Source organism: Sardina pilchardus, chromosome 1 (genome assembly GCF_963854185.1).
Source record: "Sardina pilchardus chromosome 1, fSarPil1.1, whole genome shotgun sequence".
In the NCBI taxonomy this organism is placed as follows: domain Eukaryota; kingdom Metazoa; phylum Chordata; class Actinopteri; order Clupeiformes; family Clupeidae; genus Sardina; species Sardina pilchardus.
Genome location: NC_084994.1, coordinates 19,173,375 through 19,245,463, shown reverse-complemented (window position 1 = coordinate 19,245,463; position 72,089 = coordinate 19,173,375). Strand labels below are relative to the sequence as shown.

The 72,089-nt window shown below is 41.1% G+C and overlaps 3 protein-coding genes across 3 annotated transcripts; 2 read left to right on the top strand and 1 right to left on the bottom strand.

The window, feature by feature from the left end:
* The first annotated feature begins 4,094 nt into the window (after window positions 1–4,094).
* On the top strand, window positions 4,095–18,434 carry LOC134077053 (adhesion G protein-coupled receptor E1-like). The gene is made up of 15 exons (XM_062532426.1): window positions 4,095–4,458; window positions 4,716–4,847; window positions 5,446–5,580; window positions 5,874–5,890; window positions 6,732–6,812; window positions 7,514–7,694; window positions 7,869–7,982; window positions 8,625–8,806; window positions 9,990–10,172; window positions 11,000–11,206; window positions 12,337–12,569; window positions 13,733–13,799; window positions 14,097–14,188; window positions 14,859–15,021; window positions 18,266–18,434. The coding sequence occupies exons 1-15, from the start codon at window positions 4,110–4,112 to the stop codon at window positions 18,314–18,316; spliced, it is 2,187 nt and encodes a 728-aa protein (XP_062388410.1). The 5' UTR covers window positions 4,095–4,109; the 3' UTR covers window positions 18,317–18,434.
* Window positions 18,435–24,906: 6,472 nt separating this feature from the next.
* Window positions 24,907–40,787, top strand: LOC134077046 (adhesion G protein-coupled receptor E1-like). Its single transcript, XM_062532413.1, has 12 exons — window positions 24,907–24,978; window positions 26,173–26,235; window positions 33,379–33,559; window positions 33,721–33,834; window positions 34,424–34,605; window positions 37,075–37,257; window positions 38,088–38,294; window positions 38,500–38,732; window positions 39,013–39,079; window positions 40,154–40,245; window positions 40,463–40,625; window positions 40,722–40,787. Exons 1-12 carry the CDS (start codon window positions 24,907–24,909, stop codon window positions 40,785–40,787), a joined length of 1,623 nt encoding a protein of 540 aa, XP_062388397.1.
* Window positions 40,788–42,948: 2,161 nt separating this feature from the next.
* Window positions 42,949–66,634, bottom strand: LOC134067732 (structural maintenance of chromosomes protein 6-like). Its single transcript, XM_062523187.1, has 26 exons — window positions 66,486–66,634; window positions 66,278–66,395; window positions 65,820–65,925; window positions 65,037–65,173; window positions 64,622–64,683; window positions 64,276–64,356; window positions 63,302–63,403; window positions 62,953–63,072; window positions 62,543–62,641; window positions 61,620–61,766; window positions 60,995–61,083; window positions 60,243–60,407; window positions 55,826–56,004; window positions 55,207–55,405; window positions 54,494–54,608; window positions 53,978–54,141; window positions 53,362–53,497; window positions 48,756–48,836; window positions 47,955–48,125; window positions 47,486–47,623; window positions 46,868–47,013; window positions 45,649–45,774; window positions 45,429–45,534; window positions 44,703–44,855; window positions 44,045–44,142; window positions 42,949–43,230 (listed from the first exon to the last, which is right to left on the bottom strand). Exons 1-26 carry the CDS (start codon window positions 66,612–66,614, stop codon window positions 43,128–43,130), a joined length of 3,270 nt encoding a protein of 1,089 aa, XP_062379171.1. The 5' UTR covers window positions 66,615–66,634; the 3' UTR covers window positions 42,949–43,127.
* Window positions 66,635–72,089: the final 5,455 nt, after the last annotated feature.

The window sequence follows — 72,089 nt, the reverse complement described above, 5'->3', positions numbered from 1 at the left end:
ACACAACTATTCACTTTAACCGTGATGTTCAGTGCACTCCTGAAATACTCATTGTTGGTGACTCGATTGTTAGAGGCCTAACTATACCTAGTGCCATCACTTATAGTGTTTTTCGGGTGGTAGGGTTATTGACATTTCCGGACTCATTCCCTCACTACTGGAAAGGCATCCCTCCGTCAACATCGTCATTGTCCACGTGGGTACAAATGACGTCGTGGCCAGAAGTTCGATCAAGCTTCAGGACGAACTCGAGACCCTGTGTCTCACCATAGAAAGTCATGGAAAACGCTGCATCATGTCTGGCCCTATCCCTTTCAATTCTAGCCATTCTGAACGCTTCAGTAGGCTGTATGCTCTACATACTTGGCTAAAGAATTTTTGCAGTGCAGCTGGTCATGACTTTATTGCTAACTTGAGATATATTTTGGACAAAATCTAGTCTTTATCGATCTGATGGTGTGCACCCAAACAAAACGGGTCTCCTACATCTAACCACCAACTTTATCCAGTTCATTGCTTTCAGTACACTCTGACATGCATCACAGCATGACCCAATTCAGTTCACTAACACACCCAGCTCTGGTATGGGTCCTGCTGATCCCTACTGCTCTCCCTCTCATATAGACACAGGGGGTCAAACTACTTTACAAAAATGTAGTTCCTCTCATCACCTGCAGATGGCCCTCCTAAATGTCAGATCGCTATGTAATAAGACATTTCTGGTAAATGATATTATTACATCCCATAAGTTAAACTGCATTTTTCTTACTGAAACGTGGCTTGATGCCTCAGGCAACTATGAACTTCTTGAGGCATCACCATCTGACTTTTCTTTTGCACACTGCTCTCGCTCACATCAGAAAGGTGGCGGTGTAGCAGCCCTCTTCTCTGATGTGAATGCTTTTTTTGGTACTTATTCCACTTTTGAATATTTAGCTCTGAGGCCATCAAACACCTCTCTTATAGTCACAGTCTATCACCCACCACAGTACAGAGCTGGCTTTATTTCTGATTTTGGGGATTTTTTATCAAATATTGTGACTAAGTATGATTTTATTCTTATCTCTGGTGACTTTAATATTCATGTCGATAACATAGCTGATTCTTTTGTGACTCAGTTCACTGATCTGCTGTCATCATTCGAGCTCACACAACACATTTCTGTACCTACTCACAGCCATGGTCACACCTTAGATCTGGTTATTTCTAAAGGCTTTGAGGTTTTTATAAATGGCACTTTAGATGTTGGCTTCTCTGACCATCTGTGTATTCTCTTCAGTGTTTCCTGGCCATCGACTAGACAGGCTTCTGGTGTGAAAACACTCTTAAGACGCAACATTAGGGAAGACACCTCTGATAAATTTATTATGGCTCATAGAAAATGCTGCTCAGTCATGTGACCTGAGCCAGGTCTCTGTTGCACCCTTAACTTTAATTTCTCCTACTGGTTTTGTGGGTGATTCTGTTGTATCCTCCTGTTCTGACACCTTAGTCAAGTCTTTTAACTCCTCCGTTTTGCAAATCATTGACAGCATTGCACCATTACAAATTAAGACTATCTCAGTTAAACGGAGGCCACCCTGGAGGACCTCACAGACTGTCAGCGCCTTTAAAAGAACCTGCCGCAAATATGAACGACAATGGCGTAAGTCTAAACTGCAGGCTGATTTTATAAACTATAAGAATCATATTTTTATCTATAATAGTGAAATTAAAAAAGCTCGAAGGCAGCATTTCTCTCAGATTATTGCTGACAATTCAAACAACTCCAAAACACTGTTTAGTACCATTGATAAGCTAATCAACCCTCCACATATGATTCCCACAGAGCTTCACTCTGTAGAGAAGTGCAATGAGTTTGCTACCTTTTTTAGCGAAAAAATTGTAACTATCAGGAGCAATATCACGATACCTTCCAATGCAACTTCCAGCTGCCTATCTTCAAGCCACTCTCTATTTCTCTGTTCAACTGGTCTCCCCAGTTTCACTCCTATTCACCAAAGTGACCTGGAAGAGATAGTCAATCAGCTAGGTTCTGCTACTTGCTCTCTTGATCCGATACCTACCAAGCTGTTCAAGCAGGTTTTAAGCTGTCTCGCTCCTGAGGTTCTCAATATTGTTAATACCTCCCTCCTGTCTGGGATTTTCCCTTCTTGTCTTAAACATGCTTTGGTTACTCCACTGCTAAAAAAACATAATCTTGATCCCTTGGCTTGCGGGAGTTATAGGCCAATCTCTAACCTACCTTTTTTGGGTAAAATTCTTGAGAAGGTTGTTTACAAGCAGCTTTACTCTTATCTATCTCATAACACCCTTTTCGATACCTATCAGTCTGGTTTCCGTGTAAATCATAGTACAGAGACTGCTTTGGTCAGAGTTATAAATGATCTTAAAATTGCCACTGATCACCATAAAGTATCTGTTCTCGTTCTTCTAGATTTAAGTGCTGCATTTGACACCGTAGATCACACCATTCTACTCCAACGCCTGCAAGATCTAACTGGCATCCAGGGTACAGCTCTAGCTTGGATTTCCTCCTACCTAAATGGGAGAACTTTTTCTGTCTCTATAAATAGATTCTGTTCAGATATTATGAACATCTCGTATGGGGTACCTCAGGGGTCAATCCTTGGCCCTTTGCTTTTTAATTTATACATGTTACCACTTGGGTCTATCATCCGGCACCATAATATTTCTTATCGTTCATATGCGGATGATACCCAACTTTACATGTCTATATCTTCTGATGACCCCAGTCCAGTAAATGACCTAATCAGTTGTATCTCGGACATTAAAAACTGGATGGCCCAGAATTTTCTATTGTTAAATGACAGCAAGACTGAGGTTTTAGTTGTTGGCCCAAAGGCCCAGAGAGAACATATTAATTCCTTTTTAACCCCCCTTCTGGTAAAACCCTGTGGTGATGTCAGAAATCTGGGTGTGATCCTTGATCCTGATCTTAACTTTGAAAAGCACATATCCACTGTTACCAAGACAGCCTTTTATCACCTCAGAAATATTTCAAAGGTACGTGGCCTTCTGTCTCTACAGGACTCAGAAAAATTAGTACACGCTTTTATTTCTAGTCGCCTGGATTATTGTAACTCACTTTATGCTGGTGTTACCAAACAGGCACTTAACAAGCTTCAGCTTATTCAAAATGCTGCTGCTAGAATACTCACAAGAACATCCAAATTTGATCACATCACTCCTGTTTTAAAATCACTTCACTGGCTTCCTGTACAACAAAGAATCCAGTTCAAAATTCTCTTAATTGTTTTTAAATCTTTAAATGGCCTAGCACCAACATATATTTCTGACATGATCTCACACTATCTTCCAACGCGTTGTCTAAGATCATCCAATAAAAGTCTCCTGTCAGTCCCCAGAATCAACACAAACGTGGCACATGGTGCTTTTAGCTATTGTGCCCCAACTCTGTGGAATTCTCTTCCTTTGGAATTAAGGTTAGCTCAATCAACTTTCTCTTTTAAAAAGGGTCTTAAAACATATTTATTTTCACAAGCCTTTGTTTGAGTTATGTTTTTTTTTTTTTTTTTTTTTTATTTTTGCCCCTCCGAATAGATTATTTTATGTGCTCTTGTTTAACTCTTTTAACAAGTGAGTTGTATGGATGTTCTCATCTTGGCAAAGTGTTTTATTTATTTTATTTTATTTTATTTTATTTTATTTTATTGAATTGTTCTTTTTCCAGTGCTGCTTTTATTCTTATTTTTTTAACCATTTTGTGTGTCCATATATACATGTGTGTATGTGTGTGTGTGTGTGTGTGTGTGCGCGCGTGAGCGTGTGTTCATATACAGTATGTATATTTTCCTTTTCATTCAAAGCACATTGAGTCTATGTATGCCATATGAAATGTGCTATATAAATAAAATTTGATTGATTGATTGATTGAAGCACAAGAAAGTGAATTTTGCATTATGGGGCCCCTTTGATTATACTTACTAGAACTAAAGTAAGGAAAGCTATTATGTTTTACAGTCCACCATTTTGGTATTTGTGTGTGTAGAATATATTTAGTACTGTGCCAATAATAGGTTAATCTTGCCCATCCAGGTAAAAAGACTTGCCCATTATATACCAATATGTCTGATCCGTGGCGTAACATTGGCTTCAAATCAACAACCTTTCCTGGATGGCCAAAGAAAGACACCCACTTAGGATCTGGGTGGTATCGCTTCATCGGTATTGGAGGAGATGTTCTGTATGACAACTGTACCAGCACTGTTGTTGGTGGAGGCACATCACATCCCATTTTATCATGTGGTGAAGACAGTACATATTATTGGGGGATCCAATACAGTGATATAACAGTCTGTTACCAGTCCTCAGGAGGGTGCTCAAGCACTAGACAAATCAGCAGAATCCATTGTCCTGATGGATTCTACTTGTATCGGCATGACCATTATGACAAATCATACAGTTATGTCACTCGTGAGTAGTTTTTTTTTTTATATAGGTGTTCAACAACTTAAACATTAAGCTTTTGTGAAGTGATGTTCCAGTGTTTTAGGCTTAAAATAGTTTCCGTCTGTGAATTCAGTTTTAGTGTTTTACATGATAATATGGGTTTTTCCTTTGTATCTTCAGTGTTATTCTGTAATAAAAGACACAGCCAAAGAGAAGCCTGACACTTTCTTTCAGATTTCATTCTTTCACTGTTTCATTATCAGTTTCTATATTCTGAGCAGGACACCAGACGTGTGGAGCATCCTCCTGTGGTCCTAATGCCCTGTGTGTTGATGACGGACGCTGTGAGTGCAAACCTGGATATGAGATACCTGACGGCCACTTACCCACTGGAGACTCTTATCAATGTGAAGGTTAGTAAGAGAGAGAGAGAGAGAGAGAGAGAGAGAGAGAAAGAGAGAGGATCATTTTATCAAACATAAATAAGCAGAAGAATAGTTCAAGTAAAATCAGATTAAGAAGACAGATGAAGCGAGATGAGTAATGTTAGGTATGTTGATCTAAACATTTTCTTATACTTGTAAATTAGTTTTCAGAGTGAGCCACTGGTGAAGGTTATCAGTAGGGCTGCCAATCAATCAATGAAAAAGACAATTATCTAATTTATTATATTATTTAGAAAAATAATCCAAATTAATCGCATGCATCCATTTTTCCTATGAACAGCTTTTAAAAATATTTCAATTCAAATTAATGTTGGCAGACAGTGTTGTCCATTCTGACTGGAACGGGCGATTGTCATCATCAATTTGACATTTGTGTGTGTGTGTGTGAATGTGTGTGTGTGTGTGTGTCTCTCTCTGTGTGTGTGTGTGTGTGTGTGTGTGTGTGTGTGTGTGTGTGTGTGTGTGTGTGTCTCTGTGTGTGTGTGTGTGTGTGTGTGTGTGTGTGTGTGTGTGTGTGTGTTCGTCTCTCTCTGTATGTGTGTGTGTGTGTGTGTGTGTGTTTCAGATATTAAAACGTGTAACCCATCAACTCAGGTATGTCCTGACTCATCCACATGCGTCAACATTGAAGAGGGAATTTCCTGTCAATGCCAAAACGGTACCATACCCAGTATCACTGCAGGCTCATTGGTTTGCAAAGGTAACATTGCAATACGGAGTTTGATTAGATGCACATCGGTCACTTTGGTGTTATGTGCACTTGCTGAAGATACAATGCACACATAAATACATAATGCCCTTAGGATAATAGCTCATTTTAAAAGTAACCTCTCTATTCAATCAACATCAACTACACATAATTCTGTTGATAACATTCATAGATTAACTGAAACTGGATTCACTTAGCATCTGTGTAAGAACTGTTGGTCTAGACTTTCATTTCCCTGCTTGGACCTCGACTCCTCGTGACCATCTGAATGTTTTCATTTTCAGATCTTCTCAGCAATGAGGTTTGTGCCTTTTTTCTTATTATACTCCACCCAAGACATCACTCATGCCTGCCCTTAGGATTCCCTTGCCCTCACTCTCTCTCTCTCTCTCTCTCTCTCTCTCTCTCTCACACACACACACACACACACACACACACACACACACACACACACACACACACACACACACACACACACACACACACTTACATGCTCCCTCAATTAGCACGACCCCAGGCAGTTGGGTTGGCCCCTTGAGCCGTGGATCTGCCCAAGGTTGCTTCCTGAACAAGGGAGTTTTTCCTTGCTCCTGTTGCTCCTGGGTGTCCCTTGGTGCTCCACAATCCCTCTTCTGTATAGTATCTATTTTTTTTTCATTAAAATCTATTTATGGACACTTGAGCACAAGGAATTTCATTACTTATAAATTATTTTATGAGTGCATGAATTTGCCCTTGGGGATCAATAAAGTATCTATCTATCTATCTATCTATCTATCTATCTATCTATCTATCTATCTATCTATCTATCTATCTATCTAATAAACTTGAACTTGAACTTGAAATAAATAAATGTTCTTTCTTAAAAACAGGGTGTGAAAGTTTGCACCAGTATGATACATTTCCATACAGGCAGGCATATTTTTTTATTTTTAAAGGGCATGAGTTCAGGATACCTTGCAGTCTGATAAAGTTCCCTTGGCCTTATCACACACCCTTCACCAGATACCTGGTACGGGATACTTTTAATAAGATCATCTCTCAATGCAAACCAAACTAGCTATCAGGCTAACTGAAACAAAACCATAAGTAAATGTGTAAAATCATGTAAAATGATCCCTTCATGTTTTTTTTCTCCATAGGGAACGTCGCCTGAGACTCAATTTAAGAATCTGAACAGTGCCATCAAAAATTTGACGGATGATGTTGTTTTAGCGCCATACGTGAGTATATGTTGCTTCACAATATTGACCCATTAAAAGACTCAAGTGTACTGCTATTTGTTGGTTGACATGCTTAATCCTTATATATTTTCTAAGGAAGCCCTGAACCGCATGTGAAGATTTTTTTTTTAGATGTTATCTTGTTATTTCGAGATCCTATCTCGTTATTTCAAGATAATATCTCATTATTTCGAGATAATACACATGTAAAAAAATAAGAATAAAAAAATATCTTCTTCAGATATTATCTCATTATTTCGAGATAATATCTCCTTATTTTGAGATAACAACCCTATGTAAATATATATATATATTTTACTTTTAGGCATTATATTGTTATTTTGAGATACTAAGTCGTGATTTTGAGATATTATCTCGCTATTTCGAGATAATATCTCGTTATTTTGAGATAACAGTGACATCTCGAAATAACGAGATAATATCTCGGAATAATGAGATAATACCATTATCTAATAATAATGAGATAATAATTAACCGTTTGGGTGGAGAGTGAATATATTTGCTTATCTTCTTATCTGTTGATTTGACGTCCTTCCTTGAGGATTTAGTCTCATCATAATAGCGTGAAATTGGCCAAACAAAAACTTTTCTTGATAGACATGCAATTTTTATTTTAAAACTATTCCAAACCATTTATCTAAGACTCTGCCTGTGTGGTGCTTGCTGTCATGTACCTGCAGGTTGTGTCGTCCTTACTGGGGAGTTTAGAAGATGCCCTCACTAAGGTGCCACAGAATACCAATGTAGAGAAGCTGGTGTTCTTGGGTGATGCCATGCTGCAGTCCACTGAAAAGCTGGTGGGGGCCCTGGTGGAGCCGACAACCACAAATGCCAGCAAAGCACTGACTACCAAAACCATGGGTGTGCAGTTCTTGCTCATTTACTCACTCTCTCTCTCACACACATACTTTCTTTCACACTCACACACACTCTCACTCTCTCTCTGCTTTTTTCTATTCTAATCCATCTATCCATATTCATATAAGTAAAACATGTGTTGTAATAACAAATAGATATGCTCTTTTTTTATTTCAGAAGTACAAACGTTCGCCATCGGAAAGGATTATAAGAGCAATATGAGCACCAATGTTGAAAATGAAAATAACTCTTTGGATATAGACCTCACTGATATTGCAAGGAACAACAATGGTATGTTGATTACTTTTCACTTTAATCTTAATGTGGATTTCCTTAACTTAGTTTAGAACATTCAAAAATTTGCAAGAAACAGCAACAAAACGTGAAGAAATAACCATTTTGGCATGATGTCAAAAACAAGTATATCCTCTGTGTTGCCCAGATAACAAAGTTTAGAACGATGACCAGAACATGATTGAGTGTCTGTTTTGAAATATCTTTGTTCCAGTGGTGCTGTATTGAATACAATGCAAGTCAATTAATATTGGTGTGTTCAGGACAACTTAAAGCCTATAGAATTCTGAACATATTGCCTTTTGATATTCTATTTGCGTTGTTTGCCACGTACAGATGTGACATGGTCTATTTAATCCTTCCATATAGACCTTTTCAATCTAAATATATTGTACTTTAGCACAGTGCTCTATAAAATGTGCTCTTATTTTATTTGTGTTTGTCCCTGAGTTACCATTAGCTCAGTGTTGTTCTTGTACCACCGAAAATACTTGCTTGGTTATGTAGTTAAAAAGGGTCTAGTGAGCAGTGTTACAGTTTTGTTGATTTATATGATTTGTTGTAAATACTCTTGTCAATGGGGTGCAGCTAATGTTTAGTCCATGTTCAATCACACATCTAGTTGTGTTTCACTGTTAGGATCAGCCGCTGTGGCCCTCACAAACTTCAAGAAATTGGGTTCAGTTCTGACAGCAGACCTCTTCTACACTGTCAATGACACAAAGAAGACCATGATGTCTGCAGTTCTGAGTGCCTCCCTACCAAAAACCCAAAACAAAGTCCTGCCAAGTCCAGCCAACATCACAGTTAAACACATCCAGGTCAGGTTCAATGAGCATCACCTTCACATACAGTACATCAGTCAGAAGTGATGGCAATGCCATGGTAACAATGTTCCTGTTTCTTCACAACCAAATACCCTGTTGTGTTCTTTGGTTCCTGTGAAGTGAAGTGATGAGCAAAGCCATGCAACAGGGACGTGCACCGACATTTTGAGGGGCCATTGCTCTTTCCTTTTTAGTATGCTAAAGCAAACTTGCTAGTGGAATAGATGGGTGAACAATAATGAACGGAAACAGTATCACAAAACATGAAGTAGCATATGACAGATAAGAAAGACCAAATCAACTGTTTTGATTTTGATTGTAACTTTTTAAATGATTAAAAATGGTCTTTTTCCAAAACCTGGGAGATGTCACTGTAAGTGTTTTGCTTACCATAGCATTTTGACTAAATTTGACTTTTACTACATTGTGAACTCGATTCACTTACAGTAATGTTACGCTCCTTTAACTCAATTGTACTGTACCATAATTTTGTTAGATTGAGAGTGACTTTGGAGTGATTTAATTTAACATGTGGTTGTTGCGAGAACACATACACACCAATCTGTAAGTCACATACAGTAGCTTCACACCTCACACCACACCTTCAGTAGTTAGTGGAGCAGTGTTGTAAATCCAGTATTTTGGGTTAGACACCCAGAAAATCTCAATAGTGACAGGTAGTGCACATTTTACTAAGTAGTATGCCCATTTCATATTATGTTTTTACTAAATTGTGGGCTCGTTTTACTACATTAAAATAACACACTGTTTTCTGGATAAACAACCAAATATATATTTTTTTTCAACGAGATCTCTTGGGCCTTTTAGCTTTGTAAGACCTTTGAAAGCAATGTTTTTGATTCTGTGTTGGGCAAACCATGTCAGCAGTGACATTTGCCGGCTGCTATTGTTAGTGTTGGAATTGTACAGTAAACTAATCACAGTCCAAACCAGACAAGTATTGCAATAAATTGTGCACAGTATTTACAACATTTGTGTAAATATCATGCATATCAACATCATATATCATTGAACATCTTGCTACTAATCTAATTGTACACTATATGACCCTTCTATGTTCATGTTACTTGCAAGTATTTTCCCCCTGTTCAGAGATGATTGATGGCTTATTATCCAATTTCATTACGTTTTCTGTTTTTGTTTTGGGGCTGGGTAGAGTCTGGACCCTCGGGGAGAGCTCTCCTGTGTGTACTGGAATGGCAGCGCCTGGGTGGTAGACGGCTGTGATGTCACCCAGACCAACACCACCCACACCGTCTGCACCTGTGTCCATTTCTCTACCTTCGCTCTGATCATGCAGGTGGAGCGACCTCCAGAGGTTTCGGAGCATTCTCCAGAGGTTGCGTACTGATCACTTTATCAATGTGTTCTTGTGTCTCATTTTGCAGAGCAGGGCGTTTTCACTTTCCACAGGCTTGAGATTTTAGAGTAACCACTACACAGCACTGTTTTTTTCATTTATTTATTGTCTATGGTACAACTTATAACATCCCCAAAGGATATTGTTGCCCAGTTAAAAAATAACATGTTATTCCTATACATCATATGTAAATCATGTATTATATTATTATATATAAATATATTGAATTTCCCCTTGGGGAACAATAAAGTACTGTACATATCTATCTATCTATCTATCTAGATACAGCACACAGAATATGTCAAAGCAGAGATTACACCATGTTGTTGTGTAATGTTTTGCAACACATCACCTTATCTCTTAGACAAACCAGATGATGGAGTTGCTGAATAGGATCACCGTCTCTATTGGGCATCAATGTGTTCCAGTGTCTTAATTGGCAGAGCAGAGGGTGTTTTGGCCATAGATATTAGAAAACTAGATACCACATTGTTGTGAGCTGAGGGTCAAGAGTGTGCAGATTAGCTTTAGCATGTTAGCATTACGCCATTTTCAAGTATGGTGCCGCATGGAGCATTTGGAATCAGCTCCGTGCACGAAAGTCCATGTTGGGCACGAACTCTCATGTTGGTGGGCAGGTACCTATCTGGGGGGGCTACACCCAACTTATACCTCAAAGTTTTATCCAGTTAATTTTGTTAAAAAAAGAAAAAATGCTATTCCTATACAATACACAGCTCATGTCAAAGAGGAGATTACACAGTGCAATTGCGTAATGTTTAGCAACGTGTCACCTTATCTCTTAGACAAACCAGAAGATGGAGTTGCTGAATAGGATCGCCGTCTCTGTTGGGTTGGGGTTCCTGTTCCTGGCTGTGATGACCTTTGCCCTCTGTCGACGTAAACCCCTAGTGAACAGCGCGACTCGTCTGAACCTCTGCATCAGTCTGTTTCTTGCTCACCTCCTCTTCCTGCTCGTCCAGGAGTTCATCCACCTCATCCATCCTCACAAGGTGATTGCATTTCATTGAGTCTCTACCGAGAAAACCAGTCATGCAATGGCCCGTCACAGTAGATTATGAAATCCTTAAATACATCACAATTGCATGTAAAGAGGTCATTTATTTCGTTCATACATTTCATTATTTGCCCACAAAGGTTTGCACAGTGATGAATATTGCTTCATCTTTACTTCTGAGAGACTCAGTCTCTCTGGGATGCTCCTTTTTTAACCCCCATTCATGGTTAGCCTGGAGACCAGACTCTCTTCTTTGCAGAGAGTCTGCCCTAGCTCCATTGGCAAACATTTATTTTGCTGGTTTGTGGACACTTGTCTGAGGTTTGAATTCAATGGAGTTCAATTGCTAACATTTGGTAATGGTGTATGATAACCATGGGGGACACAACGATAGCGATAAGCTTGAAACTTAAATATAAGCTTTGCCAGATGCAGTATGGAGAGAGATGTAAATGAGCGGAGGTTCGTAGTCAGGCGGGGGCCAGGCTAATTCATAGTACCAGTTCACCTAATTTGTTACGAAATGCTCCCCCTTCTTAGCCTGGCTAACGCCTCCCACTTCTCAAATGAGACGTGGTCTGGCAACCAGACGTTCATTTTCTCGTATTTGAAAAAATGCCCAGATCCGTTCATTGGGCGCCACGGATGTCTATCAAATGCGCATAGCTCACCCAACTCGTTCGTATGCAACGCTAAGGGCTGCCGTAAATCCTTTGGCGTCGAATGTAGACGCAAGAAGGCAACGGAAACTTCTCGGATGTTCTGTGATTGGTTCGCCAACATCAGGCGAACATTTGGGCGTTAGTTTCCAGACTGGCTTAGCAGCGGGATTGAAATCACCGCGCAAGGCAGTATGGGAAAACCCAGGCTACCCCCTTCTATTATCTATATCATTACAATGCCTTTTCTAGCCTTTTGTTGCCCCTATCCCAACTTTTTATAGAAGTGTTGTAGCCATTAAATTCAAGATGGCCCAGTGCTGATTTTGTTTAGGATATACTGTACCGACTGGCAGACAACTCCTTAGCTAACAGTAGTATCACATGCGGAGTACCGCAAGGTGCCATTCTGGGTCATGTGCTGTTTAGACCCTACATCTTTATTTCCTGTCTGTGCCATGTGCAGGTTGTGTGTACGGTGCTCTCAGGAGTTCTTCACTACCTCTTCCTGAGCTGTTTCGTGTGGATGCTCCTGGAGAGCATCTGGCTTTTCCACGCTGTCCTCAGACTCAAAGACATCAGATCCCCACGGGGGATTGGACCTCACTGGGGATACCAGTGCCTGGCTGGTTATGGAGGTCCCCTGGCTGTCGTTGCTGTTTCAGCTGGAATTATGCCTGATGGCTATGGGAGTGACAGGTGAGTGCAAAAATAACACTTTCTGTCACATTCAAGAAATGCAAACTTTTAAGGATCTCATTCTATATTGATTTACTTTTGCACACAACTTCACAATACCTGGAGCTAGATCTCTGTTTTTAAGCCATATCAAGTGATTTTGAGTCCTGCAATGTGGTCAGTTGAGAGATGTTTGTTATCTGGCAGAAGGAAAAACAATATTCTAGCCTGTGTGACTCTGTGTCAGTATTTCACACAGTTTTTTGTTGATTATTTTCCACGAAACTACATTGTCTCTGCGTTCCAAAGAGGTCAGGTATTTTATTATGGGCCAAACTAGGTGAGAACAGTAGCCTCTGAAGCAGGCACTGTGCAATTTCAGGCCAAATGTGAAATTGGTATTAAAGAGGACATAGAATGGATGAATCGAGTATTTTACTGTGTTCTCTGATGTTACAATAGTATATTAACTTTGATTCATAAAAATAAACTCAATTGCAATTTTACAAGCCCAATTAAAACATTATATGTAGGGTGGGTATCGAAATGGTGCGTTTGACTAGGGCCCTCTTTGGAAACCCCAATTTAACTTCAATGGCTTTGCGATATTTGACATCACAAGCAGGCTTTGTTCTAATTTGCCCGTTTTTTTGTGGCTATTTTTAAGTTAAAGATTTCCGTATGAAGGAGGGCACAACCATAAACTCATGTTCATGACAGCTCTTTGGTCATGCACAACCTCTCCTAATTCATCAAAACTAACTAAAAATATTACCATTCTATGTCACCTTTAAGAACCAATGAGTTGCACTTTAATCTGTTCTGATTATATAATACAGTATACTTCGGCTGAATCCCAGTTCTCTGTTGTAGCAACGATAGATAACTAGCAGCTAGCTCGCATAAGATAGTTTAATGTTCTTGCGTGCTTTTTCTTTTTAATGTAAAGCACATTTAATGACCTCTGTGTATGAAATGTGCTATATTAAAATAAACTTGACTTGACTTGACTTGTGCTTACATCACACCATAGTGTTAAAATGATCTCAAGGGACTTTTTGAATTAATCATTCTTAAAATATGCCTTCACTCCAAAGTCTTATTAGAAAGATAGCGAGGCAGGAAGGAAGCAACTTCAGACTCATCAGAACAGACCCATCTCAAGTCATATTCTACTTTTATAGGTGCTGGTTGAATTACGACAAAGGATTCACCTGGAGTTTTCTTGGTCCCGTGTGCTGCATTCTTGGAGTGGGTTTGGAAGTTGAAACAAACATTGTAGCATTAAGGGGGCGAATAGGGGATGATGGGGTCACTATTATACATATATAGCCTTTGCTAAAAGGCAGTCATGCTAGCTGGTGTAACCCACTTCTAGTGAATTATGCTAAGCTAGGTTAACAGTATCAGACTGGGATAGGCTGGGTTGACAGAAGACTAGAGTGTGTATAATGTACAGTATATGAATATATATTAATGTGTTAGGTTGATTAAAATCGAATGGAGGAATTGGGCATTTACACATGTGTCACTTGTTACCCAAACTAGACAAACGCCGTCCTCTTCCTTATCATCATCATCCTCCTTCGCACTGCCCTGTCCCAGATGCAGCACGGCCCAGCACACGATAAACGAATCAAGTAAGGCAGTTCACCAGAGGTGTCCAGAGAGGATTTTATCAGGGCATGGCAAGCAGATGTGTGGATGGCAAATGTAGGATACAACAGATGTGTGACCCTGCAAGGCGAAACCAGTCGCTTTAGTAAAATGTACTAAATTAATATTTTGGGCTCACATGAACGACCATAAACTAAGCTTTCCGATGATATGTATATCGAGGGTGCAGTATTACAAAAACTATCGCTCAGATAACCGCATCCAAAGTTGACATGGTTCGTCTCCCTTCACAGTATGCCAGAAGAGGAGAAAATCACCTTTTTAAGTGGTGTGGACAACCGGAATTACTGCTAATGTGTGGAATCTTCACCGGGTTTAACAGTCAAAATTTATGTTTTGCCGTGAAATTCACAATATGATATGAAACTGTAGACTGTATACTGTTGAATTATGCAAAAATGTGAATTTCAACATTTTAACCCGGAAGTTGGTTTATTGTGGATTTTCTCAAAATAGCATTGTGTGCAAAGCGATTGATTTGGCCTCGCCGGATCACATATCACTTTGTGAAACAGAAGTGTTTAATTTTATTCCTTTTTTAAAATGACCATTACTGTACTGTCAAAAATGATGTTGCAAAATCGCTGATTGAGAGAACAGCGGGATCAAACAAGTGTTCTTTCTTCTCTGTAGGATGTTGGTGTTCAAAACGCTGGTCCAGTCTGTTATCATTGGGTTGCCTTGGATACTGGGATTCTTCACTAGAAGCAGTCAGGCACTGGATGTTCTCTTCCTTGTGCTCAACAGCCAACAGGGAACCTTCATCTTCCTGCTACACTGTGTTCTCAATGAGGAGGTAACACTTTTGGGTACTAATTTGAATAATGTGCAAAGTCTAACCAAAGCTAATTTGAGAACCAGGCAAAATCTATTTGCCAATTGATGCATGCATGTTGATGACATGTCTGACATACAGTATGCCACCGGGGACATCACAACCTTAAAGCGAACGTGGCTATTGACTCCAATGGGAAAGACAGCTAGTCATCTAGCTGGCTAATCACCAATGTAAAACGATTAGCTTCCCACTGAGCAAAAACTGGTCCAAAATATGTCCAGAAGACGTGGTCGCCGAACTCCAGAAGACGTCTTCCGAGTAGCCAGAATGAACGTTTTTAAGACGTATTTCCTGGACGTTGAATAGATATGTTGTTCTGGGTGTGATATAGGCGTCGCTTGAAGACGTCTGAAAGACTTAATTAGACATCCAGAAGACGTCCTCAGAGTAGCCAGAATGGCAGAACGTCTATTTGCAACTAATTTTGGTTGTCTATAGACATCCTGAACCGGGTCAGGTTGGACTATTGTCCCAGTGTCATATATCAACTCATTTTGACTGTAAAATAGACGTCCAGATCACAGCCTGGACAGACCACTGTTTTTTGGACGTCCATAGATGTTGCTTGCTCAGTGGGTTGCTTGCTAACTGTAACTGTTATCTCAGTTGTAGGTAATACATTTGTATTACAAGTGATGGAATTAGAATTAGTCCCGAGAACACACAGATAACTCTTACACCAACCTTATTTTGTGCCTTTTATTCACGTTTTGTTCAAATATTTTGTAAGTATAAATCCTTATCACTGCCCACTTCAAAACACCTCCATTGGTTTCCTTTGCAAAAGTTAGCTTGAAATCTAGACACACCCTAGTGGCAGCAAATGTGATTTGCAGCCTTTTTCTTGATGTGGGTCTGGCTCATCAGGCTATTGTAATCTATCCCCTAAAAGGACATGGTGGGTGGGAATATTTAAATGTTTAGAATTGTGATGTGTAAAACCTTTGAGCCGATTTTGAACAGCTCACCTTGAAGGCTGAAGGCAGGATACATTCAGAAATACGTATCTCACTCAAAACAGCATGGATATTTTTTTTTCCAAGTTTGTATGTGTGTGGCAGCACCAGAGGCACACAATAATACATCAAATCCCAGAAAGAGTGATTCTTTCATAATATGGGCACTTTAAAGCAAACTCTGGTGAGTCAGCTCAGTACTGATCTGCCACATGATGGCTTTATTTCATGCACTGCTTGTTGATAGACGTTGCACCATGTCCACAATTTAAATTAACGCCCACAGGTCCTTTCTTTTTATTAATCTGTTTGGACGATTAAAACCAATTATTGGTTGTAGATTTGAGGAAATCCGCTGTGAAGGATTATTCCTTGTATAAAATTAGGATAGGATTCCTTGTAAATAATTACTCTCAACAGTCTTGAAAGTTTGGTTTATGGTTTAGTCATGCATTACGATTGGATTGTGACATATGGTGGTGTTCATTATTATGACCGCCGCTAGCGTAGCCAGCGAAGCGGTCATATAGTTGTTGTCAAAGTTTTTTTTTCCCGTCATTTTTCGTCAACGATTCCCGGGACACCGTAACACCGGAGCGCATGAAACTTGGTGGGCATGTAGCCCCAGTAGAGTTCTATGGAAAATTTTCGTTTCGTCCCCGGGGGTCACTCCACCCCCGCGCTGCCCCCGCCCGAAGCCCAAAAATGACAGTTTTTCCTACATAACTACCTGAACCGTGGCACCGAGGATGACAAAATGTTTATGGTATGTTGTTCTCTAGAGCTTGCATCAACTTAGCTTATAACCAGTCATTTGTGATTTGCCCCCCCATCGTAAAAATTGAAAATGCAATGTAATATTGCTTTAATTGCCCCTATCTTCAGATGAGATGTTATGAACTGCACCAAATTTCATGTGTATGATTAACCTGACACCCTCTGGGAGTATGCCAAGTTTTGTGGAATTTCATCCATGGGGGGCTATAAAATAAATGGATTTATGTGTACATTCAGGACTGTATACCCATCGGCCAGTAGATGGTGGTATTATCTGGAGTCTAAATCCCCCCCTGGGGATTTCAAAAACTGTTCCAAACATCTCAATCTCTGCTAGTTTTTGTCCTAGAAACATATAAGTGACACCATTAGAAACCTTTAATCAACTAGTTTCCAAATATGTTTTAAAAGAGAATGGTTGCTCTGGGTGCAACAAACATGCAGGAACACACACACACACACACACACATAAATACACACACACACACGCATACCTACACACACACGCACCACTACATACACACATGTACATAAAACATTATACAAACACATGCACAAACACGCCCACACGCATGCACACATACACCCTTACACACACACACACACACCTACACACATACACACACACACACACACACACACACACACACATGCACACACACATCTTTGAGTACATTTTGTGAGACCACAGGAGCTGAGAAGTGAATGTGTGTGTGATGTACTATAGCCTGTGTGTGTGGGTGCGTTTCTGTGTGCCCATCTGTGTGTTTGCATGTGTGTATATGTGTGTATGTGCATGTTCTGTGTGTGTTCTCTTTCTTTCTCTCTCTCTCTCTCTCTCTCTCTCTCTCTCTCTCTCTGTGTCTGTGTTATCTGTGTGTATTCTGTGTGTGTTCTCTCTTTCTCTCTCTCTCTCTCTGGGTGTGCCTGTGTGTGTGTGTTTGTGTGTGTGTGTGTGTGTGTGTGTGCGAGTGTGTGTTTGTGTGCGTGTGTGAGTGTGTGCCTGTGTATGTGTGTTTGTGTGTGTGTGTGTGTGCACACGTGCGCATGTGCATGTGTGTGTGTGTGTGTGTGTGTGTTATCTGATATTGGAGTGACAGTGACGGCAGAGAACACAGTGAACATATACTCAGAGACACATTAAACACACACACAAGCAGACACACACTCACACTAGACAGAGAAGCACTCATACACAAAAGCAAGCGCACACATGCACACACTCATTTACATACATAAAAGTTGCAGTAGGGATGGAGTAGGCGATGGAAACACAAGCGTGATTGATATTTGCGGAGAGAATGTGCAGGACTGAGCGGCGGTCATATTGTGTATCGCTTTGCGGTACATCTAGTTTACATCATCATACATCATATGGCCAGATTTAATCATCCCACATACATTCTCTCTCTCTCTCTCGCACACACACACACACACACTTACTGTACCTTCTCATTCTTTCTATCCAGGTGCGACAGCAGTTCTGCATTTGCTGCAGGAGAATGGAGAATAAAGAATGAGTATGGCACAGCATAACGTTACAAATGTCCATCCAAAGTATCTCCTCCATGTACGTAGTTAGTGCACTTCCACTGTAGCTTCCAACAATTTGACCATTCCTCCTCCTTTTACATTACATATACCTGTTCTAATTTATATATATATATATATATATATATAAAATATTTTTTTATATTTTTATTTTTTGGCTGGATTATTTGTATTTAGAATGTGTCTTGGGTGATCCAATACCAATGTTTCATCTAATGGTGTAGCTTAGTCCAAACAGCATGCATCTGTCACTGCCCTTATTAGATACTGATCCATGCCGGTGCGGACTAGCTGGCTCTAATTGATTACAAATGTTAGCTATCAGCAGTCCACATTTAAGTTCACCTACTATAAAGGATTACTTCCTGCTAAAAGTATGACTTTTGATCTTGACCTCAAAAGTACGTCTTTGCCAGTCGTCCTAACTCTTACCACACAAGACTATATGATATGGATGTACGCATTTGATGTTAGGGATGCAACACCTTATTATTAGCTAAACACAAACTATGATAAACCTAGTTGGTGCAAGGCTATATATCCTGAATCAACAATCTCCACTATATTTTAGATATTTGCATTACATTTAATAAAATATTAATTAAACGCATGATTTTGTTGAAAATAAAAGTGAAAGGAAATCATGAAAAAAAAAAATATTTCAATAGTGGAACTGAGCTGCAATGCTGCTGTATACCCTTAGTTGGGATACACTTTCAAAAAGAAGACGGTTGTCATAGTTACTAATCCACAAAACATGGGATAACACAAAGTGTAGTGTGTAAAGACCTCAGTAGAATTTAGGAGCTGGGTAGTATATGTTGTCATATATTTTTATTCTCACTACAGTATGTGTGTTAGACACTGAACATGCAAAATATGTTAATGGATCCATGTTTGTTGTTTCCTATGTTATAATTATGTTTATTTACTTTTGTAGATGTAACACACAAACAGATGTAGAGCACACAAACGCACAGCCATGGCTGAAAATATTGGCACCCCATGCTAAAGTTGACTAAAAAGAGGAATATAAAATCATCTTTTGGAAATTGATCTTAAGCCTCTATTGCATGGCGTTGCCATATGGCAACAAATGATTTATCTTAGTGTTTCTAATTGTCTGTAACATAAAACCTACATTTTACTATTTATATTTGAAAAAGGGGATTTAAATAAATACATATATATGTAAAAAAAATATTTTTTAGGTCACATGACTAGGATATGTTGTAAGTGCTTATATTTCTACAGAGAGGCAACTAGGTGACCCACCACCTACTGTATGCACAGACTTTGTTCTCCATAAGGTTCCTCCTGTGCAGCCCTGTTTTGTCGACTAACTTTTGATTATAAAGATCCTACCATAGCCTGCTGCCTGCAAATATGGGGCCTGTGTGTATTTATTGTAAATTGTATTAGTTTCAGTTTGAACTTTTCTTTGGTTCCATGTTTCCAATAAATGCTTCTGAATTCTGTCACAACTTGTTCAGAATGTTTCATCACAATAAGTAGTGACTATGCAAAGTAATCGTCTAAAAGAAGAGACGCCATCATTCATCACAACATTTGAATGCCTGTTGTGACATCCTTGTGCATGCAGCCCTCTATTACGTAAGGGATAATGGCCGACCAGGTGACCGGTTCGATGGAAATAATGGCTAGGTGGAGGTCTAGAACTCCGGCGACCTGCGAAGCACTAACCAGTCGTTAGTTCTAAATGGCTGGTTGCTATGGCCAAAAGTCGTTAGTTCCATCTCTCCCGTTGTCAAGTGGACATATCCCATGATTCTGATGAACGTTAACTTTGAAAGATCGCTACTTTATAGCCTACATGGCATCCAGCTAGCTACAATCCACCTCCGTCATATGCTACAATGTTACTATGTTCTACACGTCTGTAGGCTTTCAGCTCGAATGCAACGTGACAGTTCATTTAAACTTCGCAACGAGTTTGGCGAATTAATATTCAAGTGTGATACAGGCAATACATTGGAACTACTTTGAAGTTATATAAAGTTAATGGCTACCCCATCAGCCAATCAGAGAAGAGAATTCCATTGTTGAGGGAGATAATTTGCAATATGCGTACTATAATACTGCCTTGCCTGGCCATCGACAGGTCATGCTATCACATCCCCATCTACTGCATTTGCCTTCACGACAGCTATTGTGTAAATCAAAAGGATGCCAAGAGGTACACTGACTATAGTCATCTGGGGTTTTTGCCACCCACTGGCGAATGCTTATAACGCAACAATCTTGTGGTTTGTGTATACTATAACCACGCCGTGTGAATATGGTGAATTATCACTACACGTAGGTAGGTCTTCTGCAGTGAGGTCCTCTTTCCCGAGGGCTGCTATTAGGTATCTGTAGTCAGAGGCGGAGACATCCCGGGTTCCAGAAAGTAAAAGTCCTGCCATATATTTTTTCTACCTGTGCACTTAACACAGGTGATATCACTAATTATCTGATCTACCTGGCTGCTAATTAGGATCAGCTGGTTTACTAAATGGTTAAATCAAATACTTGGCAGGACTTTTACTTTCTGAACCCGGGATGTCCGCCTCTGTCTGTAGTGAGGTCCTCGTTCCAAAGGACTGGTATTGGTCAGGCTTGTTCTGTGCAGGATGCGGTTCATGTAATCGGCAGAGAATGGTGAGATGCATGAGAGATGGGCGACAGGTCAGGTGGGCGACAGCAAAGGTGGACATGGAATTAGACAGGTACAGAAAATAAAAGAACGCATTTAAACAGTCTGGCCACGATGAGAATGAGAGACAGCCTTACGATCTAACCAGACATGTTTTTTTCTCTCTTTTCTTTGTTAAAGGAGTTTTAGTGTTTCATTCTACTTCATTGCTTGATTTTTTTTTTAAAAAAAGAAAAAAAAATCAAAGACATTGTTTTTTCTCAATGACCATTTACCCTTTCAAGAGCCTCTGTGGAGTCAATGAGACCAACCGAGCTCCCATTACCTTTCCTTAATTAACTCCAGAGATGTTTACATGCAGCTAAACTTCCTCTTGGATCAGGGGACTTTTTTTGCATTCTCACAGTGCAACATACAGACAGAAACAAGGAAATATGGAAAACTATAATGTGCCTGAGGCACCTCTATACATTACATGCGAGCACACACACACACACACACACACACACACATACTGTACACACACACACACACACTCACACACACATCGTGTTCATTAATATGTTATGTATGTTATGTGTGTGTGTGTGTGTGTGTGTTTGTGTGTGTGTGTGTGTGTGTGTGTGTGTGTGTACAGGAAACACAACTTGAGAATGTCTTAGGATGAATACAGTAAATCAGGTGTTAGTGAGCTCTCACCTCTATCTCTTAGGAGAAATAAGGCAAGATACTAATAGACTGAGATCTTAAATTAAACGTCAACAGGGACTTTGAGGCAAGAGGGGGGATATTACCTTCTCCTCTCAGCCAAAAAAAAACCTGACAGACACAAGGAAATTGGGACAAGGAAAACCACACGGCACTTTTGCATGTTACATGTTCTCCAAATCAGTCTATACACACAGTGGCATGCAAACATATCATCACACTTTGATGATATATAGAAAGATAGATAGATAGATAGAGAGACAGACTAAATAAATGAATAAATGCACAGTTTGAGTTGGATTTGCAGTGAGTTATTTATGACATACATATAATATACCTTTTCCCTGCTAACCACTGATGAATGTCCTACTGTATAAGCAATAAATATCCGACAGCCAATATATATCCAATAGGCAATATTTATATATTATATTATACATCTTATAGTCTCTCCTTCCATCTGTCTGAATGTATTTACAAACACATTCAGTGAGGCGGAATGAGAGCAGAAAAGACACAACTGGATGTAAAACAGGATTTGCATCTGCACGTATGACATCAGTCTGATGTGACCCGGGCTTGTTTTGAGGGTTATATAGCATACAATCACACTAGGATGGATGGATGGATGGATGGATGGATGGATGGATGGATAGATAGATAGATAGAATATATGTTTACACATACATGTCAAATTAAATTATAAAAGTAAATAAAGAAAAAGTTTCAGGTGGATTTGTATTGAGTCATGACATAATATCACAAGCCTTTACTCGACTGAAAGCCACCATATTTCCAATAGCAAATCTATATCCAATAGGCAATATGCATCTCTTATTCCATCTGACTGAATTTATTTACAAACAAATTCAGTGAGGCAGAATGAGAACAAGTGAGTGTTAATGCAACTGTACGCAACTGGATGTAAAACAGGATTTGCATCTGCACGTATGACATCAGTCTGATGTGACCCGGGGCTTGTTTTGAGGGTTACCATCATTTCCTCAATGTGCATGAATACTGAGGCCACCTTCACACAGTGGTGCATTTGAGACCACCATCACACAGTGGTACCTTTCATCTGGGTACGTCACCTCCGTTTATCTGACACACGGTACCATCTTCTCACTGTGCTGCTGTCTACACACCACATACTGTGTGGCCCTTAGGTGACTGACATCGTTTCACAACTGTGAGTTGAACTGGCTCCCCAAAAGGAGATTTTACCTTGAAGATGGTTGGCCATCTGGTCAATAAGAAATCAAATGTCATTCGATTTACATGTAAGTAGCCTTGATAAAACATACATTCCTCTCATTACTAAGGATAAAAATAAGAATTCACTTGTTTGGTCAAATGAGAGTGGCAATATAATGTCTTTTTTAAGAAATTGAAAAAAAAAATATTGTAATAGCTTGATGGTTATTAGTAAATAAATGTATTATGCATTTATATGTTTATCTGTTTTTAATGTATGTCATTTTTATTAAGTCTTTATATTAAGTATTTCATTTGAAGTAAATTAACATTTCATTAAGTTTTGTCTTTGCTTGTTTTTTGTTTTGTTTGTTTGTTTGTTTGCCATTTAATCATTTTCTTTTTACTTGTGTGTTTTTTTGTGTCAGTTCTCGTCATCTTTTGTCTCTTGGATGGAGTCCCATGTGTGTCCGCATCGCTTGGTTCTCTGACCACCCCAAACAGTCCAGTTCACTCTTCAGGTGAGCTCATTTTACCAGCTGGACAGCTGATCCAACAGGTCATCTTGCTCCCAAACAATATGTGTGAGGTGAACTGAGACGCTACAGATTATGGACTGGTATCCAGAACATTCATTAAGATTATAATCCCAGACTAAAAGATGTTTCTGTACAAATCTGCATTGAAATGATCATTTTACTTCCTGGACTTTATTCATGACTGCTAATCTGGCCTAATATGTCTTATATTCTTGCACTGGAGCCCCTTGCGTATTTATGTACTGATACACCACAATTTCAAAATGTCTGAAGTTTTGGTTATTTTTTCTCTTAATCTAGAGATTTGCTCAACCTACACAAATCTCACTGAGCCATGGCGGGACTTTAGCTTTCACCATTTGCGCCCAAAGACGGACACTGACCTCACGGAAGGCTGGTACCGCTTCACTGGCATCGGCGGGGATGTCCTTTCCCATTACTGCCATGGCGATACATCCCTTAGCCTTTGTAGCGCCTATTCAAGCATTGAAGGTCAAGTCTACACCATCAATGTGTGCTCAAGTTGCACACATACAGGAGAAACCGTGGATGTGCTGTTCTGCCCAGGAGGATTCTATCTGCACAAACTCTTCCCCACAAACAAAACCTTCATAACCGGTAAGACTGCTGATAATTATCTCCGACTCTCTGCACTCTCTGAGTGTGCGTGTGTGTGTGTCAAGAGCAAACTTTTGTAGATGTCAGTGTTTTGCTGAAGTACAACATGAACTACGTAGGAGTGTCCATGTACTGCATTACTGAAATTATGATGATGCAACAGCAAGGCTTTGGTTCAATTCCAATGCTCAGCCTTAAAGCGAAAAATACCTCTGGGTATATGTAAAGGCCATTGTTCATAGATGTTTGAAACGTGTTTTCTTGACAGTCAAATCCACTCCTTAACATTGTTTTTGTGATATAATCTTCTATTGATTTATTGTGGTGCAATGATTAATGATGGTGAAGTGAAACAAATAGATAAACAGTTCTGGACAAATATTCATACAGTACCATCCTTCATTGGCTGTTCTGCTACAGACCTAGCCTGGCAAGCCAAACTATACAAAAATGTATAGTCTGGGGTCGGACCATTCACAGAGCTGAAGCCTGTGGGTGGGATGAACAGTTGTCTTTCAAACTGCCTCTGCACATAATAGGCCAGCATTTGTGACCAATCCTTCATAGGCTGTTCTGCTACAGACCAGAATGTTTGAGAAACATCTTCCACACCATGTGTTAAATCCAATATGTGAAGCCTTCTGATTAATGTAAAATATGAAGCCTTCTTATTAATGTAAAATGTGAAGCCTTCTTATTAATGTAAAATGTGAAGCCTTCTTATTAATGTAAAATGTGAGATATCCATCTCACGCCTCCCATTTCTCGCTGTATTGTAACTGTGTTCCAGTTCATAAGACATGTGTGTTGTCATCCTGTGGAATTAACGCCTACTGCCACCATGATCATTGTCAGTGCCTCCCTGGATACTTGGTACCATCTGGCCATGTCCCAACTGGGGACTCATTTGGATGTAAGTTTGGCTACATGGTCGTCTCCATGTCAATCTTCAAAAATGTCTTATTCGATGTGGGAAAACGCTAGCCTAGACATAAACATTATAAGCAAGCCATACATGTTTATGACATACAGTAACGCTTCTGTCGTCAGTGTCATTCTGTTTTTGTCATGACATGCTTAGGGTTCACGTGTCTCTTATGTACCTTCAATTAAAGTGTTAACGAAAAAACTTCACAAATAGTGTATATTTAGTTACAGTCTCTCATTGTGGTGTCTGTGTGTAGTATCATATATTTGGTACTACTGTAGGTTTATGATAGATTAATTTTGTCCATCCAGGTGAAGGAACTTGCCCATCATATACCAATCTGTCTGATCCGTGGCGTAACGTTGGCTTCAAATCAACAACCTTTCATGGATGGCCAAAGAATGATTCACACTTAGAAAAATATGTGTGGTATCGCTTCGTCGGTATTGGAGGAGATGTTCTGTATGACAACTGTACCAGCACTGTTATTGGTGGAGGCACATCACATCCCATTGTATCATGTGGGGAAGACAGTACAAACGTAAAGGGGATCCAATTCAATGATATAACACTCTGTCACCAGTCCTCACAAGGATGCCCAAGCGATAGACGAATCAACAGATTTCGCTGTCCTGGAGGATACTATTTGTATCAACATGGCAGATATGACACGTCATTCAGTTACGTCACTCGTGAGTTGAAGTATTTGTGTGTGTGTGTGTGTGTGTGTGTAACTCTGTCAAGTGTTTTCAGCATAGAGTACTCATGTCTCTGAAAACAGCTTGTTGTATTTCATGACCTGGTGTTTTCCTGTTGTTCTCTTATGTTAATGTAGAAATGTATTTTCAGTCAGTGACATAGTATGATTTACAAACCTCCTGGTGTAGTTTCCCCTGTGTTAAGCATCTCTGCTATATGTGCCACTTTTGCATAGATGTCTTTAGTTCGATGAAAACTTAAAAATGTCAAGGTGTAGCAGACTGCCTCAAAGTGTCTGAACTCAGAGTGTTAAGTGTCTCTGCAGTCCTCCCTGTGTGTCTTATGTGAAATAGTAAACCCTAGAGCTCAGAAAAAACTGACACTTTCCAGATTTCATAATAATATCGATAGGAATTATGATGATTACAGTGACTCATTCATTCTTTCACCCATTTCTTTATTGGTTTATATTCTGAGCAGGACACCAGACATGTGGAGCGTCCTCCTGTGGTCCTAATGCCCTTTGTGTTGGTGACGGACGCTGTGAGTGCAAACCTGGATATGAGATACCTGATGGCCACCTACCCACTGGAGACTTCTATCAGTGCGAAGTTGAAAGAGAAAGAGAGAGAGAGAAAGAGAGAGAGAGAGAGACAAAGATTGGAGGTGGGGGGTTACGTACTGATTAAATAACTAGTGACTGCATACATGTCATATAGTATGGCCTTATGTCCTTTGTTATACAGAAATATAGCCAAATGTTGTCTGACTCTCCATAGAAAGTTTATGTAGCTGATTGTGTTTTTCTGTACTTAACCTCATGCTATTAGTAACATTAATGACCAAATTAGTAATTGGTAATTACAGAAAGATATATGAAAACTTACCATGTGTTTACTACTCTAGGTAATAGTGTATTTCATTTGTAGTTCCTCAACGATACAACCATTGACCAGACTCAACTTATTAGTCTCCATAATGTTGAAGGAAAAGCTTTTCTTTATTGTGGTGACAAGGAGGTTGGTCTCTTATTTGAAGTCTAATAGTTTAATAGATGTTTTGGTGCAAAGGGTGGGGATCCCAGGATTTGCAGAATGTTTGGAACATAGTAGCTACGTTTGGTCTTTTTGGATTTGTGCTTCAAAACTGTGCCCCAGAACTGGGTGAAAACTAAATTATTTAAAGGTATACTATGCAGGATTGGCAATTTCATCGCCGGGTTCGCTTTCACTTTTCATTTTCGCTCGTTTTATGCTTGCATATTTCTCTGCAGAGCTTCCCCTATAGCTTTAGCGTGTATATTTTACAAAACTCCTCAATCGGTCAGTCTGCCGTGCCTTTTCATGAGACTTTACATAACACTTCCTGGAGTAGAGCATGGGTGCGTGCCCGAGGTCTCCTGAAGTTGCAAGCGTGGTTCTACCGCTACAGACCACTAGAGCGGCCAAAAAAAAACACTGTTCGACCGGCAATGACTCATTTAATCATAATATAAAAACGTTGCATAGTATACCTTTAAAGCCTCAAGCCACTTCCTTGACAAGATTTCTTTTCATAAAATTCTGTCACTACTATCCTACCATACCACAGACATAAAGGTTTGGCAACATTTTTTTTTCCATTTTTTTTCACAGCAGTGTCTACAGTGACTCCTTCCAGAGTGGCAACAGGTTACATTGTTACTTTATTCAACCTACATGACTACAGTACTGACTTCTCTTTGTATGGGGAGCTCTCTTGTTAACTTCAACCATAACATATTCAGTCATTGTTCTGGTTGGTGTGACATCAAATCTTGAAAAGAAAATGTTTAGCCTCTTGACTGTTGAGTTGAAATCAGAATTAATGTCTGGGGCTGTGATTATAATATTCATAAGTAGTTCATGTTCTTAACAGTATAACACAAACTATGCTGAATAACAGTGTAACACTTTTTTGGCAACATTTTTTCCATTTTTTTCACAGCAGTGTTCAACACTACAGTGACTCCTTCCAGAACGGCAACAGGTTACGTTGTTACTTTATTCAGCCTTCATGTCTACAGTACTTACTTCTCTTTGTATGGGGAGCTCTCATGTTAACTTCAACCATAGTAACATATTCAGTCATTGTTCTGGTTGGTGTGACATCAAAACTTGAAAAGAAAATGTTTAACCTCTTGACTGTTGAGTTGAAATCAGAATTAATATCTGGGGCTGTGATTATAATATTCATAAGTAGTTTATGTTCTTAACAGTATAACACAAACTATGCTGAATAACAGTGTAACACTTTTTTGGCAACATTTGTTCCATTTTTTTCACAGCAGTGTTCAACACTACAGTGACTCCTTCCAGAACGGCAACAGGTTACGTTGTTACTTTATTCAGCCTTCATGTCTACAGTACTTACTTCTCTTTCTATGGGGAGCTCTCTTGTTAACTTCAACCATAGTAATATTCAGTCATTGTTCTGATTGATGTGACATCAAAACTTAAAAAGACAATGTTTAACGTCCTGAGTGTTGAGTTGAAATCAGAATTAATGTCTGGTGCAGTGATTTCAATATTCATAAGTAGTTAGTGTTCATAGTCAATCAGATCCTGGAATCTTTCAGTTTAAGGGTCTGGCCACAAATAATGAAAATGGCCCAACTCGAGGGGTGGCATCAAGCATGCAATTGAAAATCTCACTGCTCGCAATTGGATAATACGACCAATGTTTACTCACTGATTCTGGACTTCGACGCAATTGGATAACACTACGCCCAAAAACTAAAGTTGTAGCGCTGTTGTCATCAGTTTAGCTCGCCCACACCTTTTTTGGTTACCACAGATGGTTGGGGTAAACGTAACGTGCATCATAGCTCATGGACAGAGTATCTTGCGGACACAATTCAAATTGTGCTCTCGCGAGAACTCTGGATTTCCAGAGTAGTTCTTAACAGTATCACACAAACTACACTGAATAACAGTGTAACACTTCTTTGGCAACATTTTTCCCATTTTTTTCACAGCAGTGTCCAACACTACAGTGACTCCTTCCAGAACGGCAACAGGTTACGTTGTTACTTTATTCAGCCTTCATGTCTAGTTCTCTTTATATGGGGAGCTCTCTTGTTTTCTTTTTAAGTTTTGATGTCACACCAACCAGATTAATGATTGAATATTTTATGGTTGAGATATCAACCATAACATATTCAGTCATTGTTCTGGTTGTTGTGACATCAAAACTTAAAAAGAAAATGTTTTATCGCTTGACTGTTGAGTTGAAATCAGTTGAGTTGAATTAATGTCTGGGGCTGTGATTATAATATTCATAAGTAGTTGTGTTCTTAACAGTATAACACAAACTACACTGAATAACAGTGTAACATTTTTTCCCATTTTTTTCACAGCAGTGTCCAACACTACAGTGACTCCTTCCAGAGTGGCAACAGGTTACGTTGTTACTTTATTCAGCCTTCATGTCTACAGTACTGACTTCTCTTTCTTTGGGGAGCTTTCTTGTTAACTTCAACCATAACATATTCAGTCATTGTTCTGGTTGGTGTGACATCAAAACTTGAAAAGAAAATGTTTAACCTATTGACTGTTGAGTTGAAATCAGAATTAATGTCTGGGGCTGTGATTATAATATTCATAAGTAGTTTATGTTCTTAACAGTATAACACAAACTATGCTGAATAACAGTGTAACACTTTTTGGCAACATTTTTTCCATTTTTTTCACAGCAGTGTTCAACACTACAGTGACTCCTTCCAGAACGGCAACAGGTTACGTTGTTACTTTATTCAGCCTTCATGTCTACAGTACTTACTTCTCTTTCTATGGGGAGCTCTCTTGTTAACTTCAACCATAGTAATATATTCAGTCATTGTTCTGATTGATGTGACATCAAAACTTAAAAAGACAATGTTTAACGTCCTGAGTGTTGAGTTGAAATCAGAATTAATGTCTGGTGCAGTGATTTCAATATTCATAAGTAGTTAGTGTTCATAGTCAATCAGATCCTGGAATCTTTCAGTTTAAGGGTCTGGCCACGAATAATGAAAATGGCCCAACTCGAGGGGTGGCATCAAGCATGCATTCGAAAATCTCACTGCTCGTAATTGGATAATACGACCAATGTTTACTCACTGATTCTGGACTTCGACGCAATTGGATAACACTACGCCCAAAAACTAAAGTTGTAGCGCTGTTGTCATCAGTTTAGCTCGCCCACACCTTTTCTGGTTACCACAGATGGTTGGGGTAAACGTAACGTGCATCATAGCTCATGGCCAGAGTATCTTGCGGACACAATTCAAATTGTGCTCTCGCGAGAACTCTGGATTTCCAGAGTAGTTCTTAACAGTATAACACAAACTACACTGAATAACAGTGTAACACTTCTTTGGCAACATTTTTCCCATTTTTTTCACAGCAGTGTCCAACACTACAGTGACTCCTTCCAGAACGGCAACAGGTTACTTTGTTACTTTATTCAGCCTTCATGTCTAGTTCTCTTTATATGGGGAGCTCTCTTGTTTTCTTTTTAAGTTTTGATGTCACACCAACCAGATTAATGATTGAATATTTTATGGTTGAGATATCAACCATAACATATTCAGTCATTGTTCTGGTTGTTGTGACATCAAAACTTAAAAAGAAAATGTTTTATCGCTTGACTGTTGAGTTGAAATCAGTTGAGTTGAATTAATGTCTGGGGCTGTGATTATAATATTCATAAGTAGTTGTGTTCTTAACAGTATAACACAAACTACACTGAATAACAGTGTAACATTTTTTCCCATTTTTTTCACAGCAGTGTCCAACACTACAGTGACTCCTTCCAGAGTGGCAACAGGTTACGTTGTTACTTTATTCAGCCTTCATGTCTACAGTACTGACTTCTCTTTCTTTGGGGAGCTTTCTTGTTAACTTCAACCATAACATATTCAGTCATTGTTCTGGTTGGTGTGACATCAAAACTTAGTTTCCATAGTTTTGAGAATTTCAATTCCGATCTGAGAAATTTACCCAAGCGACTGAGAGAGGTCTCAGCCATTTCACAGTCCTCGTCTTGACATACCGTAATTTCCCGACTATTAGCTTATACTTTGATTTTGTAAAATGTCTTCCGCTATGAGGTTAATACAGGGGGGGCAGTTAATATGGTGTTAATATGGTTTTGTTTCTTTTAACTGGCATAAAACACTGTCCTGTGGCTTATACACGATGCGGCTTATATGCGGCAAATTACTGTACATTAGCTTCCTACACCTACTGTATATCTCCGCCAAACGCAGGCCCATTGTGTTACTGAAAAGTGTCTTGTTATCTCTCTCTCTCTCTGTGTGTGTGTGTGTGTGTGTGTGTGTGTGTGTGTGTGTGTGTGTGTGTGTGTGTGTGTGTGTGTGTGTGTGTGTGTGTGTGTGTGTGTGTGTGTGTGTGTGTGTGTGTGTGTGTGTCTTTGACAGCCTGTACCTTATCAGCTCAGGTATGTCCTGATTCATCCACATGTGTCGACACTGAAGAGGGATTTTCCTGTGAATGCCAAAACGGTACCATACCCAGTATCACTGCAGGCACATTGGTTTGCAAAGGTAACATTGCAATACAGTGTTTGAGTAGATACACATCGGTCACTTTGTTGTTGTGTGCACTTGGGGAAGTGCACACAAATTATTTCTGATCAAAGCTTTATGGTTGTTCGTAAATTGTTTTCAGAAGTGCAATTGCTGTTGATAACATTCATAGATAAACTAAGGCTGGATTTACTTTACGTAAGAAATGGCCGAGTCTCACCTCTAATTTTCACTCTTGGATCTCGACTCCTCTCCTCGTGACCATCTGAATGTTTCCTTCTTTCCTTCTCAGATCTTCACAGCAATGAGGTACATGTCTTTTCTCTCATAACATGGCTGAGACACCAGAACAATATTGGTCAGACTCACTGCCTTCAGTAATGACATCACAACATCACACAATTTGCTGAAGTCAAGATTCTGAACCAAGATTGTGTCTGACATCATTTCAGTGTATATGGACACCATTTTTTTATGGTTTAGATTGGGACAGAAAGATATTTTAAGCTACTAGTCAATTTGTGACATAATCCGTATGTATCCGGAACCGTATGTAAGTAATGTATTTCAATTAATCATAAAATGGCCCTGATATGTCACTAGACATTAAGAAATCATGTTCATCTCAAATAGGTTTTTAAGGGGGGTACACACATGAAGATTTTATAAATCTCAACCGATTTTTTATCTGTGAGAACCCACATGATGATAAAAAAAAGTCTTTGATTGAACAGTTTTGATAGTGTTGTGTGTGGTGTGCTCAGCTGCACCCCACACCCTGCAGGATTAGTCACAAATATTGAACATATTGAACAATATTTTTCGATTATAGGCACGGCAACGTTTTCCGAAGGCAATTGTCGGGATAATTTTGACTCTTAACACACTTCACACTACAAGAGAATCTCATAAAATAATCATAAGAGTTTAAGATAATCTGCCGTTTTCTGTCTTTGGTCGGAAGGGGGAAAATAGGGGCAAAATCAGTCCGATTATCTTTACAAAGCATCTCTTCTCTTTATGTGATTAATGTATTCTGTACATGAAAAAAGTCAAGTCAAGTTTATTTATATAGCGCTCCCTGAGTGCTTCTCTAGTTTATATGACGTATTTCATACACAGAGGTCATTCAATGTGCTCTACATAAACAAAAGCGAAAAGTCATCACAAATAAAAACAGAAGGGCAAAATGAGCTAAATAAATAAAGGAACAATTTGACGTAATGAGGACATCTATGGTCTTTGTTCCCAGGATACCATGTCGCACAACAAGTGTTGCAATATTAAATACAATGCAAGACAATGGAAAGTGCTGCTATGAAATTAGTGTTGCATTCCAAACAATTCAAAGCTATAAACAGCACCTTTAAGGTGGTTGGTTGATGATATCTAACCCTGACTCAATCTTAAACTGTCAAGTTATTGTTATTAAATATTAAGCAAAATGCATTTACAGTAAGTAGATGTAAATATTTCAAAACACTTTAGAATTGTTTTGTTTTCTTCATAGGGAATGTCACCTGAGGCTCAGTTTAACAATCTGAACAGTAACATCATGAATCTGACAGACAATGTTGTTTTAGAGCCTTACGTGAGTATTTGTTACCGCATCACATATTTGAGTTTTTTTAAAGTGTGCCATGATGAAGCCCTGCTCAGTCATTCTGCAAAAAGTGTTCTAGGACTATTTGTTAGTAGACATGCTTAAAGCAACACTAAAGCACTTTTCCTCTGTCGCACACACGCTATTTGTTTATCCAGCAAATAACAGACAAGGTAGAATATGTTGCATGATTTTATGAGAGTATGATGTATTGCGACATCGAAGCAAGTAAAATGTGTAGTTTCTGATGTCTCATGTCATCGAACTAAAGATACACTACCCCACCTCGTAAAGTTACATAGTGCGGTTATAGCCGATAGAGGGCCGCGAAGTGAAAGCAGAAGTGCCGTTCACCCTGTTACGAGTTGATGAACCGCTGAAATGATTTTGGAAACATTATTTTGAGGTACGAAAAACTCTTTAGTGTTGCTTTAATACAGTATGTTCTTAGGGTTTTTTTTTTTTTTTTTTTTAAACTATGGCAACCTCTTTACCTAAGTCAGTCTGGGTAGTAATTGCTGTCACTTACCTGCAGGTTGTGTCGTCCTTACTGGGGAGTTTAGAAGATGCCCTTACTGATATGGCACAGAATACCAGTGAAGAGAAGCTGGTAGACTTGGGTGATGCCATGCTGCAGTCCACCGAAAAGCTGGTGGGGGCCCTGGTGGAGCACACGACCACAAACGCCAGCAAAACACTGACAACCAAAACCATAGGTTATCCTCTCTCTCTCTCTCTCTCTCTCTCTCTCTCTCTCTCTCTCTCTCTCTCTCCCTCTCCCTCTCTCTAAATTTCATCATTAAAAACTTCAGTCACACTTCAGATTGATATTAAAAACAAACTAGCAGTAATCAGATATCATCTTGTTTTCCTTCAGAAGTGCAAACTTTCACCATCGGAAAGGACTATACAAGCAACATGAGCGCCAATGTTGAAATCAAAAATAACTGTTTGGATTTAGACCTCACTGGTGTTGCAAGGAACAACAACGGTATGTTCATGGCTTTTCACATCAATCTGTATTTAATGTGGATTTGTGTACTTTAGTCTTGAACATTCAACAGTTACAGTAGAAACAGCAACAAAAAGTGAATAAATATGTCAAAAACGCATACTGTATGCTCTGTGTTGCCCAGATAATCACAAAGCTTAAAACGATGACCAGAAATAGATGGAGAGTCTCTCTTGAAATACATCTTTGTACCTCAGGGTGCTGTATTGAATATTGAATACAATGCAAGTCAGAGGAACATTGCCGTTGGTGCATTGGAGACAGCTTAAAGCCTAAACAATTCAACACATATCCCATTCCATTGTATTGTACGTACAGAAGAGATATGGTCTTTTTGATCTCTCCACATAGTGAATAGTATATCAGTTTTGTTTATTATTATTGTAAATACTCTCTGAGACCTGTAAATTGTGTTTTACATGAAAGCTGTTTAAGGTTTTACCAAAAGGGTGATTGATTCAAGAAATATGTGTTCATGCAACTAAGAATTTGATTCAGAGAAAGGAGTTTAGTGTTTCAGCAATTGTGTAAACTGTGAGTCACACATCTTGTTGTGTTTCTCTGTTAGGATCAGCCGCTGTGGTCTTCACAAACTTCAAGAAATTGGGTTCAGTTCTGACAGCAGACCTCTTCTACACTGCCAATGATACAAAGAAGACCATGATGTCTGCAGTTCTGAGTGCCTCCCTTCCAAAAACCCCAAACAAAGTCCTGCCAAGTCCAGCCAACATCACAGTTAAACACATCCAGGTCAGGTTCAATGAGCATCACCTTCACATACAGTCAGTGGCGGAACAACTGCACACAGGGCCCTGGGGCAGAGATGGTTGATGGGCCCCCCCTCCCCATACCCCCCCCAACCCCCCCCCCCCTACCTTTCTTAAAACGATTCTCATGGCAGGCAGAAGATGTCAACAATGACAAGCTAGGTGGAACCTGCCTCAGAGCTGTTTTCAAATGTTCTGCACATCTTGCGATAATTCCTTGCGATAATTCCTTGCCGAATTTCGGACGGTAACGGACATCACGTGAAGCGGCCACTTGCTGTTCTAATCTTATTTCGAATTTCCGTCGTTAGCTGGGCAGATAATGACATCTAAATATAGGCTATGCGGTCTGACAGCGGAAGAGTGAAGCTGGAACCTGCCTCTCTGTCTCTACGGTCTCTACTGCATGCTCATAATTTCGTTCCAAATTATGCTTTAGTTTGTAGAAGTCACGAGCATGGAGAGAGCCCACAAAGTATAATGATCTTTCTCGTTTGATCGATTATTGGAATTGTCATTCATAAAAACTATAGATTCTGCGTTAATTGTGTGAGAATGATCCGGGGCTGATGCTTGACATAAGAACAAGTTAAACCAGGTATTATCAACTTCCCGTAGCCTAGTCCAACAAGCCTATAGCCTACGTTGTTCACTACGATGGAAATTTGATGATGACGTTAAACAATTCTTCAGATATCATACCCATCATGCACTGCAGTTGTCAAAAAATTACACAAAAATTATTTAAAAAAAATACAAGCCATAACAACATAGCTTATCTTAAAATAACATAACTAACAATTACATTACAAGACAGCTTTAGGGATTTCACTTGTATTTTTTGAGTCATGACTCCCACCATGATAAAATAGTAGATCTAAAATGCTAGATATATAAATAGGCTAGGCACCTAGCACATGATATCATGTGTGATATAGGCCTACAGTTCCACACGTTCGGTGAGAAGAATATTACGGGATCGGATAAATTGAGTTCGCGTTTTCGTCGAAGCGTAGAGGGCCCTTTGAGCCCTCGGAAAGGGCCCGGGCCCAGGGGCAGCTGCCCCGCCTGCCCCGCCTATAGCTCCGCCCCTGCATACAGTACGTCAGTCAGAAGTGATGGCAAAGCCTGCTTCATCACAACCAAATACTCTGTTTTCTTCTTTGGTTCCTGTGAAGGAATACATGGAACAGGCATGATGGCAAACAGCTATTGTATTTTTTTTTTCCCCATCAAATTAGGCTTTGCCCTGAACCAGGGAGGTGTCACTGCAGATGTTTCTCTCTTTTTGTCATTGTTTGAATCTGTGGGCTTGTTTTACTAAGATGTGGGCTCTTTTTACTATAAAAATAACACACATTTTCTGGATATATCACTAAATCACATACTTAAAACGGAAAGTTCCGGTCCTTGATTATGATTGGCTGAATCGTGTTCAATGCTGTTGTCTATATCACGATAAACACACACCTTGACCGCATTTCATTCTATAGTAATGCACTACCACAAAACTAGCACAAAAGCAGTGTTGGGAAGGTTACTTTAGAAATGTAATGTGTTACAGTTACAAGTTACCCTGTTTAAAATATAATAGTAGTGTAACTATTTGAATTACTTTTTCTGAGTAACATAACTAATTACTTTTGATTACTTTTTGATTACTTTTTCCGATTTTTTTATGATTTATATAGTCCCCAAATCCATGCGAAGATTTCGGACTTGGTCTACAGGCTGCCAAGCAGTTCTGTACAAGCGCACAAGGCAGCAAGGGCATTCAATACATGAATTAGCATCACATTTTTTGTGAGGATAATATAATGATAATCATAACACGTTTACAGGCAGGCATGTAGGCCTACGCTGATGGCGCTGTAGACGTGATAGAGCCTATCAGAAGGTCCCGTATCACACTATGGCTGTGGAGGGAAACAGTTCTTTTTACATACAATATTCTTTGCAAGGTTTTGCTGACAATATTGAGATGTAATTCAAATTGTAATTTTGAAAAATGTCAAAAGTACCTGTAATTGAATTACAAATGTTTCTACAGTAACTGTAATATATTACTGTTACATTTATTTTGTAATTAAATTACGTAACTTAATTACATGTAATGCGTTCCTCCCCAACACTGCACAAAAGTTAGAGTGGCTGCGTCTCGTTGTTGCATGGCAACCATTCATATGGGGGGAATATATTTCTTGGCGGAAGAAAGATTATTTTCTTTGCTGTGCCTTTGTTTCATGAATACTTGCTAGATCGACGTAGTAACCATTTTAGAAAAGCAATAAGCCACATGGTGGAGTGCCTAAAACCCCCTTAGCTGTTCGATTATACAGTATAAAGCACGGCTTCTCGGGACTTATTGCTTAATTAGAATACTCCTTTGATGTCTATCTCCTTTCTGCTTTGTTTGTTTTGTGTGTGTGTGTGTGTGTTTTTGGCTGTGTAGAGTCTGGACCCTAAGGGTGTACTCTCCTGTGTGTACTGGAATGGCAGCGCTTGGGTGGTAGATGGCTGTGATGTCACCCAGACCAACGCCACCCACACCATCTGCACCTGTGTGCACTTCTCCACCTTCAGTCTGATCATGCAGGTGGAGCAACCTCCAGAGTTTTCGGAGCGTCCTCCAAAGGTTGCGTACTGATCACCTTATCAATGTGTTCTTGTGTCTCATTTCGCAAAGCAGGGAGTTTTCACTTTCCAAAGGCTTGAGGTAGGCGAGTACAGAGGTTGTGTACTGATGACCTCATCAATGTGTTCCTTTGTCTTATTATATGGCTCTTCACAATGCAAGTAGAACGCTCCATTGACTTGAATGGGATTTCCCTGTCATTATTTCTTGAAAGAGGACCTCTGAAAAAAAATAATGACCGCTGTCAATGGCAACGAAGTTTGTGCTTCTAATTCAGGTCTTTCATATCATTCCGCAATGGAATTTCGTTTGAAGTGAAAGCAGAGACGGTTGAAAGAGTGAACTATTTATTTTGCTAGCGGAAGCCACAAAACGGTAGCAAAGTCAATGCTAAAGACACATTGTGGTAAGTTTATTTTCTGGCTTTGGCAAGTAGCCGTATAATAAGTGGGATAATGCATAGATGCCCGGTCATTATCAGGAAATAGGTCCCTTCATGGCGTCGGGGTCCGGTTCACCCTGTCGGGAACTATTTCCTGATAATGACCGGCGTTCTATACATCCCTTACTTAATTGGCAGAGCAGGAGCTGTGTCTAATATGACATACTGGTGTGTTGGATTTTCTCAGGCTTGTGATTTCAGTGTAACCAGTGTAACACTACATTTTGCAATTACTATATTTTACGGTACAACTTATTACACCTCTATTGATTTTTCTGATGTAGTTTTATACAAAAAAGACCAGTTTATTCTTATACAGCAGACAGAACATGTCGAAGTAGAGCTAACACAGTGTTATCTTACAATATTTTACTGTACATCACCTTAGACAAAGCAGATGATGGTGTTGCTGAATAGGATCGCCGTCTCTATTGGGTTGGGGTTCCTGTTCCTGGCTGTGATGACCTTCGCCCTCTGTCGACGTAAACCCCAAGTGAACAGCACGACTCGTCTGAACCTCTCCATCAGTCTCTTTCTCGCTCAGCTCCTTTTCCTGCTCGTTCAGGAGTTCATCCATCTCATCCGTCCTCACAAGGTGCTGAAAACGGCATGTTATTTTTTTCTACTACTACTACTACTACTACTAATAAAATAGTAATATACAATGTGAGAAATGAGTCTTGAACGCAGACAACTCCTTAGCTAACAGTAGTATCACATGCGGAGTACCTCAGGGTGCCATTCTGGGTCATGTGCAGTTTAGACTCTACATATTTATTTCCTGTCTGTGCCATGTGCAGGTCGTGTGTACGGTGCTCTCAGGAGTTCTTCACTACCTCTTCCTGAGCTGTTTCGTGTGGATGCTCCTGGAGAGCATCTGGCTTTTCCACGCTGTCCTCAGGCTCAAAGACATCAGATCCCCACGGGGGATTGGACCTCACTGGGGATTCCACTGCCTGGCTGGTTATGGAGGTCCCTTGGTTGTCATAGCTGTTTCAGCTGGAAAAATGCCTGATGGCTATGGGAGTGACAGGTTAGAGCAAATATAACAATTTGTCACATTCAAAAAACTGCAACTTTTAAGGATATATTCATCAACGTTTCAAAGTATAAGAATTGGTTTTCCAGCAATAATAACAAGTGAGTGACTAAGAAAAAATCTCAACATTAGTCATCTCCAGAACTCTGTTATCAAAAGCAATGGTTCTGCTTAACAGGTGGTTCGAACAGAAAGCCTACAGAGATGACGCTCCTACTGTTAGCATGTGGAATAACATGAACATCTCATCTTTAGATCTATTCTACCTTTACAGGTGCTGGTTGAATTACGACAGAGGATTCATCTGGAGTTTTCTTGGTCCTGTGTGCTTCATCCTTGGAGTGAGTAGTTACAATAAACACTGAAGAACTAAGGCAGTGGTTCTCAAACTTTTTCTGTCATTCCCCACATTGGAAGTGGGGAATTTTCAAATCCCACAGTTGACCCCATCAAGTAATGTTTAAAAAAATTGGTTTCATGTTGCATTTCCTGTCTTGGTCCATTGGATCAGATGCCATTTTAATTCATATGTCAGTCTGTCTATGACTCCTATGTTTGCATGTGGCGGTTTTGTTTTCGATCTATGATCTTGTCCAAAAAAAGAACGGCATTATTAAAGATGAACTGAAAACAAAAAAAATCCTCCAGTTCATCACGCCCCACCTGACTTAAAAATGAATGGCACATGGCCTAAGCACATTCATAAACTGAAATTAGAAGAGCAGATAAACTGATGGTATGCTCGTCCAAGTGTGCAGTGTTATCATGCACAGAAATGCATCATATAGCAATAACGTTAACACATATTGGAAAATTGCACCCAATAAGACGAAGGAAACGTACCATAGGCTAGATACAGGTAAGCTGATTAACACAATGAATGAAATGAGAGGTTATTGTGAGTGGAATTAGCAGTACCCTGGCCAAAAGAAAGGTGGTAATTTGAATCCTGGACAGGGTTAAGCTGGGTTTCACACACAGAGAAGAGAAGAATGTGTATCTGCGGTAGACACTAGACAGCGAATATTTCCCTAAAAGTTGGCGGGTTCCTTGAATAGACCTCTGAAGTTTGCCTACAAAAAAGCTTCCACCTTTGAGATCCGGTATCTTGTGATTTTTCCAATGGGAAAATAACATGGGGATTTTGAATATCGCACCTGTTTTTGCCCTCTGCCTTCAAATGGATACAGGAAAACGTCAGCATTTCCGATTTCGTCATCTCTGCAAGAGTTTAACATGTTATTTTCCATAGCAAAAATCTCAATATATGGATCTCCTTATATAGGTAAAGATGGTAGCCTATATACAGTACTAGTATACTCACACTATGTGAGCGAGATTAAGATCCAATGGAGCATTTATGCAATCTTAATGAGCCTTTATACTGTAAATGTGTCACTTGTTTCCCAAACTAGACAAATGCTGTCCTCTTCATCTTCATTCTCATCCTCCTCCGCACAACCCTGTCACAGATGCAACATGGTCCCACGCACGATAAACTAATCAGGTAAGGCAGCTCACTGCTTCACACACGGCGCGAGTCCAGAGAGTATTTGATTATTGTATGTGTGAACGCAAAACTAGGATACAACATCTGATATCACTTTTTGAAACACAAATTGTTCAATTTTAACAATAAATTGGAAAAATTGTCTTGCAAAAACATATCTCACACCCTGTGAGAAAACATCAACATCAAAAAAAGTGTCCTTTCTTCTCTGTAGGATGTTGGTGTTTAAATCGCTGGCCCAGTCCGTCATCATTGGGTTGCCTTGGATACTGGGATTCTTCACTGAAAGCAACCAGGCACTGGATGTGGTCTTCATTGTCATCAACAGCCAGCAGGGAACCTTCATCTTCCTGCTACACTGTGTTCTCAATGGGGAGGTAACACTGTGGCCCCTAATCTGAATGATAGGCAAAGTACAAAGTCTTAAAGAAGAAATCGGGTGATTTTTTTCACATTAATCTTTGTTCTTCAAGGGACCAAGTACTGTCGGTACAAAAACCACCCCGAAAAGCAATCAGTTTGACCTAGCTCTGCTTTAGTTGTTCGTTCCAGCAACCGATTTGTTTTCCGGATGTTTTTGTAGATCTATGAGAAAATTCGCCGGATTTCTCTTGTACGTGTAACCTAAGTTATTTTGATAACCAGGCAAACTCAATTTGCTAATTTAGCACCATGGAGAAGACTGTAAATGCATGTTGATGGCATGTCTGAAACTAGAAAAGCACCCAGAGGGCGCAGACCTCCGCCTGTATTGTTCCTCTAACTAGGCTATCAAATGAGAGAATTCACCTGGTATTCGCCCTCTTTTTCTATCAAACCTGAAGCCATTCTGAAGCATTCAAATCTTTTTATCCCTGCGGGCCAGGAGCTTAGTTCGGAGTTGAACGGTCCTGGTGGCGTGATGGTGAATAGGCTACGTTGACCAAACTGCATGCTTTTTGCTAGTTGCTGGCTTGTTAGCTTTCGCCGACTCTTGCTCCACTTTCTCTAGCCACTTTGTGTAGCCTACTTCTTCCTTGGTTGTCATACATTTGAACCTAAACTATTCAGATCGCCACCACGTGGCCATACCATGCCATTACACCACCAAGGAAAAACATAAGCGCCTCCTGGATCCAAGCGGTAATATGGATCACTCCCAACATGAAATTGATTCTTCCTTGGGTCATTTCAGACCTTCCCTGAAAATGTCATCGAAATCCATCAATTGCTTTTTGGGCGGGCGGGCACGCGGGAAGGACATATCATGGGGTTGCCAATGTTCAGGTCTGATCATCCCCCACAAGCACACAGCGCCTTATGTACACACACACACACACACACACACTTAGTGTGCCTTTTTAATCCTGTCTGTCCAGGTGCGACAGCAGTTCTGGAGTTGCTGCAGGAGAATGAGAAAGAAAGAGAATGGCACAGCGGTGCCCCCTTCAACGTAATCTCAAAAATGTAAGTAGACATTTCCATCCAAATCCTCTCCATACATGCAAGTTAGTACACACTTACATTGCAGTACACAACTAGACCATTCCTGCCTTGAAATCATCACATCTGCATTGTCCTATTTTTATTCATGTAATGTAAGTAAGCTGCAGCATCACTTACAATGTAACTTTCCTTATACCTTCCATAACTCATCGGATTTATAATTTATAGGCTGGTTTATATTTGTTTTTAGAATGCATCTCGAGTGATCCAGTCCCTACGATGTTTTGTGTGAGCAGCATGCAGCAGGCGCTGTCCATCTGTCATGTCCAACGTACATCTTCAGACATCCTCAGATGTCAGAGCCAGCCAGGTGATAAACATGTGAAAGAGCATTAGGTCTCAGGAAAACCCTCTGTCAAGTCTACAGAATTACAGTCATGTTTCAGACAGAAGATGAAAGGCCATAGTGTCCTTGGGAAATAATCAGAAAAAACAAGTATCGAGTGTCAGGAATTTTTTTGTCAAAAATCGTCTCTTCTTTTATTATTTTTATTATTATTTTTTGTTACTTCCACCCATGAGTGAGTTATTCATTTGAAATTATGTTTTTGTGTTGAGAATGATAAATAATTATTGCAATTTATTAAAAATCAAAAACATCATATATTGTAGCTGTTTCCATCAAATTGCCTTCAACCTGATCAAATCACTTAATGATTTATCACGTTATTTTTCCGTTCATCACCCTGTTGACATGCATATTCATTGCTTCTTTTTTGATCATTTAGTTTGTGCTTCTTCCATCACCTAATAATTGGCTTTCATACGGGTTTGTTGATGTTAGTTAAACTTCGAGAAAGAATTTTGAAATGTCACAAATTCACAAAAATGTTAAAACTGTAACACCACCAGGCAAATTCATTCCAAATTTGATGCAGTTATTATTTCTGGATTGTTCTGGTCCTTAATTATGATTGGCTGAATTGCGCTCGTTGTTGTTGTATAATCCAGTACAACCCCACACATTGACCGTATTTCGTTCTATATTACTGCTCTACCACAACAACAAAAGCTGCGTCTCGATGTTGCTGTAATTTTGTAATAAAAAAAATATGTATAAAATGACCTACGTTCCATGTATTGTGCAAGTACTGAAAGTATTTGATTTGATTTGATATTTTTTTACCAAATGCATTGAAAAGAGTTGATGAGATTTTCATCACTAAGTTATAAAGGTACAAATAAAACACACTTGTGTGGACAAATGAATTTTTTTTTAGTTAAGACGATGAGGGAACGAAACAATACAAGAATAATGGTCAGTCCTTAAATAAAACATGTAAAATATTGAATGAACAAACAAACTAAAAGGACTTATCGGAGGGGGAACACCTCCAGGAAGAATAAGGCTCGCCGTCAGGTTCTCTTCAGTGAGGTCGTCTTTCCTCAGGTCCTCAGTCGTCTGGTTGGCTGTGCTGGCCAAAGGGCAGGACGGTCTGGTTTCGGACGGGATCGTTCAGGCGCAGGATGCGGATCAGGTTGCTGACCGGCAGGGAACTGTGAGACGAATTAGAGGGGGTCAGTCAGGTGGGCAACAGCACAAGTGGATGTGGGATTAGACAGGTACAGAAAATAAAACAACGCATTTAAACACAGATCCGTACTGTCTGGGCTCTAATGTAATTAAATCGATGAGAGGGGAATTGGACAGACACAGTGGTAGCAGGTGAGGAAGTAGAATGAATGGCAGTTTTATCTTGTATAACACCACATTTGTGTCTTTTAATCATGTTTTTTTTTATGTCTTTACTGTTTTTACATGTTTAAAATGATTGCCCTTTCACTATTACCTTGTGTGATTTATGTTTTCTTTTTTGATCTTTACTTTTTAAACTATTACTTGACTATTGCCCTAGTATGTTTTTATTTGCGTTATTTACTATTACTATTTGCTTTTGTTTCTGTAAAGCATACTGAATGAGTTCTGTGTATAAAATGTGCTATATAAATAAACTTGAGTTGACTACCCCTTTGATAAAGTGCTAGATGTCATTTCAGCATTACAGCACTGACAATCTCTACTCTTGAGCACAAAACAATAAGTGATGTGGGAGGTTGAAATTGTTTTGTTACTTGCCTACATTGTCAGCATAGTTTTTTCAATCAAGCTTTTGTCGCCCATATCAAGATACACCACTGAGCTCCATTTCAACACAGTTGAGTACAGGGATTCCATTCAAATTCACAAATGTTTGTGCACACTTGCAAACAGAGGAGGTAGTATAATGTGAGCTGGATGAAGTGTCACCGTTGCAATAAAATGCTGTTCAGAGAAACAAGTTGAGGACGTAATGAGGAAATCAAACATCACCTCATGCTCTGGGGCGTGAGGAAAATGAACTGTCTGTAGCGCTGACTAGACGCGACCTTCAGGAACATGTCCATGGAGATCCTCCTGTTCACCATGTCCTGCAACAGAGACAAACATCCTGTTCACCATGTCCTGCAACAGAGACAGATACACTGACAACCATGTCCTGCAACAGAGACAGATACACTGACAACCATGTCCTGCAACAGAGACAGACACCCTGACAACAGAGACAGATACACTGACAACCATGTCCTGCAACAGAGACAGACACCCTGACAGTCAAGTCCCTCAATTGTACTACACTAGAGTTTCTGAAAACAGTTATAATTTTGTGAGGGTATTTTCTAAACATTTGAGGAATTGTGTCCCTTGGAGATATGCATGCATTGCAAAAACATGATGATGAAATGCTCATTTTGAAAAACAGTCTTTTCCCTCTGCATTAATACATTTGCTGATTTTGACTTGAGAGAAAAACAGTCTAAAGCAGTAACCTTATAAACTGGTCTCAAAGAGATTGACTTTTTTTTTTCACTGTGGTCTGAACACCTTTTGCATTCATAATCCCATGAATGATGGGAAAGTGAGCTTGTGGCTACTAATCAACAAAATTCGTCAAAGAAAAACTGGGATTGAGAATATTTTAGATCGCTACCATGTAGACGTCAAACTCGTCGAGCGCTCGGAAGGGTGACTCGGTGATGGACCAGAGAGAGAGGACAAAGCAGACGGTGGAGAAAGAGCGCTCCCCTCCCGAGAGAGATCGCATGTCGCTCAGAGACGCCTTGTTCTGGCCTCCAGGCTGCACCTGACGTGACAGACAGACAGAAAGACAAATGATCAAAAATAACTGTGTGAAGGCTGAGTGAGGTGATCTGCCTAAAACAACGCTAACCCAGACAGACATGCTTGCAATGGGAAATGTTTATACACTAGGCCAGAGATTTCTCAGAGATGCACTTGACGTGACAGACAGACAAATCATTAAAAATCACTGTCTTTTGTTCATATGCCATGTGTTTGACCATAGGGGAAGAAGAACGTATGCACCAGTATGACACAGACACAGACACAGACACAGACACACACACACTTTACATCATTGAGGGAATGATGCACGACCATTCAAAAACATGACTGGTTTTCTAAAGATACAAAGCTTAATGCTAATCGGTGAAGTGTCCCTTTAAGCAGTCACATTCATTACATTTTTTTTTATTATTTTAAGCAGTGCATCGTTATTTTTTTTTTATATCCAAGGAAAGACCCAAATCTTCAGCCTGTAGTATACATTTACAGTCTACAATATCAGTATAACTTAATCGGATATGTCACTTGGAAGTAGGTAGTAGTGTCCTAGAAAGACCCGGGACAGACTTACAGCTATGGAGAGTGTTTTATTCTTGTGGTCAAAGTTCATATGGCCAGCATATCCTCTCTGTGCCAGGGTCATGTCAAAGTAGTACTTGCAGCGCAGTGAGTAGAACCTAGAGAGAGAGAGAGAGAGAGAGAGAGAGAGAGAAATTGCATGGATAAGTCAAATAAAACCAACCACCATCCAACCGCCATGGACACCCAAGTTTAGCAAGAATTCTTCTCACCCCCTGAGCCTGGTGAAGGTTCTCTGCCTCTGCTGGCCAATGGCGGCGATCATCTCGCCAAACTGCTTCAGGCTTCGCACTTCCCTGACAGCAGTGTTGTACTTCTGTGAGGCTTCCTGGTATTCCCTATAGGAGCACAAGGTCATCTCTATTACTTCCTGGTGTTCCCTAGGAGCACAAGGTCATCTCTATTACTTCCTGGCATTCCCTAGGAGCACAAGGTCATCTCTATTACTTCCTGGTGTTCCCTAGGAGCACACGGTCATCTCTATTACTTCCTGGTATTCCCTATAGGAGCACCAGGTCATCTCTATTACTTCCTGGTATTCCCTAGGAGCACAAGGTCATCTCTATTACTTCCTGGTATTCCCTAGGAGCACAAGGTCATCTCTATTACTTCCTATTACTACCTGACGATGAGCTACCACAGGTGTATTAGAGAGTGTCCAGGGAAGTGTGGATACCTGACGATGAGCTACCACAGGTGTATTATAGAGTGTCCAGGGAAGTGTGGGTACCTGACAATGAGCTACCACAGGTGTATTATAGAGTGTCTAGGGAAGTGTGGGTACCTGACAATGAGCTACCACAGGTGTATTATAGTGTGTCCAGGGAAGTGTGGATACCTGACGATGAGCTACCACAGGGGCCTCTCTCAACATCCCTCGATCCTCGATGCTCGGTCCTCCGCGCTCGTTCCCACTGATCTATAACTAACACTGGATAGACTATCCCATTGTTGCCGCCCCATCATTCTTCATCTAGATCAGTGGGGACGAGGACGGAGGAAGGAAGGGAGGATCTATAAAAGACGAATGAGAGGCACCCCAGGTGTATTATAGAGTGTCCAGGGAAGTGTGGGTACCTGAGGATGAGCTACCACAGGTGTATTATAGAGTGTCCAGGGAAGTGTGGATACCTGACGATGAGCTACCACAGGTGTATTATAGAGTGTCCAGGGAAGTGTGGGTACCCGAGGATGAGCTACCACAGGTGTATTACAGAGTGTCTAGGGAAGTGTGGATACCTGAGGATGAGCTACTAGTATAGAGTGTCCAGGGAAGTGTGGGTACCTGAGGATGAGCTACTAGTATAGAGTGTCCAGGGAAGTGTGGGTACCCGAGGATGAGCTACCACAGGTGTATTATAGAGTGTCCAGGGAAGTGTGGATACCTGACGATGAGCTACTAGTATAGAGTGTCCAAGGAAGTGTGGGTACCTGACGATGAGCTCGTGGTCCCCCTGCTGCTGCTGCTGGGTGCTGATGACGGTGCGCAGGCGGGTCAACTCCACGTCCAGACTCCTCGCTGTCCGCCTCACCTCCACACGCTCTGGACAAAACTCTGAGGCCTTCGCTACGGACTCCTGACACACACACACGCACACACACACACACACACATACAGAGACACACACAGAGACAGACACACACACACAGAGACACACACACACAGACACAGAGACACACACACACACACACACACACACACACACACACACACAGACAGAGACAAAGACAGACACACACACACAGAGACACACACAGACACAGACACAGACACAGACACACACACACACACACACACACACACACACACACACACACACACACACACACACACACACACACACACACACACACACACACACACACACACAGAGAGAGACAGACACAACTCATTACCAGTCATACTGAAAATGAATGAAACATTTTTTGTTCAGTGTTGTGTCGCCGGATGCTAAACGTTTGAAGCTAATTCATTAGCAGTAGCGCTATGTGTGAGCACTGGTGGCTGAGTGCCATAAACTCCAACATGTCCACTGTGACCGCCGGTACCTGGAGCTCCTGTTCCTTCTGTTGCAGGTTGGTTTTGAGAGCCTGGATGTTGCTGACGTGGGCTTTGCGCTTCTCCTCGTAGTGTTTCCTGTGGTGCTTACACTTCTCCACCTCCTGATCACACTTGTTTAGCTCCTCCTGCATTATACACACACACACACACACACACACACACACACACACACACACACACACACACACACACACACACATACACACACACACACACACACACACACACACACACACACACGTGAGGTCAAAAGGACTTACAAACACATAGCAACACATTTCAATTTCATTTTCATTTCACTTATGGAGCACCAAAACATATTAAACATACTGTTATACCGTGTTAAACATAATAAGGAAGCAGACACACACCAATATGGATAGCGTCCATCAACCAGAGTTATTTTCTTCCTTCACAATAACTTCCCAGCATGCTTTGCCAGTAGGCTCTACGCACCCTGATTGGCTCGGCCTCCTCGGCCGCGCTACTCATGAGCTCCCGGTGGCGCTGGTAGTTCTGCTCCGCCTCCGACGCCACGCTCCGCACCTCGGTCAGCCTCTTCTCGGCCTCCGCACACTTCTGTCCAGACGCGGTCAGCTTCGCACGGATCTCCTCCAGCTCCTCCTCCTACAGGCAGCAGAGGACAGAGAAGATATCGATATCGGGCTCTTCTCATTCGTCTTTTTTATCTATCCTCCCTTTCTTCCTTCCTTCCTCGGTCCTCCGGCTCGTTCCCACTGATCTATAAAGAAAACTGGATAGACTATCCCATTGTTGCCGCCCCATCATTCTTTATCTAGATCAGTGGGAACGAGCCGGAGGACCGAGGAAGGAAGGATAGATAAAGAAGACGAATGAGAAGAGCCCATTGTGTCTTGTTTTCATGTCAGTATATTGACTCCATTCCTTGTGCTGCTTTGCAGCTTTTTGCTTTTTGGGATGTGCCACATTGTGTTGCTACTAATATACCGGTAATATCCCTCCTCATGATACAGAGGTTTGAGTGAGGACAAGCTTATGGCAGCTTCCTGAGTTCAAGAACCATTACCGGGAGGACAAAACAAGCAGACAGACAAACTGGAGGTTCTGTTTTAGGTCCATGTCGCCCCACTTAACTGACCAATTTAATCGAGTGAAAAGATTTGTTTTTTCAGCCCGGCAGTTCTAGGTATATCTAGGTCAAACCTACACGGCGCGTCTAGTAATACGCGTCAGCGGTCAAATGACAGGCGCTTGGCGCTTCTAGTGTTAACTGACCAGTGGGAGCAGGTCTTCAGACTGGGGTTCCTCCACATTTTGCAGTTCGCTGATCTCCAACTGCAACTTCCTGGACTGGTCCTGTAAAAGAGGACTCATCAGTGCACAGACACAGACACACACAGTAGGGATGCAACAGTGCAGTGTGCTCGCGGTTCGATATGTATCACACTGTTTGGGCCACGATAATAGGGCTGTTGGAACGAATTTCGGTATTCGAATATAATTTGAATGTGTAACAAATTAATACTATTCGAATGTTAAAATTATAATTCGAATGTGGTTTAAGTGTTGACTATATTTAGCAAACGACAGCTTTAGGTGCTGCTGAGAGCTCCCTCCTCCTTTTCTCAGCGCTTCGGTCAAGTGTTTATTGTTGCTATGTTACCAAAACCGTCTGACAGTAAGGCCAGCACGTCTTTTTGGAATGTTTGCCTAGCTAACTAGCCAACGAGCTAACTGAAATGGCAGCAGTCGTTCAGCAGTCGGCTTCAGACAACCTGGGACTAAAACACGTCTACCTTTAACACGGCGAAATCCCCCTGAGCCCGTTATTTCTGTAACATGAATGTAATGTTTCTCAGTTAGAAAAGGGCTATAATTTACTTAGCAAGACAGCTATCACGTAAAACAAGTCAACTACGATGTCATAGTGGCAGTGGCATGCTAAGCCTGTTTTTACAGTATGAGTAGATAGAAAAATAGTAAATATTAATAATTTCTGTAACATGAATGTAATGTTTCTCAGTCAGAAAAGGGCTATAATTTACTTAGCAAGACAGCTATCACGTAAAACAAGTCAACTACGATGTCATAGTGGCAGTGGCATAGGCTAAGCCCGTTTTTACAGTGTGAGATAGAACAATAGTAAATATTAATAAGTCAAAATTGACCATTAAATATTCGAATATAATTCGAATTTAGAAAAATAATAATGAATGAAATTCGAATGGGATAATAGAGGAAGATTGACAGCCCTACACGATAATAGTATGGTCCCGGTATTTTTTTTATTTTTTAACACTAGAAGCGCCAAGCGCCGGTCATTTGACCGCTGACGCGTATTCCTAGAAGCGCCGTGTGGGTTTGACCTAGATATACCTAGAACTGCCGGGCTGCGGTCATTTGACCGCAGCGATTACAAAAAAAAATCAATCTTTTCACTCGATTAAATTCCAGGACCCTACGTTCACGACTTTTCCTAAATACGCGTGTTTTGTCACCCAGAATTTTTACGTGATCGAAAGCACACCGGTACAAGCTAGTTTAGAGCTATTTTGCGCTCATTATGTGACAACACTATGTTGTCTCGCGTTCGGCCATGTTTGTCCAGGCTGCTATTCTCTTTTCTTACAGCAGATGTCGCAAGGGTTTCCTGACAGTCGGGCATGAGAATAATATTTTACCATAAAACATATAGTTTATATATGTGCAATATGTATTACATGTGATTTATTTTAATAACTATTTTTCATTTACATGGCATAGTCTATGGAGGCGATTTACAGTGGTAAAATGCGAGTTTGTTTTGAAAATGTTGCGACGTTCTATTAGGCAGGCCTACATGTGTAAAACATATTTTCAGCTGAAATTCGTCCGTCGTAGCCTATTTATGTACGTAGGGCGCGTATGCCTACGTACATTCATAGTTGTATATCTTATCTTGTATTTGTATGGAGTGAGACAGCTGTCAATATATTCGTGTCATAGATTTGATGCAGGTTCGTATTTGTAGTCGTGCATAAAATAAATATTTGTGAGTTCTCAAATGAGTCCAGTCGTGCATAAAATATATTGTGTGTATTTTATCCATCAGAATACGGATGGGGAAAAAAACTAATTCAAAAATGACAAGTAGGCTACGAAATCAAACTTTACAGGTAGGCTTTCATTTCTGAGTACGACTTCGCACAAATGACTGAACTGTCAAAATACGTCATCGCCACACAACCACTCTCATTGTCGTTGGTGGATGTAAAGAGCAACACCAGCACGGCCCTCTTTTATACTCCAGATTTTGCTGAGAGCAAAACTGAGACATTACTTGTTTGCTGGACTCACTAAGTTGCGTCGCAAGGTGAGTAGAGCGGCAAGTGGCTCAGCGGTAACTTCCCTGACTGCGACGCAGAAGACCCGTGATCACATCCTGGCAGGGACGTAATATCATAGGACACTGACTGAATTCATTGAAGTGACAAACTTTGGCTAAGCCAGTTAGACTTTTTGCATCTAAAAATAATTATATCAGAGACACACGCGAAAAATAAACGCGAGCCTATAAACGATTCCCACTGGATAGCCTACACCATGTATTGTGCTCGTTGCTACGATAGGCTACACAGGACTCAGTTGCATGTTCTGTAGACATGAAGTGGCAACTAAAGCCATCATCAGCCATGAAAACTTCAGCCAGCCGTTATTCTCAAAGCAAATGGCTTCGGGGTCTATAGGCTACATAACACACATTGCAAACATAGCCTATTTGAAACCGATCATTCCCCCTCCCCCATACACGTCTAACCAGTTCATGGAGGGGGGTGGGGGTCGGTTTGCTACGTGTGGACATGATCTTAGGCTACAGACATCACTGTGGCATTGGCAAATGCCTCCCCACCCCCACTGCATGGCTGTAGGCTGGCTGTTTGTTGTTTACATGCAACTCGTGGAAGAATGCGCAATCATGTTTCATCGTATATGCGCGTTTTAGAATGTTCGAATTCGCCAGCGTGCGTGTAGGCCTAGTTGTGTGAATAGAAAAGAATAGAATATACTTTATTGATGCCTTGCTCAAAAGTACTTCTGCCATAGCCTACACAGGTCGGGGATCGAACCAGCAACTTTTGGGCGTAAGGGCTGAAGCTCTAACCAGTGGGCTACGGCTTTGTCCCTTCATGACGTCAATCTGTGTCTCAAACCATAATCACGAATTCACATAGAAGTTAGCTTAAATTGTAGAAACAATAGACTACTGCTGCTGTTTTTCAGCAGACATCGAAACATAGCCTACACATTCGCAAAACGGAGAATATCTTTTTCACTCATCATTTTTAATTAGCCTAGGCTACTTCTCGCGCCTATGCCTGCTCAGCATTTCTGCTCTCTCTATCTCCCTCCCTCCGAGGTAGCTAGACCCTAGATGCTTCTCCTTAAATGAATGAACATTGTTTTAGAAAGTAGCCGCGGTAGCCTGTAAAATGCGGCATGAAATCCTGGCTACTGTGTAATTGAAACCAGACTAGGTTAGGCTCTTTGTTCGGTCCGGTCATTTTCGGCGCCGCGAACATAGCTACCTATTAAATGAATAGAAGTGTATTTGGGGAGTGATTTAGAACTAGCCACCCATTCATTTTAGTGCTTAGATTATCTGCCCAAACCCGAACTGCGGGTTACGGATCTCGAGATCCAACAACACCGGTGTTGGGTCGACATTTTTCATCCTTCCCCTCCCGTCGGGTCAGGCTCCTAATCACAGAACGCGTATGCCTCCGTTTTAAAATAGCCAAGATTTCTAAGTAGGCTAGCATACAAAATGTAAAAACGAAATATTAAAAATGAAATAGCCTACTATGAAAAAGTTGAAAGTCAAGTTTGCTCAAGGTTTGTTCAAGAACTCCTCCAGAGTTTTTTCCTCAAACAGCATAAATCAACACAAATAAATGAACAGATAACTCAAACGTGCTGTAGGCCTATGTCATAATGAAACAACCACAGATAACAACGTCTGACAAATGTATTCAAACGATTTGATTCGTGCACGAAGCGCCATCTAGCTGTCATTATGTGTAAGTAACAGCCTCCCAGTCTAAGGACTCAGCGGTCTTTTGACCGCCTCGCCGCGCTTTAAGTAGTTCACAACAGCACGGCGCTTCTAGTAGGTCGTCAAAGCGGTCAAATGACCGGGGCGCGGCGCTTCTAGGTATAAGTGGGTCAGAGGGGCGCGGCGCTTCTAGTGTTAAGTATATTTTTTGGCTTTTTGCCTTTATTAGTACAGGACAGTGAAGTGGTAGACAGGAAACAAGTGGGAGAGAGAGATGGGGTGGGATCGGGATATGACCGCAGGCCGGATTCGAACCTGGGTCCCCGTGGGCACTCCGACCCGTAAATGGTACGGGCGCTGTAGCCTGCTGCGCCACAGCGCCCCCTGGTCCCGGTATTTTAAGATAGAAAAAAAAGCCCACTGATTTAAACAATTAACACATTTTCCCAGTTTGAAGTGGGGGCTTTGAGAAAACTCCCAGGAGAATGTTTTGACGACACTCAACATAGTGAACGCTCATACGTTCATGTATATCACCTAATAGCGCTCGCGGTTCAATATGTATCACACTGTTTGGGCCACGATAATAGTATGGTCCCGGTATTTTAAGATCTAGAAAAAAAGCCCACTGATTTAAACAACTAACTCATTTTCCCAGTTTGAAGTGGGGGCTTTGAGAAAACTCCCAGGACAATGTTTTGACGACACTCAACATAGTGAACGCTCATACGTTCATGTATATCACCTAATAGCACTCGACGGACAATGCGGTATCTAGCTTTCTAATATCTACGGCTAAAGGCATCAGTGTGACTGAGAAAGGAGGAGGGTCAGAGGTGAAAGGTCAACCTTGACTTTGGTGCGCTCGTCATAGGCGGCCTTGAACAGGGCGTTGTTCTGGCGGATCTCAGAGTCGAGCGTCTGCTTGTTCTGACGGAGGCGTGACAAATCCTCTCGCTGGTTCTCAAGGGCCGCCCGCAAATGTCTGCATGAAGGAAGATCATAACGGCCAACACAGACACAGGCATAAGTGATCTACATTTCAGAGTCGGCTGAAATCCGAAATTTTCTTTCTTTCTTATGTCTTTTTTATTGACTTTTTCATCTCAATGCAAAACATACAATTCATTAAGAGTTCAACACAATCTTCCAGCCCACTGCCCACAAACCCCCACCCCTACCCTCCCACATTCTCATGGAGAGAAAGGAGAAAAGAAAGGGGAAAAAAACAGGAGGGTTGGGGTCCCCAACATTTTACATAATCCTGAGAATATCACAATGTTAGGGGGGTTAACTAATCCAAAAAGCCTTCATAAGTAACTGACATTGAAAATATTCTAAATGTTCACATCATGTCCACATTTTGTGATCACGCACACACACACAGACACACACAGACACACAGAGACAAACAGAGACACAGAGACACAGAGACACAGAGACACAGAGACACACACACACACACCTGATCTCCTCATCCACGTCTCCGCTGAGGTAAAGGGCCCTGACGTGCTTTTCCACAGAGAAGCTGCGGTTGGTGAAGACTTGGTCGCCGCTCTCCGTGAAGGCCTCCCTGCAGTTTTGGGGAGGCCGGCCACCCTGCATCACCCTTCTGGCGTCGCTCTCCCTCTACACACATATATTTAGTCACACAGAGTGCCCCAATCTGAATGACGGTGCAGTCATTTAAATGCTGATCTTTTGAAGTGAGCAATATGACTCCTGAATGAAGCAGCTATGTGGCGTTTGGAAGCATTATGCTGCTCCAGCTATGTTTGTGGTTTAGTATCTTATCAGCATCAAATAAGCAAATACAGTTTTCCCTCTTTCCCTCAAAATAAACTGGGCTCCAATAGGGCTCGGGCACACGCCTTGCATTCTAGGAATATTGCCGCCATGTTGGTAGCGCACCGAACGTAATATCCATTCAATCAAAGGCAGGAATCAATGTTTCAGAAGTTTCTCACACACACAGACACACCTTAATGAGCAGTATGGTCTCAATTCCCCTCATGTCGATCAAACAGTTGGCCACATTGGGATCATCGATCTCCAGGGACTGTAGCACACTGGGGTAGAGTGGGTGATTGACAGCCCTAGAGGTCAAAGATCAACCAGGTAGAGTCAGCCACCTCAAAGAATTGTGATACAAGACAAGTTTGATAAACATCATCAGATATCCATTAGGAAAGGTGACTGTGTCCGTCTGTGAATTATGATACAAGACAGGTTTGGGCGGTTCATAAAAAATCAGATACCCATCAGGAAAGGTGATTGTGTCTGTCTGTGAGTGGCACAAATAAACAACAAACATAACTTGTTTGCAACCAGTTTAGGAAAAAAGTACATTTAACATGTAATATGGGGGCATGTAACATGTAGGGGCAGCCGTGGTGTACTGGTTAGGGCTTCAGGCTTGTAACCGAAGGGTTGTCGGTTCGATCTCCGACCAGTCCACCACGGCTGAAGTGCCCTTGAGCAAGGCACCTAACCCCTCACTGCTCCCCGAGCGCCACTGGTTGGGCAGGCAGCTCACTGCTCTGGGTTAGTGTGTGATTCACCTCACTGTGTGTGTGCTGTGTGTGTTCACTAATTCGGTTAAATTGGGTTAAACGCAGAGCAACAAATTTCCCTCACGGGATCAAAAAAGTATATATTCTTATTCTTATTCTTATATTTATTTGGTGTACAGACCTCCGGGTGATGTCGTAGCACACATCGCTGAAGTGGCTGACTATGATGGTGGGTCTCCTGTCCCTGAGGTATCTCTTTGTGATCGCCTGCAGCTGGCGCTCGTCTCCGTGGTTGTCACAACAGAAGGCGGTCATCAAGCTCTTCAGGCAGGTCTCAACGGCCAGAGCCAGAGACGGGTCCTTGAGACGGATACAGTAACCTACAAAACAACAAGGTCATTAGTGTGTGTGTGTGTGTGTGTGTGTGTTATTACTGTTGCTGTTGTTATTGCTATATTGGTTAACTGTGTAGTATTTCCTGAAGCTCATTTCTATGGGTCAATGGTTGTGTGTGTGCATGTGTGTGCGTGCAATATTACCTGTGTATGAAAGGTGTGCATCTGTGCGTGTATATAATTGATGTGTGTGTGATGCAAGGTGTAGGATGATATTTGTATATATTTGGTGTGTGTGTGTGTGTGTGTGTGTGTATATATAAGATAATTGATGTGAGTGTGTGTAATGCAAGGTGTAGGATGATATTTGTATATATTTGGTGTGTGTGTGTGTGTGTGTGTGTGTGTGTGTGTGTGTGTGTGTGTGTGTGTGTCTGTACGTGTGTGTGTGTGTGTCTTACTAACCCAGTGGTCCGATGGGTTTCTTCTGGAACATTCCCTTGCCGTAGGCCTCGTCGATGGCGCTGAGCAGGGCGGGCATGTTCTCCCCGAAGCGCCGGATCTGATTGGTGCGGCTGGCCTCCAGCTGAAGCAGGCCCTGCTCCTTGGAGCTGCAGCAGCGCTGCAGCATCTGCTCCTCACGCCTACAGCAGGGGACCAGCGACAGGAAGTGTGCCGTGAGGGGACCGCACAACAGACCCAGATAAATAAACATCGACTGGATAAATAACAGCACAACAGACCCAGATAAATAAACATCGACTGGATAAATACCCTACAGCAGGGGACCAGCCACAAGAAGTGTGCCGTGAGGGGACCGCACAACAGACCCAGATAAATAAACATCGACTTGATAAATACCCTACAGCAGGGGACCAGCCACAGGAAGTGTGCCGTGAGGGGACCGCACAACAGACCCAGATAAATAAACATCGACTGGATAAATAACAGCACAACAGACCCAGATAAATAAACATCGACTTGATAAATACCCTACAGCAGGGGACCAGCCACAGGAAGTGTGCCGTGAGGGGACCGCACAACAGACCAAGATAAATAAACATCGACTTGATAAATACCCTACAGCAGGGGACCAGCCACAGGAAGTGTGCCGTGAGGGGACCGCACAACAGACCCAGATAAATAAACATCGACTGGATAAATAACAGCACAACAGACCCAGATAAATAAACATCGACTGGATAAACACCCTACAGCACGGGACCAGCGACAGCAGGCGTGAGGGGACAACACAACAGACCCAGATAAATAAACATCGACTGGATAAATAACAGAACAACAGATCCAGATAAATAAACATCGACTGGATAAATAACAGCACAACAGATCCAGATAAATAAACATCGACTGGATAAACACCCTACAGCAGGGGACCAGCCACAGCAGGCGTTAGGGAACTGCACAACAGACCCAGATAAATAAACATCGACTGGATAAATAACAGCACAACAGATCCAGATAAATAAACATCGACTTGATAAATACCCTACAGCAGGGGACCAGCCACAGGAGGCGTGAGGGGACCGCACAACAGACCCAGATAAATAAACATCGACTTGATAAATACCCTACAGCAGGGGACCAGCCACAGGAGGCGTGAGGGGACCGCACAACAGACCCAGATAAATAAACATCGACTTGATAAATACCCTACAGCAGGGGACCAGCGACAGGAAGTGTGCCGTGAGGGGACCGCACAACAGACCCAGATAAATAAACATCGACTGGATAAATAACAGCACAACAGACCCAGATAAATAAACATCGACTTGATAAATACCCTACAGCAGGGGACCAGCGACAGGAAGTGTGCCGTGAGGGGACCGCACAACAGACCCAGATAAATAAACATCGACTGGATAAATAACAGCACAACAGATCCAGATAAATAAACATCGACTGGATAAATAACAGCACAACAGACCCAGATAAATAAACATCGACTGGATAAACACCCTACAGCAGGGGACCAGCAACAGGAAGTGTGCCGTGAGGGGACCGCACAACAGACCCAGATAAATAAACATCGACTGGATAAACACCCTACAGCAGGGGACCAGCAACAGGAAGTGTGAGGGAACAGCGACAGGAAGTGTGAAGGAACAGCACAACAGACCCAGATAAATAAACATCGACTGGATAAATAACAGCACAACAGACCCAGATAAATAAACATCGACTGGATAAATAACAGCACAACAGACCCAGATAAATAAACATCGACTGGATAAATAACAGCACAACAGATCCAGATAAATAAACATCGACTGGATAAATAACAGCACAACAGATCCAGATAAATAAACATCGACTGGATAAATAACAGCACAACAGATCCAGATAAATAAATATCGACTGGATAAATAACAGCACAACAGATCCAGATAAATAAATATCGACTGGATAAATAACAGCCCAACAGACCCAGATAAATAAAACATCGACTGGATAAATAACAGCACAACAGACCCAGATAAATAAACATCGACTGGATAAATAACAGCACAACAGACCCAGATAAATAAACATCGACTGGATAAATAACAGCACAACAGATCCAGATAAATAAACATCGACTGGATAAATAACAGCACAACAGACCCAGATAAATAAACATCGACTGGATAAATAACAGCACAACAGATCCAGATAAATAAACATCGACTGGATAAATAACAGCACAACAGACCCAGATAAATAAACATCGACTGGATAAACACCCTACAGCAGGGGACCAGCGACAGGAGGCGTGAGGGAACAGCACAACAGATCCAGATAAATAAACATTGACTGCATAAACAAACAAATAAACAAACCAATAAATAATGGATAAGGCTGTAGAAAATAGGCATGGTATTGTGTAGGTTGACCTGTGACCTGTTCTCATGAAGGTGGTGTTGTGTAGGATAACCTCTGACCTGTTCTCATGAGAGTGGTGTTGTGGAGGTTATGTAGGTTGACCTGTGACCTGTTCTCATGAGAGTGGTGTTGTGGAGGTTATGTAGGTTGATCTGTGACCTGTTCTCATTAGAGTGGTGTTGTGGAGGTTATGTAGGTTGATCTGTGACCTGGGGCCCGTTGCACAAAAGCAGAATTAAGATATCCGGGATAAGTTACTGAGCTGCGATCACTGAATCCAAAACATGAGCATACCGGCTTAATTGGTTGCACAAAGACCAATCCAGGATAAGCAGACACGGATTCATCAAGCCAGGTGTAAGTTATCCGGTATGTGTGCGCGTTCTCGTTTCTCCCCAAATAACTCACGGTTGGAATAAAAAAGACGCGACAAATAGCGTCTTGCACACAATGTGAATAACCGCTTTTGATATAGACTAACAACGAGGTAAAGTTTTACATTTTTGGATGGGGGATCATGATTATTTCTGTTACATAGCGGGAGTAGGTGTGGCAGATCAACTGAATGCAAATGTACGTATGCACCCACGTGTGTGAGAGCTTCCTTGTCTCGGCACGCAACGTCATTAGGAAGCGCTTTGCCACCGCAAAGATGCACAAAGTATCTTAATTTGTCTTAAACGCCGAATTAGTTCAAAACACCTTCGAAAAATGTCCCCTCCACTTCCAATCAACTACTACAGCAGCCTATTCATCAAACATCTGTCAAAAAAGAAGCAAACAACGAGTAGGCTATGGTAGTAATTATAAGGCCACCATAATTTAAATGACATCCATATGGTATTAGGCAGACATTCTGCTGTGTTTTGCGAGTAAATCCATGTTGCAAATAATATATAAATGGAATCTACAGCTCTTTAAAAAAAAATCACGTGGAGGTCTCATTGAATGACAGCTAGCTGAACCAATCAGATTATGTAATTACCATTAGAATCAATTTATCTTGGCTGTGAGCCTGGTCAGGAGCAGGCTAGCTCCACAGAATAAATCGCCATGGTAACTTATACCATAACATATCCTGCTGCCCCCTATCCCGCTTTTGTGCAACTGGATCACGGATAAATTGAGCCAGGATAACCAAGATATCCCGGGTTAATCCCTTATCCTAGTTTTGTGCAATAGGCCCCTGTTCTCATGAGAGTGGTGTTGTGGAGGTTATGTAGGTTGACCTGTGACCTGTTCTCATGAGAGTGGTGTTGTGGAGGTTATGTAGGTTGACCTGTGACCTGTTCTCATGAGAGTGGTGTTGGTTGTGTCTAGAAGTCAAGCGTGCACGCTGGGCAGTGTGCATTTTCCGGAAGTTACGTCAGAATAGACTGTCCGAAAGTCAAGCGCTCTCACTAGTTGGCTACTTCGTTTGGCGTGATTTCCAAGCGTGCATCGATGCATCTTTTTTGCCCTCAGGTATCCCATAATCCATTGCGCAGCGCAGGTCAAGCTCCACACGTCATGCAAATCGTCAACACACCCCCCTCCCCGAGTCAGGTGACGCCAACTAGTTAGGCTGTCCAAATGTAGGTAGGGACGCATACTGAGGAGCAAGCTAACTAATACGCTACTGGGAAGAAGGTACTACCCAGCGTGCACGCTTGACTTCTGGACATAACCGTTGTGTAGGTTATATAGGTTGACCTGTGACCTGTTCTCATGAGTGGTGTTGTGTAGGTTATATAGGTTGACCTGTGACCTGTTCTCATGAAGGTGGTGTTGTGTAGGTTAACCTGTGACCTGTTCTCATGAAGGTGGTGTTATGTAGGTTAACCTGTGACCTGTTCTCATGAAGGTGGTGTTGTGTAGGTTGATCTGTGACCTGTTCTCATGAAGGTGGTGCTGTGTAGGTTAACCTGTGACCTGTTCTCATGAAGGTGGTGTTGTGTAGGTTAACCTGTGACCTGTTCTCATGAAGGTGGTGCTGTGTAGGTGATGTAGGTTGACCTCTGACCTGTGGTTGTGCAGGGTCTCCGTGGCGGCGGTGATGGCCTGCTGGATCTGCTCCAGCCGCTGGTTGAGGGCGGGGTCGCGCTGCGCCAGATCCTCCAGCTCCAGCTGCAGCCCCGCCAGCCGCACCTCACGCGCCTGCCGATCCGCCACCGACGCCTGGCTGATGCTGGAACACCAACATGCACCGGCGCTTAGAAACCAGTCGTGTAGAATTAGAGGCCTCCTGACCTTAGACCCTCTACCAAACATGGTAGACACCAAGGTTACACCTGAAGTTTTCCTCTCAGAACTCTCTCAGCTCGTCTTTGCCCATCCACACCAGGTGAAACACCAGCATGCACCAGCACTTAGAAACCAGTCATCTATCAATCCAGGCACATTCGAGGCCTCCTGCGTTTAGGCCCTATCTCAAACTTGGAAGACACCAATTAACCCCCCCAACATAAAGTGCACAGGGGCTTTAAAGAGTGATCCCCTTTAACAGCATGCGTATCAGCAGCACTGTCGAGTTGAGTACTGACATGGGTGAACTAATGAAATATGCTCAGTATCACCAAGTGGCCGCTACACTTTAAGTTTTCCTCTCAAGACTCCTGTGATTCACCTCATCTATGCCTGTACACTTGCCCTGAATTTCACCACACACCAGGTGGATGCTACACACCTTGAGGTCTTCCCCTCACCTGAGTTTCAGCTCGTCTTTGCCCGCCCACACACCAGGTGGATGCTACACACCTGAGGTCTTCCCCTCACCTGAGTTTCAGCTCGTTTATGCGCTTGGTGAGCTGCTCTTGGTCTTTCAGCAGGTCACGATGGTGGCTCTTCAGTTTGTGGTAGTCGGCCTGAGGAGAGAGGGATACAAAACATTTGCTTTTTAGAATAGAATATAATAGAATATATACTTTTTTGATCCCGTGAGGGAAATTCGTTTCTCTGCATTTAACCCAATTTAACCAAATTAGTGAACACACACAGCACACACACAGTGAGGTGAATCACACACAGGTGAATTTTTGGCATGTGTGTGTGTGTTTGTCTAGTTCAGTGCCTGTGTGGGTTTGGAATTCATCACAGGTGGTCCATGGCTTGCCATCTACACTAGTTGTGGATGGTTATTTTCTGTGATTGTACCTATCGCTTCCATGGATGGAGCATCATTATGAGTTTGTGTGTATGATTATGTTTGTGTATATGTGGGTGGAAATTAAAATTTGAAAATGTGAAAATGTATCAGCCAATAGCAGATTTCTGGTCAAATTAACCAGCCACTCAATGTTAAAATATGACGTGTGTGTGTGTGTATGTGTGTGTGTGTGTGTGTGTGTGTGTGTGTGTGTGTGTGTGAGTGTGTGTGAGTGTGTGTGTGTGCTGCTCACACCTCTGCAGTTCTGACGGCTCGGCTGCGCTCCTGTGCGTCCCCGCGTAGCTGGGCTCCCTGAGGCTGCAGCTGCTGCAGACGCTCCGTCACCTGCTCCAGCTGCCCCTGCTGCTGCCGGAACTTTCTCTCCGCCTCCGCGACCTTGGCCTGCACAGAGGTCATTACGACATACATACAGACGGCATCTCGTCATAATCGTGGTTACCGCCCCCAGTTACCGTGTTAACCATGGCTGAAACATCCCCCGTGGGGGAAAACATTTGTGTTCTGCTAGCGAGTTAGCCCCACTGACTTTCATGTGTGATGTTAGCATGTTTTCCCCCACAGAGGGGGCGGCAACCTTCTAACCGTCTGTATCTATGCGTCACGTTTACAGGTTCCTGAGAGCAAAAGGCAGTTACAAACACGCACTAGCACTGGCAAACCACTGGTCGAAGGCTGCAAAAATAATCAAATGGCGGTTTAAGTTGTTTCGTTTTGTTAAGTTGTTTTGTTTAAGTTGAACTTATGTAAGTGTAGACAGTGGTTACATGGGCAACCACATGGGATCACTGCAAAGTTCTGATAAATTAAGTAAATGAGGAATGAAGTTGTATAAGTATAGTATATATATATATATATATTTAGCATCGTATATCTACTCTTTTGATCCCGTGAGGGAAATTCGGTCTCTGCATTTATCCCAATCCGTGAATTAGTGAGCACGCACTGAGGTGAAGCACACACTAACCCGGAGCAGTGAGGTGCCTGCTCAACAGCGGTGCTCGTGGGTGGGTTAGGTGCCTTCAGCTGTCGGGGATCGAACCGGCAACCCTTCGGTTACAAGCTCGAAGCCCTAACCAGTAGGCCTCGTTGCCCCATTCCTCTCACTCAAAAAGGAAATAGCACGTCGGCTACTCATAGTTAATTTCAATTTAAAGTACCTTCCACTCGTCGACCTTCCGGTTAAATTTTGGTGTTGATTTCTCTTCAGCCTCTAAGCGGTCACCCAATGGCTTTATCTCCCTCTCCAACTCATTTACCTGCAAACACACACCGACTTTATCTACCTCTCCAACTCATTTACCTGCAAACACACACCGACTTTACACAAGAATAACATAGTCTTTTCTAAGGCTATAAGCGCTAGATTCCAATTTTGTTACACTTAGATGATGTCTTGAGACATGGAGTGAGATGGTTATGATTGTTATTTTATAAAGGTAGAAAATTATGACTTGACTTGGTAACAAACACTCCTCTCAGGGATGCAAACAGGTGTGTGTGTGTGTGTGTGTGTGTGTGTGTGTGTGTGTGTGTTTGTGTGTGTGTGTGTGTGTGTGTGTTCACACACCAGTGCCCAGGCCATCTGCTTCTGGAGCTCCTCTAGCTTCTTGTTCATCTCGTCCAGCGAGGCCAGGCCCTTGTACTTCTCCTCCTTCTCCTTGAACGTCCTCTTCAGGTCATCCAAAGTCTACAGAGAAACACCACAGACACGCACTTTTGACAACAACAGCATTGTGTTTCTACAGTAATTAGACATAAGACTCCTAAAGACTCCTAACAAGAATCACTGATTTTAACAGTCCCTTGGGTGCTTCTGAACAAGGACTTGTACCGTCTGAATCCAGAGGGTGACAGTTAGAAAACTTTCCACATAGAAAAAAAAAAAGAGTAAGAATATTTCTGCCTCAGGGCCTTGCCTCCTCGTGCTGGCGGACGGTGTTCTGGGTGAGCGCCTGGGTCTTGATGACGTAGTCGTAGTCCTCGTTCATCTGCTCCAACTGGGTGGCCTTCATGAAGAACTACACAACAGCAACAACAACAACAAGCCAACATCAATTACAGGATGCTGGCATGGGGTAAACAACCAATGTGCCCCCTACCTTTTTTATTCACCACTTCAGTAAATTTAAGCATTAAGCCCCCGAGAGGCCGTGGTTTATACTGTATATTGGAACAGCTAAGGGCCGTTGTTAGGCACAACGCTAAGCGGAGCCCCTTAGCTGTTCATACAGTCAAAAACCACGGACTCGAGTGGCTTATTGCTTTTCTAAAACGGTTACTACGTCGATCTAGCAAGATTTCATGAAACAAAGGCACAGCAACAAAAAAATTTAACGATGTATTCATAGATGATAATTTTTCCACCAAGAAATATATCTCCTCTATGAATGGTTGTCATGCAACAACAAGACGCAGCCACTCTAACTTTTGTGCTAGTTGTGGTAGTGTATTACTATAGACGGGAACTATCTGTTTTAGAAATATTGATTTTATGACAATCTGACATGGCGACATGGTGAGTGTTGTTGACTTTGACCTTCACAGAGCAGCATTAGTAGCAGCTATCAATATTATTCTCATACAAATACAGTAATGGTGAGCATATGCTGTAGTTTGTCATATGCCTTATAAAACTACAACTGGTTATTGGCCTTTTACGTTCAATGTGGATCTCCTTTCATGGAAAAAGATAGTAAGTCTACAGTCAGAGACTTTCTAATGACACAGAACTCAAAGAATCTCCCATTACAATGTATGGGTTTAGTTCACAAGGCAAACATGGCAGTCATCTACACATATTCTGCCTCACTTTGGGTGAACTTCAGAGGTGTATTGTGATACAACATTTCAACCAATCAAAAGAAGATGCCAGGTCGTCAGGCGGCCTTACCTTGTATTTATCTCCCTCCCCTTTAGAGTGCAGGAAGTGCTTACTCATCTCCTGAGTGAGAATGGATACAGGGTTGTCCACCTGGATACACCAATAAATCAAAGACAGTCCAATTAATTAATTGATCGCGTAGTGGATAAAGAACTGTAACTAGCATACAGCAGCCTGAAAAGGTGAGGGTCTGTGGACAAGGTCCCTTTTAATGTAATTGACATAATAAGTCACTTTGGATAAAGTCTGCTAAATAAATGCATGCTATTGTAACTGTTACTAAAAGCATTATTATTTATGAATCACCCCCCTAATGTTTAATGGAGCTGGCACCACTGAAAGGTCTCCGCAGTACCTGGATGTTAAAACGATCCAAAATTAGGAGCAGTTCATCCTTCCTGGAGGAAACCACCTGACCTGAGGAAGGAAGGGGGGGGGGGGGGGGGGTGTTATGTTTCAATCTCACACATACTGTTCATGAGCACCTGGCACAAACAGACTTATCTTCTTGCAGTACGTGTAAGTATGCAGTGCAGCTCCACATAGTACCACAGCATCAACAAAACACAGTGTATAAAATGCACATGATAAATACATGATGAATATTAAATAAATATAAATATAGGACTAAAAGGGATAAAAAGGATGAAGTGTGAGCAGCTAGGATAGTGCCCATGGGATGAAGCTACGAGTGAGTGTTTAGAGTCTGGATGATGTGTGAGGAAGTGGTGCGGTCTGTACTGAAGTGTTTATGTATGATCAGTCTTCACCAGTTTGGCTGCGCAGTTTATACGTCCTGACGCCTTCTCTGGAGATGCGCAGATCCACGATGATCGACTGACCGTAAACATCCGGATTAAAGGCGTCGCCGCCCCTGTTTCTTAGCGTAATGGAAACGTCCGCCGAACTGTGATCAAACAGACACAGACAAAAGTTTTTTTAAAAGAACTTTCCGAGCCTCTTTATCATCATGAGAGATTATGTGATTCAGTGAGCATATGCTGCTGAATACAGATAGTTAGTTCAAGAAAGTGCGCACATCCAAATTAAGGTGCCAGAGCCAAAATGCAGTAAAGGGTCCGCACACTTGCTCTCGATTAGTTTAATTTATTAGAAATCAAGTTACGTTTTGCACTTCTATACTGAAAATATACTGAAAACAGCCATCTTAATAGATCGGTATCATGGTGTTTATAGCTAATGACAATACTGAATAAACACAAACCCACACAGGATAAAACTGTGATGACTCCCATCTTGGCAGAGAGGAAGGAATAACATTTTAAATACTGTATGTTTTTGTATGTATGTATGTTTGTATGTGTATGTTGAATGTTATGTTTGTATTGCTGCTGAAACACTGTAATTTCCCCTTGGGGATGAATAAAGTATATCTATCTATCTATCTATCTATCTATCTATCTATTTATCTATCTATCTATCTATCAATAAACACGTGTAAATACAGAAGACGATGTACGTGTACTGTATGTGTTCCCAATGCTAGAGAGTAATACTGTAGTAGTAGCCTATAGGCAAACAGTTGAACGCACCTTTCTCCCTCCTTGACAAAACATCTGAGGGAGGACCCCCTGCTGGTGGCCTGAGCGGTCCCTCCCAACGCCACAATCAACGCTGTGAGCACGGCACTCTTGCCACCTGAGGATGCACACACACATGCACACGTAGGCACGCACACAAACACAAACACAAACACACACACACACACACACACAAAACATGCCTGGAGAATGACTTGCACCGCTATCAGACAAATGCAGTTAAGCAAATGTGCCTAAATGCTTGCAGAAATGCTTGCCAGAGTTTAATTACAGTGGGATACATTCTGAATATCACTCCTCATGGGAAATATTGACCAACCACCATCACACCCACAGGTGCTATGCTACTGATGATGCCTGCTGGGTTAGGCTACACCAAAGCCATCGATATGGCTTTAGGCTACACAACACAGGAGATCGTTGGTAAGTTAAATGATGACCTCACTCACTTCCGTTGTTCCCGACCACAAAGTTGACATTGGGCCCGAAAGTGACTGGGCCGAGATGAGCATGGCACATGAAATTCTTCAGAGTGATGCTCTCGATGATGCCCACCTCTCCCGTCACCTAATCAAACGAGGGATTTTATGTTTTAAACTACAGTCTACTGACCACAACGTACGTACACCAATCAAAACATTTGCCTAGGCCGCCTACCGAGATTTGCATCGGGTGAGCATCAGGTTGTGAAGTTGAAGGTAACTCCTCGTCTTCCTCGGACAAGGAAGACCGCAGCCTTTTGTGCTGCTGTCCGTCCTCTGTTGACTGTCTCCTCCGTTTAGACATCTTCAGGTAAACCTGCCCTGCTAGTTACAGTGCATGAAAATGCACTGTACTGTTCTTCCTCGGTCTTCTTCTTCTTCTTCTTATTATTATTCTTCTTCTAACGCACGCAATTCAGCTTCAACCGTTTAACGTAGAAACTTCATTCAAACGTTGTTGCGTAGGTCTTGCTTATGCCATGCCTGCTTTGTATTTTTCAACTTTGTAACTTTTATACTTTTTAAACTATTAGTTAAAAACTATTACCATTCCCCCCATAGACTTAACATTGCTCATTATGACATCACGGCAGCAATTAGAATCTTAGGCCAGGTGGCCGGCCACCTGGGCACCAACTGTCAGTTTCTCTGGCTTTAAGCATACAGTCTCTCAGAAGACTACATATCCTGTTAACTGTTTCCTCTGTCCACAACTGTTTCAAAATAAAAGTCCTCACTGCAATAATACACTATTAAATCATTTAACCATTGAAACTACTCAACTATTGAACTGTTCAACCATTCCAACTGTCAGTTATCATCCACTATGCCTCCAGTCAACTACATGAAACCTCCATGTACCTAGCAACCAACATAGCAACCATTAAAATTAAGCGTTTATGACCGTTTCCATAGCAACCAACATGATTATACTGCAGTAACTTCTTGTTTCCTGATAGTGGCCACCATGGATACCCTAGCAACAAATGTTTCAAAATAAAAGTCCTCACTAGCAAGTTAGCTAGTGAACATGGTTAGCATAGTTAGCATTGTTAGCATAGTTAACATTTTTAGCATAACTGCAAAAAATCATCAACTAAGTTAGCTAACCAACCTGGTTAGCATTGTTAGCAAATTTAGCATTGTTAGCATAGTTAGCATTTTTAGCATTGCTGCTAGAAATCATTGGTTAAGTTAGCTAATCAACCTGGTTAGCATTGTTAGTAAAGTTAGCATTGCTAGCATAATTAGCATTTTTAGCGTAACTGCTAGAAATCATTAGCTAAGTTAGCTAATCAACATTTTAACATGAATAGAAATCATTAGTTAAGTTAGAACTGGAATGTTTCATCTTTAAACAGTCTACCTTCACACTATCAACTCTCTGTAAACTATGCAACCACCATGTTTACCCTAGCTATACCTTAGTAACCATATCTACATTATCTATCTTTTTCTGCATTTTCATGCACTGGTAATTCCTTGGAATTGCATTTCTAGTTTAGTATTAGTGCTGCTAACTTTAGTTTAGCTAACGGAAACTTACCCCTTGGCTTATAGGCGTACTCTTTGGCTTAGAACCATTTCTCTTCATCAAGCTAGCCGAACTAACGTAAGGGTGGCGCTCTTTCTCCTCGTTCGTAAAGTAAAGAGTAGGCCATCAGTCCATGGATGTGTGCGTTTTCTACAACAGGGCAAGTAACAGTAAAGATGTTTAAACAAAAGAGGTGGGTACATTAAGTCTCGAGGGTTGCTCGGCACATTTCCTTGATGTGCCGAGTAACTTCTCTGCCGAAGGTTCGAATCGAAACATGAAAGACGAGGAAAACACAGCGACATCTGGTGGTTTGAAGCCCCAGCAGAAAATGTTGCGGTGTTATCACAAAAGCCTGTTTTTTTTTTGTGCCATGCCATATTGTGTCTGTTGTCAGTCAACTTTATTTATTTATTTTTTTTGTTATCAATTTTTTTAATTGTGTTTTATAGTTCGTACAACAGACACACAAACAAACTGAAATACATGTACAACAACAAATAAGACAACATACATCAAATAAGACAACATACGACATTCAACCGCATTCACTCCCCCCATCCCCAGGTCTTGCTCCCCCTGCCCCAGAAAGAAAGAGATTTGGTTAGTTGATACAGCTCAACAAAGTTATTTATTTATATTAGTTATTTATTTATATAATTATTTAGAGGTCAAAGGTGGGCATAGAGAGCATCACTCTGAAGAACCTCATGTGCCATGCTCATCTCATCTTGACCCACTTACATTCGGGCCCAATGTTAACTTTGAGGTGACAAACCATCTGAGTCTGAGGTTGTTGGTGGTCTAAGCATTCCCGTCCAGAGCCAAAGTGAGTGCTGTGAGCAATGCTGTCTTCCCACTAGGGATGTAACGGTATGAAAATTTAACCCCACGGTTATAGTGACCAAAATTATCACGGTATTTAAAAAAAAAGTGTGACAGTGTTTATTACATTAAAAATATAGGCAAACCCTTATTGCCTTCAGCAGGATACTGATCATTCACAGCAATGGCAATCCTTGTCTCTGTTCAACCCTCCACAGCAATGGCAATCCTTGTCTCTGCTCAACCCTCCACACACACAGAAAATGGCTTGTCTTGTTTCTATTATTTTGAATTCATAAACTTTATATATTTTGCTAATAGTTTATAATATGTTAGGATCCGCATAATTACTTATAGCTAAAAATATTCAGTAATTTAAATACTTAATATTGATTTTTAAACTATTACACTTGTCTTTAATGACATTACAGGAGTGTTGTGTAGACCTAGTCTAATTGAGTGCCTGTCACTTTAAGAGATACGTGAATTAATTGTATTAACCTTCATTCGGTTTTAGGAAAGTAGGCTATAGTCAGGCATAGATATCCGTTTTCATTGAATAAAATTAATGTTAAAAAAATTAACAACTCAAAGAAAATATTGCTGGGATCATAGAAAAGATATTAAGTGTCTTGCAATGTTAACTTCTATGATTTGGTGAGCACTAGGCTACTGTAGGGCTATTAATGATAGACATGACGCGTGAGCTAACGGGATAGTTATAGACAGGTAATTTGCTCAACTTTTTGGGCCTAGTGTTCTGTCAAAGTTTTCTCAATGGATTCCTGGTCAGAACCCCTATTGAAACAGATTAAGACTTGGGGCATGTAAAATTTTGTCCAAAAATTCAAGATGGCCGCCGTATGGGCAATTCCATATCAGTTGGAACAGGTCCGACACCATGGTCCTCAGTTTTTCCTGATTTTTGGTCAAAATGTTCATCCATGTCTCATTAGAGGAAAACCAAAATTTTAGCTTGGTATCTTGTTTAGTTTCTGAGATATGGCTCTTCAAATGTGGATAGACGTGTCCTAAAAAAGGCTGAAAATGCCTGTATTTAATGAGCACCACTTTTTTTAAACCCCTCTCCTGTCTGAAGCCTATCATATTATTTTCTAAAAATTTGAACACTCGGGCAGTACCCTGTTTAGTTGTCCAATATCACAAAGGAATTATAGTCCTTCCCACCATTGAAGACTTATTCATCGAAACAAACCCATATTTTTTTTAAAGCAATGAAAAACAAAAAACCTGTTTTTGTTCTCTTATGGTCATGAATGGATAGCACTCACATTTTAAAAACTTTAAATATATATAGTCCATGAGTAAGAGAACATGTTGAAAAAACATTGAGATGGTAAGTTTTTGTATTTCGAGGCTATGGGCCTTCAAAGATGGCCAAAATGGTGTTTTTTTCCTAAAAATGCCAATTTCATTGCCTTTTTTTCAAGGACAAGATGAAATGCAAATCCAACAGTTCTTTTCTCCTGCAATAGTATGCCACTTTGTAGACCATGTGAATGTGGTAGATCCGACCTGTCCATTTTAATATCCCCTCAGTACATGTCTGAAGTTAGAAAAAATGAAAAATTGTCTTGGCTGAAGGAGGTGTTGGTTCGATTTTTATGAACCTCTTAGAAGGACAATGTGGGGTTGAAACCCATTTTTTTCTGTTTGAGGGATCAGAATGCCATCCTATAAACAGGATAAAAATGTTATATCCCATTTTTACTCTTTATTGACCCCATAGAATATGTCCAAAAGTTGTCAAAAATTAAAAAGGCGACTAAATTGAGGGGCTTAAAATGGCCAAGTGGATCAAGTCACACAAGGCTAAAAATGTAATATAAGACAGATGAGATACTGAGGGAGAACACTCTGAAATGTATAACCCCTGTTATGATGGCCTTTGAACCCACTGTGTTAACTGAGGTTAAGGTCTAAAAACCACCAACCACCGATCCGGTGGTCTCCAACTTTTTCATATCTCTTGATAGAAAATTTGAGACGTGAAACTCACACATGTTGTTCATCTCTTCAAAGCGGCTTTTTGAGACCATCCATGACTTCCTGTGATAACCGGAAGTTGGTTTAACACAGGAAGTACACTTTAAAAAGGCTGTATCTCTGGGGGAAAAAAAAAAACAAGGTTAAAAAACAAAGTTAAACCCTAAGGGCGATTTTTTTTTATGTCATACAAAGTGGGTACCACTCAACTCCAAATGGTCTGAAACATACTCCTACACAATCTCTCAAACCATGATTTTGGCCTCAACACTTTGGCCCCAACAGCTTTTTGTTTTTTTTTTCCCAGAGATACAGCCTTTTTAAAGTTTACTTCCTGTTTTAAACCAACTTCCGGTTATCACAGGAAGTCATGGATGGTCTCAAAAAAACGCTTTGAAGAGATGAACAACATATATGAGTTTTAAGTCTAACAATTTTCTATCAAGAGATATGAAAAAGTTGGAGACCACCATATCGATGGTTGGTGGTTTTTAGCCCTTAACCTCAGTTAGGGACACAGTGGGTTCAAAGGCCATCGTAACAGGGGTTATACATTTCACAGTGTTCTCCCTCAGTATCTCATCTGTCTTATATTACATTTTTAGCCTTGTGTGACTTGATCCACTTGGCCCTTCAATTTAGTCGCCTTTTTCATTTTTGACAACTTTTGGACATATTCTAAGGGATCAATAAAGAGTAAAAATGGGATATAACATTTTTATCCTGTTTATAGGATGGCAATCTGATCCCTCAAACATAAAAAATGGGGTTAAACCCCATAATGTCCTTCTAGGAGGTTCATACAAATCAAACCAACACCTCCTTCAGCCAAGACAATTTTTAATTTTTTCTAACTTCAGACATGTACTGAGGGGATATTAAAATAGACAGGTCGGATCTACCACATTCACATGGTCTACAAAGTGGCATACTATTGCAGGAAAAAAGAAATGTTGGATTTGCATTTCATCTTGTCCTTGAAAAAAGGCAATGATATTGGCATTTTTAGGAAAAAACACCATTTTGGCCATCTTTGAAGGCCCATAGCCTCGAAATACGAAAACTTACCATCTCAATTTTTTTCAACATGTTCTCTTACTCATGGACTATACATATGTAAAGTTTTAAAAATGTGAGTGCTATCCATTCATGACCATAAGAGAACAAAAACAGGTTTTTTGTTTTTCATTGCTTTAAAAAAAATATGGGTTTGTTTCGATGAATAAGTCTTCAATGGTGGGAAGGACTATAATTCCTTTGTGATATTGGACAACTAAACAGGGTACTGTCCCAGTGTTCACATTTTTAGAAAATAATATGGTAGGCTTAAGACAGGAGAGGGGTTTAAAAAAAGTGGTGCTCATTAAATACAGGCATTTTCAGCCTTTTTTAGGACACGTCTATCCACATTTG

Bases quoted from the DNA above. Each gene is read 5' to 3' on its own strand.
- LOC134077046 (XM_062532413.1), top strand. From the start codon at position 24,907: ATGATCATTGTCAGTGCCTCCCTGGATACTTGGTACCATCTGGCCATG. The intron at 26,236-33,378 runs GTGAGTGCAAAC...ACTTACCTGCAG, and splicing joins TTGTGTTGGTGACGGACGCT to GTTGTGTCGTCCTTACTGGG. The intron at 38,295-38,499 runs GTGCTGAAAACG...TGCCATGTGCAG, and splicing joins ATCTCATCCGTCCTCACAAG to GTCGTGTGTACGGTGCTCTC.
- LOC134077053 (XM_062532426.1), top strand. From the start codon at position 4,110: ATGTCTGATCCGTGGCGTAACATTGGCTTCAAATCAACAACCTTTCCT. The intron at 7,695-7,868 runs GTGTGCAGTTCT...TTTTTATTTCAG, and splicing joins ACTGACTACCAAAACCATGG to AAGTACAAACGTTCGCCATC. The intron at 7,983-8,624 runs GTATGTTGATTA...TTTCACTGTTAG, and splicing joins TATTGCAAGGAACAACAATG to GATCAGCCGCTGTGGCCCTC.
- LOC134067732 (XM_062523187.1), bottom strand. From the start codon at position 66,614: ATGTCTAAACGGAGGAGACAGTCAACAGAGGACGGACAGCAGCACAAA. The intron at 64,357-64,621 runs GTACTGCGGAGA...TGGTGTATCCAG, and splicing joins TGGATCGTTTTAACATCCAG to GTGGACAACCCTGTATCCAT. The intron at 62,642-62,952 runs GTGTGTGAACAC...GTGTGTTTGCAG, and splicing joins AGCAGATGGCCTGGGCACTG to GTAAATGAGTTGGAGAGGGA.